This window comes from Podarcis liolepis (assembly GCF_965112155.1).
Source record: "Podarcis liolepis genome assembly, chromosome: 7".
In the NCBI taxonomy this organism is placed as follows: domain Eukaryota; kingdom Metazoa; phylum Chordata; class Lepidosauria; order Squamata; family Lacertidae; genus Podarcis; species Podarcis liolepis.
Window position 1 is genome coordinate 60,557,046 of NC_139561.1, and position 54,690 is coordinate 60,611,735.

General features: G+C 44.0%; 2 protein-coding genes across 2 annotated transcripts; both read left to right on the top strand.

Moving 5' to 3' along the window:
- Positions 1-2,402: 2,402 nt before the first annotated feature.
- Positions 2,403-24,976, top strand: LCK (LCK proto-oncogene, Src family tyrosine kinase). Its single transcript, XM_083511616.1, has 13 exons — positions 2,403-2,633; positions 9,464-9,567; positions 10,011-10,092; positions 11,006-11,096; positions 11,790-11,888; positions 12,459-12,562; positions 13,788-13,937; positions 14,541-14,693; positions 15,021-15,200; positions 17,530-17,606; positions 18,600-18,750; positions 21,644-21,775; positions 23,738-24,976. Exons 2-13 carry the CDS (start codon positions 9,469-9,471, stop codon positions 23,938-23,940), a joined length of 1,521 nt encoding a protein of 506 aa, XP_083367742.1. The 5' UTR covers positions 2,403-2,633; positions 9,464-9,468; the 3' UTR covers positions 23,941-24,976.
- Positions 24,157-50,748, top strand: HDAC1 (histone deacetylase 1). Its single transcript, XM_083511623.1, has 14 exons — positions 24,157-26,632; positions 32,328-32,440; positions 34,395-34,512; positions 36,279-36,353; positions 37,005-37,143; positions 43,552-43,693; positions 44,522-44,614; positions 45,084-45,192; positions 45,403-45,543; positions 46,092-46,200; positions 46,331-46,461; positions 46,917-47,066; positions 48,838-48,886; positions 49,335-50,748. The coding sequence occupies exons 1-14, from the start codon at positions 26,584-26,586 to the stop codon at positions 49,360-49,362; spliced, it is 1,446 nt and encodes a 481-aa protein (XP_083367749.1). The 5' UTR covers positions 24,157-26,583; the 3' UTR covers positions 49,363-50,748.
- Positions 50,749-54,690: the final 3,942 nt, after the last annotated feature.

Sequence of the window (54,690 nt, forward strand, 5' to 3'; positions counted from 1 at the left end):
TTGGTTGCCATTACTGCCTCCTGTGGGAGGGAGTTCCAGGGTTTAACGAAGCACTGCATGAAAAAGGACTTTCTTTTCCCACTGTTTCCTTGCATTTATTGATCTGCAGGTAATGCTGCGAAGAAAAGCCCTGATCTGCTCCTCCATTTCTCTGAGCCGATCTGTCACATATCACCTGCAAATCTCTTCAAATGCAAAACAGGTACTTGACATGCCTACCTGAGAGACCTGAAGGACGCTGAGCACCTGCCTCTAGGGTCCCCTGAAAGCCTTTAAAAAGACTGAGCTGCGCTTGCTGTTTTTGTTCCCTCCAACCATCGTGGATACAGACTATATCCTCATGGTCTAAAAAAAATTCTGAAATTTAGTTACTGCAGAAAAACAACACTTAAATTACAGGTCTCTAAGATACAGGAGTGGGATGCGGGTGGCGCTGTGGGTTAAACCACAGAGCCTAGGACTTGCCGATCAGAAGGCCGGCGGTTCGAATCCCCGTGACGGGGTGAGCTCCCGTTGCTTGGTCCCTGCTTCTGCCAACCTAGCAGTTTGAAAGCACGTCAAAGTGCAAGTAGATAAATAGGTACCGCTCTGGCGGGAAGGTAAACGGCGTTCCCATGCGCTGCTCTGGTTCGCCAGAAGCAGCTTAGTCATGCTGGCCACATGACCCGGAAGCTGTACTCCGGTTCCCTCGGCCAATAAAGCGAGATGAGCGCCACAACCCCAGAGTCAGCCATGACTGGACCTAATGGTCAGGGATCCCTTTACCTTTACCTTTAAGATACAGGAGGATCCCAATCATTTCTTGTCAATACAGTGGAATTTTATTTCATATAGTATATTTCTTTATTATTTCTTTTAGCTATTATTTTTTACATTTATTAGATACCTTCTCTCACTGCAGGCAACTCAAGGTGTCTTTGCAAAAACAAAAGAAAGCAACAAACAAAACAATGCAAAAAATAATAATTAAAACCGGGGCAGGAGAAAAAAACAAAAACATTAAAAACAACCCCACCCTGCTTTAAAAGGCCATAGATTGTTAATATCCAAAGACCTGATTGAAGAGGTATGTTTTTGCCTGGTGCCTGGGGAAAGCATTCCACAAATGGGGAGCCAACACAAAAAAGGCCTGTTCTCAATTTGCCATCCTATGGATCTCTCATGGAAGAGGCACACAGAGAAGGGCTTCAGATGAAGATTACAGGTTCTGTGTCGGTTCATACTGGAAGAGGCAGATTCTGAGGTATTGAGGTTTAGTTTCAGATATGCAGATAGCTAGAGAAATATGGTTGTTGTGATTTTAGATTAGCTATTAGTATATAATATGTATGCTTAGTTTTTGTATGCCCTTGCCTTTATTTGGATATATTATTGAACTTTTGCTATTGTTTACTTTTCTCTGTGGTTCCATAATAATTTGAAAACTAATTTAAAAAAAAATAAACAAAAGCTATATCTGGTTGAGGGGCCAGAATCAAAGAGGGTGGGGGAGAGCAGTCTAATTAATTAATTAATTAATTAATTAATGGCATTTATATCCTATCTTTCATCCAAAGAGCTCAAGGTGGCATACATTTCTATGCATTTAACAGTTTTTGTATACTGCTTAATAATATGCTATGAAACCCCTAAGTGGTTTACAAAGCATATAAAATATACATTAAACTCTTCAATAAAACTAAGTTTTTTAAATGTAAACAGAAGCAACTGATTTAAAAATATACATTATAAGCTAAAATTACATACTAAAACCTTTTCCTTTCTCCTTATTTTTATCAATAGAAAACCCTGTGAGGTAGGTTAGGCTGAGAGACAGTAACTGGCCCAAGGTCACTTGATTAATTCAATGGCTGAGTGGGGATTCAAACCCTGGTCTCCCAGGCCATATTTCAACTCTCCACTCCAACCACTATGCCTCACGGGCTCTGCTTGGCCTGAGGGCGTTTGTGGTTCACTGTCTCCATCCAGCTTCGTTCCAGAGGCACTGTGCATTCCCTGATTTGCCAGGTGTCAACTATGGACCCCACCAGGAACCACAGAGATGTGGTATGGGCAAGCTAAGAGAACAAAAGGACCATAATGGCATCGTGAGCTACTCACCGTGTGGCCCAAGTCTTTGTCCACTACTCCATGCTGGCCTGGAGGCCAAGACAGCTGCCACACAGAAACATGGAAGCATTCACAACATTAGCAGCTGAACTAAGCTCACAGGAGTCCCCTGGGGTAGGATAGGAGCTGACCATGTCAGATGTGCAAAGAGCTACACAATGTGGGACATGGGATCCACGTGGGGCCAGTGGCACCATCCAGCACGACAGCAGGGAGGGCTTTGAAGTTGGCAGGAAGCCTCTGGGTTTTCTTAGCAGCCTTGGAACCTTTTGTGGTCAAACAAGTGCTGAGAACAAGCTTCTAGAGCTGTCTGTGCAAAGCACTCAGAGGGCAGGAAATCAGCAGAGAAGGTGGCGAGAGAAAGAGAGAGAAGGACAGGGTATGTGTCTGAGATCTCCTGGAGCCTTTTGGCACTCTAGACACACTATGATTCACTGCCCAATGTGATGAGGAAGAAGCCATTTCCCTCCCTTTCAATTTGTGGGAACCAGAGAGAGACTAGTTTTCACCATCCCTGCTAACAGGTAAGTGACGGAGGGCAAATATTGCCAGGTGAGGCGTGGAAAAGGACCAGGTAGCCCCATATAGTTCTCAACTCTAGGCAAGAATTGTACACACAGACACAGGAATTCTCTCCCAAGGAAGACCTGCCAAGTCCATTATATTTGTTCTTTTATGTGGACATTAAAACATTTTATTTGGTTGTGGTGGGGAGGCTTCTGAGTTAAAAGCGTCATAACATTATCTCCCATTGTTTATTTCTTTAATGTAATGATTTTATTACAATTTCAGCATCTGCACTGAACTTTCTTTCTTTCTTTTGAGGCCCTGTAGGTAGAAAAGCAGACAGTGCATTTAAAATAAAAAATTGAAAAAGACGAGCTTAAAATGAGAGGCACAAACCTTTAAGCAAGCAAACACAAACCTTTTCTCCCTTTAAAAATGTAGACATCAATATACATATGTTTGTGTGTGTGATATGTTTATAGCCTTACTAAACGAATCTCAAATATCAAATAAAGCATATACTGTTTACACAGAAATGCAATGTGTGCAACGTAATTTATGTATATATCCACATAGAACACAATCAAGATACAGGACAATTAAGTGAATAAGAGAGAGAAAAAGAGATGAATGAAAACGTTTTTTAAGCTGCCTTAAGTTTCATTTTTTAAAAGATATAGTAAACAATAATAATAATAGAATTAATAGTTGAGGTGGATAAAAGTGCTTCAGTACAAATATTGCATTGTGTTAATTAATGTGCATACTATATAATAATGTCTATTGTACAGTGTGAAACAGCAGTATTTAACATTTACATAGTACTTGAACCAGCTAGAATTCTATGTGCTCTTCTCTGGGAGTAAGTCCCATTGAAATAATAGGAGCATGAAGAGATATGCATTGTAAGAGTGTTCAAAGCACCTTTAATACCCAGTCTTGTTGCAGACCTTACACTCACCCTGTAAAGTAAGCTCTGGAAAGCGCTGTTACTACGGGAGCACATGTTCCAAAAATGTTCAATCTGAATTACTCCCTGGCAAATGTGTTGCAGACTGCGACGCCCATGAATGCGTGTGTGCAGCTGAGGCAACACTGGAACTGGTAGTTCTCTTCGTCATTGGTAATCCCCATAGTTCCTGCAGTGTCCCACACCAGCTTTCAGCAATTGCATTGCTTATTTAATTTATACCCCAACTTTTCTCCAGGGAACTCAAGATGGCATACATGGTCCTCCCTCTCTCCATTTATCCTCACAGCAACCCTGTGAGGTAGGTTAGGCTGAGAAGCAGTGATGGGGCCAAAGGTCATGCCTCATGGGAGGATTTGAACCCTGATCTCTTACCTCCTTCTCCAACATTCTAACCACTATAGCACACTGGGAAAACAACAACAATAATTAATACCCTGCTACAACATACTGCATTTTTATAAAGTTTTTCTCAACCATTGCACCATTTTTAGATTTCCGCCCCCGACCTGAGTCCTTGTTTATAAGGAAAGGGGTGCCATATCCCCTAAAGACACCACAGTCTCTGCTGGCCTTCATTCCAATGAAACCAAACCCTGGATAAGTTCAGAAACCTCTGGAGTTTCTCACCACTTGGGATTTTGGGGTAGCTACATGTAGGGGCTCATTTTGCAGCTTCGTACAACACACAAGCAATATGATTTATAACATTTCAGCCTTTTCTTCCAGAATAATTATAATATTTTCCCAATAACGAATGATTATTATATTTATTCAGGGTGAATGTCACCCTCTTCCTCCCTTAAATCTTGATACATAAGGTAACGTTGTAGGGGAACTACAATGTGGCAGTTCTGTAATTTGCCCGGAGCCACAAAGACATCAACTTTAAACAATTTTTTTTTTATCTTGGGCTTTCCAATCCTTTTGATCAGATGAACTGAAATAATTAACTCTGTAAACACCCAGTGTAAAAAAACACAAAACTAGGCTATGTCTGATAGATATCTTTCTAAATCATTGGTAGTTTTAATAAATGTATTGTAATCCTGTTACTATCTTCTCCTGCAGATCAAGGATCTAATCTAATCCTTAATCAGGATCCTTAATCTAATCCTAGAGGGTCCATCTACTTGAGCATTCTTCGTTGTTATAGTATCCTGTGGCTTAAACATAAACGGAGTTGTATTTTTTACCTTCACCTTAGCTATAGTAGCAGCCGTTAAGTAATCAAACTTAGCTATAGCTATAGTAGCAGTCGTTTAGTAATCAAACAATGAACAATATTTTGACAGAAGTTACTCTGCTAAAGCCTGGATTTGCTCGCTAGTGCATAATTTTGGCAATTATTCTGTTCCATTACCAAAATCTAAAAACTGTACTGAAAAGTGAACCTTTACTTCTATCAATAATTGGCCCAATCCTTGTGAACAAACCTTGTTAGACTTCAGGGAGGAACATGCAATGATAGCCGATTTTTGTTTTGTTTTTGTACTTTCAAACCATCCCACTCCCTTAGCTGTCAACACTTGAATCATGGGTATAACCAGACTTCCTCCCACATACTTAGCAAAGAAAAAAGAAAAAGAAATTGTGCATCATATTGGAAAGATTTTCTAGTTCTGGGTTTTCATTACCTCCCACAGTTTTATACGTATTTTCTTGTATGAGGTTTAGGGAAGTTTCAAACACTAGACATTTAATTCCTCATTCACCCAGGTTTTGTGGGGCATCCACATGATATCAGCATTCAACAATTTGCCCTCTTGTGTTTTCCCTATAGTTCTTCCATCATTTCTTAAGATTGCAGAAAGTCCAAATTTGAATAGCAGCGGTTACATCATATGCAGTATAGCAGGGCCCCCACCAGAATGATTCATCTGCTGCATGTTTTTATGTTGATATTTCTTGAAGAATGTGAAATACATTTTTAAAAAATCAGGATGATCCTTAATAAATAGCTGACATCCTATAACTTCTGCACAGGCAAAGCAGGGTGAATGCTCAATAAACAGGAAATCTGAAGGTCTTCTTCTTCTTCTTCTTCTATGGCTATCATTCGTAGCCAAGTAAGATTGTCTTCCATGAACATGGTCTTAACAGTGAGTCTGTAAGTCACTGTGGAGGCCAGTTCTGGATCCACACATCCTTCCACAGTGGGGACATAGGTTTATGGGTGGAAGTTGATCATGGTGAGGGTTTGCCAAATGTGCCTTCCTCTTAGCTCGTTTCTCCTTTTCGTCCTGAATTCGAGTGTCTTCAAAGTCAATGACACCTTTGGTAAAGGCTGTTCTCCAACTGGAGCACTCACAGGCCAGTGTTTCCCAGTTGTCGGTGTTTATACTACATTTTTTTTTAGATTTGCCTTGAGAGAGTATTTAAACCTCTTTTGTTGACCACCAGTATTACACTTTCCATTTTTAACTTCGGAATAGAGTAGTTGCTTTGGAAGACAATAATCAGGCATCCACACAACATGACCAGTCCAACAAAGTTGATGTTGAAGGCCATTGCTTCAACACTGGTGATCTTTGCTTCTTCCAGTATACTGGCATTAGTTTGCCTGTCTTCCCAAGTGATGTGCAGAATTTTTCGGAGACACTGTTGATGGAATCTTTTGAGGAGTTGGAGATGGTGTTTATAAGTGGTCCGTGTTTCACAAGCATTCAGTAAGGTTGGTAGTACAATAACTTTGTAAACAAGCGTTTGGGTTTCTCTGCAAATGTCCCTGTTTTCAAACACTCTGCACTTCAATCGGGAGAAAGCTGCACTCACAGAGCTCAGGTGATGCTGGATTTTGGCATCAATGTCGGCTCTTGTGGAAAGATAACTGCCCAGGTAGGAGAAGTGATCAACAATGTCCAACATTACACCATTGAGTTGGATTTGTGGCGCTGCAGCGGTTGTTATGTGCTGTTGGTGCAGCACTTTGGTTTTTGGGATGTTATGCGGCAGGCCAAGCTTTTCGTAAGTTTCTGCAAAGATATTTAGGATGGTTTGGAGGTCATCCTCTGAGTGTGCACATTCTACGTTGTCATCAGCATACTGAAGCTCTATGAAGGAAGTTACCGTGACCTTATTCTTTGCTTTCAGTCTACTCAAATTAAAGAGCTTTCCATCTGTTCAATATATGATTTCTACTCTGATGGGGAGTTTCCCTTCAACAAAGTGTAGGATCATGGCAATGAAAATAATGAATAGAGTTGGGGCGATAACACAACCCTGTTTAACACCTGATTCCACTGTGAATGGTTCACTTTGAGAGCCATTGTTATCATGGAGGAGTTGAATGATGTTCACAAATTTATCTGGCCAGCCAGTTTTCAGAAGGACAGTCCACAGGGCATTGCAATTTACATTGTCGAAGGCCTTAGGTCAATAAATGCCATATACAGGGGTTAATTTTGTTCTCTGCATTTTTCTTGAAGCTGTCGAGCAGTGAAAATCATGTCCACTGCCCCCTAGAAGGTCTAAAACCATTTTGGGATTTTGCCTCTTAGCTCTCCCATCTTCTTTAAGGGGCCTGGTTGTGACAGGTGTGTGCTGACATATTGAACCTATTGCCACACAGGGCACCTTCACTATGACCTTTCTAGCCTGTGCCATTTTATCAAGCTGTTTATGTATTTATTTAAAATATATATTCTAATTAGTGTTAACATGCATATAGATAGATAGATAGATAGATAGATAGATAGATAGATAGATAGATATAGATATATAGATATGAAAAATTAAATTATTTGTGCAATAAGATTTAAATGAAATAATATTTATGTACTAAAGTTTAAAAATCACCATCTCCATTAATTTGCATGGGAGAAGGTAAGGCTGCATCGCCAAAATGAATAGTGAAAGGCACACAGACACTCATCCTTGGTCCTGGGTGCAGAGCAGGATGTTACCTGCTCTGCACCCAGTGTTCAGAGGTGCAGCTTTCCCCAATCCATGCCAATCATTGAAGGCAGCCATGTGGTTTTAATAGTGTTTGTTTAATTTGAGCACTATAACACCTTTGAGTGTACAGTGGTACCTCGGGTTACAGACGCTTCAGGTTACAGACGCTTCAGGTTACAGGCTCCACTAACCCAGAAATAGTACCTTGGGCTGAGAACTTTACCTCAGGATGAGAACAGAAATTGCGTGGTGGTGGTGCGGTGGCAGCGGGAGGCCCCATTAGCTAAAGTGGTACCTCAGGTTAAGAACAGTTTCAGGTTAAGAATGGACCTCCAGAACGAATTACGTTCTTAACCCGAGGTACCACTGTAATTTGTAGGAGTGTGTGATCACTATTGATATAGAACAGAACATGGAAGAGAAACCTTTGTAAACTGAGGCTCTGCGGCGGCAGATGGTTGTGGGACAAGCAGGTGTCCAGATTTTTACCTCTCTAAATATGGCAACCCTGTTGTAAATGACTCCCCCCTTTATTTCACCCTGCCTTTTATGCCTCTGTGTGTCTACTGGGTTGGGATTGGGCAGGGCAGTGGGTGGGACAGGATGGGACAGGACGACCAGGTTGAGAGCCACACGAAACTTGAAAACTATGGTAAATTAATTGCCATTCTCCCATTTTCATGCATGTTTCCCTCCACTCATGCACTGTTTGCACCAGTCAGGCATGAATCCATTGATCCAAATCTGGGGTTCCTTTTGACCCCCACCCCCCAATTATTCAGAACTGCTAGACAGTGATCAACCATAGCTGCTCTATGAAACCAAATTATGTGGATGGAATAAATTTCCAGGGGGGTTGAGGATCCATCCACATACTACATGAGGTGACTGAACATAATGAGACATGTTAAAGGTTATGTTTATGCATTTATTGATTTAAACCCACTGGGCAATCCTGCATCAAATGAAACAGCCCCATGTCTGTGTTATGGCAAAACCAACATTCATCCATGTGTCAATTCTAAGTTCGTAGAATCTCACCCAGGTGTAATATTCACATGTCTAAATGCTGTATAATGCAGACAGGGTTAGAGGTCAGCCGCTGGTTTAAAACAGAAATTGTGTCGAAGGAATCTTGGTGTTAATGTATGTCATATGCTCAAATCCACACCGTCCTAACCTTCCGGGTGTTTTTGGACTTCAACCCTACAAGATCTGGAAGGTCTCAGATTTGCTGGTTTTTGTTTATACAGTGGTACCTCAGGTTACATACGCTTCAGGTTACATACGCTTCCGGTTGCAGACTCTGCTAACCCATAAATATTATCTCGGGTTAAGAACTTTGCTTCAGGATGAGAACAAAAATCGTGCTACGGCGGCACGGTGACAACAGGAGGCCCCATTAGCTAAAGTGGTGCTTCAGGTTAAGAACAGTTTCAGGTTAAGTACGGACCTCTGGAACGAATTAAGTACTTACCACTGTATAATTAAATCATTAAATCATAGACTCATATTATGCTTTGTAATATTTTTACGTGAGCCAAATATACAGACACAACCGGGGTGCCAACTTGAATGAAATATGGGGGGGGGGGTAAACGCCGCCCTGCATAATCAATCACATTATATGGTGCACGCACACCATTTGAATGACAATGCTCATTAACTTTGGGGGCCCCCAGCCCCGTTAAATATTTTATTGGGGGGTGAAGATTCCTCAGACCCTAGGAGTTGGCTCCTATGGACACAACAGGAATAACAGGTGGTGGAATGTGGGGTGGACATGCAGTAATAGTGTTAAGGTTGTGAGGAAAGCAAACAACAACATAGGACACCCCATTCCTGTTCTAAGAAAACTCTTTCTCTCTCCCTCTCCCCACAGTGTCTCCATTTAATTCTTTTGACTTGATGACTGTTATCCTTAGCAGAACGGGGACGTGAACCTGAATTTATAGCCTGTCTCTTGTTTTCCCCATGCAGAGATTATGGGTTGCTGCTGCAGTGACTACGATGATGACTGGGATGAGAACATAGAAATTTGTGAGACATGCCATTACCCTATTGACTCTGCCACCAAGTCCCAGGTGAGAGACTTTGCAAAAGTTGCCACACGATAACTAGAATAATTGCATCACTCCTTTTCTTAAAAGCCCACACTAGCTCCTTATCAGGTTTTGCATAAACTTCAAGACCTAGCTGCTCACTCTCCCCACTCTGATAATAAGCCCAATTGCACCTTTCTACTGTTTAATCCATTTCCTGCCCCAACCTGTCCATTAAACTGCAATGCATAATTTTAGATGCTGGAATTCAAGCTGTATGTCAACCTGCCCCAGCAGCGCAACTTTTAATTCTAGCTAACTCTGCATAAAGTGTTTGCCCCACTTTGCTTCCACATTAATTTTCTCATTAATGTGACAAAGCCCAAGAAAAATAAAGGGGAAGTCATAAAACTATAGGGCTGGTGGGAAATCCGAGGATCACTGCTATGGAAGGATCCTTGATTTGAACTTTGTTTCTTCCACAGAGGCTGATTTCCAATGGCTCTGAAATGTACAATCCTCTGATATCTTGCGAAACTGTTCCTCCTCCCAGCTCACCTCTTCAAGGTTAAAATCTTGCCTTTCTTCCAACTTCTAACTATAGCACAAAGACTGTCTGGATTTATTGGGGATGCAAAAATGGTCTTGGAGTGGATTTGTCAAATAGGCAACTCAAGAGCAGAGACCAGCTAGGCCAGGGGCCATTGCCAGTGTAGTGGTAGCTAGCAGAGAGAGGCCCAGACCACTGTGCTGTCTTGAAAGACCTGCATTTTAGTGTTATATGAAACATATCAAAGGAGCCTGGGGTGAACTTCCCTGATTGCTCTACAGGCACCACTAAAAACATTCCTCCCACCCTCTACAATGGTGGATGCTTGGGTTGTTTCTGTGGTTGATCCAGTCTTTGTTTGTTTAATAAATTTCTGTTCTGGTTTTCTATGCTAGCACATTCAAAACACCTAGTGAAGAATACAAACCATTACAACAATCAAAATCATAGTTAAGCATAAAACAACTAGCAAGACTAAGGTCAGAATAAGGCAGACTAAAGACATTTTAAAAAACATCTATATACCATGGAGATGAACCTTGAGGGTCCTCCGGAAAGCAAGAAGAGAGAGGGACCCGCAGGTCTTCTTGGGAAGGGCATTGCACAGTTTTGGCGCCAACACCAAAAAGGTGTTGAGACATGAGCAGGATCACATTATGACATGATAGCCCCTGAGAAAATATTAAAGTCCTTCATGGAGTACAACCTTCTCCAGCCTAGTGCCCTCCAGATGTTTTGGGTTACAAATCCCATTAGCACAGTCAGTACATGCTGGCTGCAGCTGATGAAGGTGGTGTTCCAAAACATCTGGAGGGCACCACGTTAAGGAAGGGGGGGTAGTGGATGTTATGTGAGCTGAATTCAAAATAACATCTCTTCTAGTCCTGAAACCTGGTTTGTCTTATAGTGACATGCTGATTTTCTTTATAGATAAACTGGTGGTTGCATTATATGATTATGAGTCGCTGCATGATGGAGATCTGGTGCTCCGGAAAGGTGAACAGCTCCGGGTACTGGAAGAGTAAGTCTTCTTCCACGTTAGAGTGTTACCTTTAGGTCTGGCACACCAACAAAATAATCATCTGTCACACCCAAGCAGCAGCAGCTGCATTGTGGGTTTGCATCCCATGATACATGGCCTTCTACCATGCCATTCAGAAAAAAATGTTGACCTCTTTTGACCAAGACACTATGGTTGATACATGTCAATATGGTTGAACGCACTCATACTTAGAATGGTAGATGCCATACGTTGGACGTTCACTGAAACAGTGGGGGGAATTCCATATTTTTCGATGGTTGAAACCCTTATCATTGTGTCTGCTGGCATTTGGAGTTAAATGCTCAATAGAAGCTGAACTGAATAAAGAAATGAAAACAGATTTTTTTTCCCCTGGAAGCAAATAACATAGAAATCAGCATTAAACTTGTGGCTATATTCCACTATATATTTGGAGGTGGCTTTCATGTCTTGTGAAAGCAGAAATGTAAAGCAGAAACTAATAGCGATGGAAAGATTAGGGGAAATGGAATTAACTGCCGTGTGAATGCAGCCCATGTGTGTTTGCTGGATTAGAATCAAAGGCAAAGGAACTCATTCAAGGTGACACAAGACTATCAGGTTTTGGTCTGTTCTTTCCCTTTGCCTGATGGATGTGGGATCAAGATCAAGCAAAGGTAGGAGAATGACTGGTATTCAATTCTTCCCCTTTAGGACTGGGGAATGGTGGAAAGCGCAGTCTCTCACCACCGGGCGAGTGGGTTACATTCCAAGAAACTTTGTTGCCAGGATGAACACCCTGGAGCAAGAGCCGTGAGTAAAAACATCTCCACTTTTCTCCACATGCAATGTCCCTCCAAAAACCCAATTAAATAGAAAATAATCAATTGTATGATATTTTACAGTGCCACCCTAGGCATGGTTGTCCCAAAGAGTTTAATGGTGCTTAAGTGTGTAACCAAAAAGTGCAATCTTGGATAGACATGTCTACTCAGGACCGTTCCTCTGAAAGTAAGCTACAATCTTATACCCATTAACTTCTCTGAGTACATCTCACTGAACTCAATGGGACTCATTGCTTAGCGCGGCGCTGTTAGTTAATCTGTTTGTTAAGGAGAAGGGCATGCAGAAGGCCTCATATTCACAAATGATTGGTGTGACTATGGCCTTTGGGTTCTCAAGATAGAGTGGGTGCTGGAAGGGGTGTTATTCCTTGGAAATTTTGTTTAAACACACAGACACACACACACACACACCTGAAAAGTTGAACATTTTATTGATTAATGTTTTCTTTCGCTTTAAATTAAAATGGCTGTTGCCTACCTGAAGCATACTGAAAGGCTCAAACTCTGTAAACCTCTCTGTGCTACTTCTTTCTTGCAGCTGGTTTTTCAAAGCTCTCAGCAGGAAGGATGCAGAACGGCAGCTCCTGACCGCAGGCAACACGCACGGCGCTTTCCTCATTCGGGAGAGTGAATCCACCAAAGGTAATCAACAGCCGCCACCACCGTGCCCAAATTAGGGGGCGGTGGGGGGAAGAGGGCCCTGGGCAGGCATGTGTGTCACACCCACCCACCCACCCCACACATGTATCCACATAGGGTCATTCTCTCTCTCCAGGAATTGTAACAGAGGCTGGAGAAAGATTTAAAACATTTAAGAGTCTGTGTGCACACTTTGCATCCAGTGTGCTCCTGCTTCTGGTTTGGGAAGTGGTGTGTACACATGACTTGTAGCTACAATCCACATCTATATTGTCGTTTCTTATGAAATACAGTGGTACCTCGGGTTACAGACGCTTCAGGTTACAGACTCTGCTAACCCAGAAACAGTACCTCGGGTTAAGAACTTTGCTTCAGGATGAGAACAGAAATCATGCGGTGGCGGCAGCAGTGGGAGGCCCCATTAGCTAACGTGGTACCTCAGGTTAAGAACAGTTTCAGGTTAAGAATGGACCTCCAGAACAAATTAAGTTCTTAACCCGAGGTACCACTGTACTGTGCTTTGGCATATTTCCGCCCAAGCTAGCTTTGCTCTGAATAGAGAAAAAGAAGGTCCTAGCTGCGCTCTAAGATGGGAATGTGTACACAGCCTGAGTTGAGAGAATTTCGCTAACCTTCCTTTTGTACACACAAACACCCCTTTCATCCCGCCATTGGGTGATAGCTTACCAAGCCATGCTCAGGCTAGAGCCACTGAGATAACAGGATGCTGGCTTAGATGGGCTATTGGCCTGATCCAGCAGGCTCTTCTTTAGTTCTTAAGTTCTAAACCAGAGTGTTCAGCAGGTATTGATTCTTGCTACTTCTTGAATATTATCTCATTGGTATGGTGCCTGGCTGGAGGGTGCTGTTCCATTCTGTTGGAAGAACCAGAAGAGATTCTTAATATTTGAGGAAATTTTGGGGTTCCTGTGGAAAATAAAATATCTGAATGATTTTGCGGTGTACATAAAATATTTTTTTTAAGATCAGCATCATTTTATTGGAGTGTGGGTCCACAGAGGGGGAAAGAGGAAGGGCCAGGGGGACAAAAAGCTGAGGGGAAAATATCTGTGAAATTTTGGTGGAGGGGGAGGGAATCAGCAAGGCAAGTGCCGGTTGTTGTTTTTTTGTGGGGAGTGGGGAGGAGCCCACATGTCTCTGGGTATAAGGGGACAAAAGAAATCCAGGATCCAACCTCTTCACTCTGTTTCCTTGTGTGTCTCCTCAGGTTCCTTTTCCCTCTCCATCCGTGACTTTGACAAGAACCAGGGAGAAGTCGTGAAGCACTATAAGATCCGCAATATGGACAACGGTGGCTTCTACATCTCCCCTCGCATCACCTTTGAGAGCCTGCACCAGCTGGTGGAGCATTATATGAGTAAGGCTAGAGAGGCCACCCGACCCTGAAAGCCTCTTTCTGCCTGTCCTGGCTGCTGGGAGGAAGGACACTGCTCCTTCTCCTGGAGGGGGCTCTTGTCCATGAAAGCTGGTGCCACCAATACATCTGTTGCTCAAAGCTAGCTCTCACCCATTTGGTGCCCTGGCCTGGACTGCTCATGAAGCTTGGTGAGGCAGTCACCTTAGGTGGCAGGTTGGGGACAGCTGGGAGGGGTAGCAGATCTGGCCCCACAAGGAGCGTGACACTTGCCACCTCCTGTGCTTGTTGCCCACTGCTGCCACAGGCTATCGAGGGCGAGTCCCAATAGCTATGCTCTGCCTCTGGTCAGAGGCAGCAAATACTTCTGAATACCAGCTGCTGGAAACTGCAGGAGGGGAGAGAGCTCTTGTGCTCAAATCCTGCTTGCAGGTTTTGCACAAGCACCTGGTTGGCCACTGTGAAACCATTGGACTAGAGGGCCATTGGCCTGATCCAGCAGGCTCTTCTTGTGTTCTAATGTTCTCTAAGCCGAATGGTTAAACACATCTTCTGCTGCCCCCCCTCCTGTCCTTCAGCTTCTGTCTTTCTTTCGTTTCTTCGCAGGCAACACAGATGGGCTTTGCACCCGCCTCGGCAAGCCCTGCCAGACGCAGAAGCCACAGAAACCCTGGTGGCAGGATGAGTGGGAGGTGCCTCGGGAGAGCCTCAAGCTGGTGGAGAAACTGGGAGCCGGGCAGTTTGGAGAAGTTTGGATGGGTGAGTAGTAGGGGTGGCAGCAGGGAAAGACGGGTGGAGGCAGGGGTCATCGGCATCCTGCTTGCCCATAGATTTCAGCCAAGGAACCTCAGCTTTGATTTTGGAAAACCCAGCAAGTTTCTAGCCCTCATGGCGATAAGATTTAAAGCATGTCCAGCAACATTTCAGTGATTAAAAAACGAGGACACCCCAGTTCTTCCACCAGACATACATTGATCCCTTCACTCAGCAAGGGTGCCGTTGTGGAGGTACATGCATTGCCAGGTGCGATCCCAAATCCTGGCTCCAGTCCTCCTGAGCTGAGATCCTCACTCTATCCCTCGGCAGGTTACTATAACGGCCACACAAAAGTCGCCGTCAAGAGTCTGAAGCAAGGCAGCATGTCGCCTGAGGCCTTCCTGGCTGAAGCTAACCTGATGAAGAAACTGCGGCATCCCCGGCTGGTGAGGCTTTATGCTGTGGTGACCCAGAAGCCCATGTACATCATCACTGAGTACATGGAAAAAGGTGAGGCGCTAGACAGCATTACCTGCTCCTTCACTCTGGCATAGCTTCATTTTGAGCCAGGGGTTCTCCAGAGACTCCAGCCGTGGAAGGGCCTTTGTTGTGCATGCAGAAGGTCCCACGTTCCATCCTGAACTTCTCCTGGCAACGTTGGGAGAGAGTCCTGACAACTTGCTAGTGTCTAATGCAGCAGCAGGACAGCAGACAGGGCCTTCTCACCTGCTCAAGATGGTACCATTGACTCCCACTGCCCAGAATTTCCCAGAAATCAAATCACTAACGTGACACTCCCCCCTTCTGCAGTTTCTAAATTTGTCCAGTCCTCTTGTAAAGCTGAATTTCTGGCCCCCACTGCCTCCTGTGGGAGGGACATAGTTTAAGTATGCAGTGAGCGAAGAAGTTTTTTCTAGTCTTATAGGGCCCAACCTAAGGCCCTCCAGATGTTCTGGACTGCCTGTGTACTGATGGCGTTGCAGTCCAAAGCATCTATAGGTCTTCAGGTTGGGGAAGGTTTGTGCTTCAGGGTTCTTTTCCTGTTGGGAGAGATGACTGGAGACAGCACTCAAAGGAGAGCAGAGATACTAGCGTATTTGCACAAACGTTAAGCATGAGGGAACAGGCAAGCATCCAAACCGAAAGTGCTTATCTTTAAAGCAGTTTCTCTGAAGGCAAATAGCCAACTAAGGCTCCTTCTTCCAGGCAGCAAGAATACAGGAATGTTCCCTTGATTGTTCTCTTTAGAATGGCTCAGAATACAGCTCCAACGTATTATAAACAGCAGATATGTCACCTTAAGTGGATTCTGGCCCATTAGGCACGAGAGAACTTGAAGCTGGCAGCAAGAGGAAACACAGGGGCCTCTCCAACTTTGATAGGCAAGCAAAGCTCAAGTCTTTGTTTGGCTGACCACACGGCAACCTCACTGCTTCTTTAGTCCCTATGAGAGCCGTCTAACACAGTAGCATCTAGCCACCAAAGCTGATCGAAGATGCATCTTTTAGGCGTTTGTGCACACTGAGAAAATATCAGTTGGCCACCGCTGTCTATTAGCATGCAATCAACCTTTGCTGTCCATTAGCATGCAATCAATTGACCTTCACTGCCCATTTGTGTGCTACAGAAAGATGACCCTCAATGTATGACACCACACAACAGTACCTCTGAATGTTATAACCACTCTTTGTTCAGATTTGGGCTGTGCCTGGGATAGAATGAAAAGCAAGAAAAATATGGAAAGGGAGTAAAATTAGCCGTGGGGTTTTTTTTATCCCCTGCCCATGACAGAGGGTGCTGACTCCCATGTCCCCACTCCTCCTCCTGTTCTCCCTCTCTTGTCTCATCAGATTTGTTTTAGACACTTCCTCTGCGGTGCCCTTTGCTCTAGATTAATGGAGGTCAGAACCCCAGCTCGCTTGCTGGATTTGGCATAAGGCAGTGGAGAAAGAGAAGGAAATTAAAGGTTATTGTGCGACACAGCTACAGCTACAATGGGAGCAGCCTGCCAAGGCACAAAAATAGCCAGAGGATTTGGGAGGGGTTTCCTGCTTCTCAAAGCTTTTACCACCCATTTTGGCTCTCATATGTCCCTTCAGCAGGCTGCACCAGAGATGGTGTCTGCTTAGAGCTGACATTTATCCTTCTACTTCTCCATCCATTATCCATCATCATCTAAAATTGTCAAGCATCACCAACAAAGAGAAATAACAGAGTCTTGCAATCTAAAAAGCCATGATGACACTTTAGGGGGAAAGGGGGAGAAGAGCAAAAAGGAAAGAGAATAAATGGTGGGATGCCAAAAATGCATAGCTGTCAGCAAAGGTCAAGGGAAGGGTCTCTTTCTCCCTCCAGCTCATGCAAAGAGGCCGCCTGGCCAGCTTCTAGGAAGCTTGTGAGCCTTTTCAAGACGACCTGCCTGTTCGTTGAGCATCTATCCTGATTCATTTGCACAAACTTTGCAGGGAGGTTAGATAACACCAGTTGTTTATTGAGCGTTCATTCTGATTTGTTTGTGGGGAGGCAATTCAAAGAAATTGCTCTCACACTTGCCGGTGCATTTCCCGCTCCCCCCCCCCCAAGTCCAGGGTTCTTTGCAGGTGGGGTTCTTGTACAGCATCCACTTTAATTAGACAACCTGAATTTTCCTGTTAGCAACTGAACCCCCACCCCCCTTAGTGATGGTCTACAAGCAGCACACATTCCCTGGGGTGAACAACATATTCAAGTTCACAACCACAGCTGAGTGATAGCAGCTCAGAACTCTAAAATAGGTCAGCAGAACCGTGCAGAGATATACTTCACATATTTTAATAGGCTTTTTCCCTTCCCCATACAGGAAACTTGGTGGATTTCCTCAAAGCTGTTGAAGGCATCAAGCTGACCATTTATAAACTGCTGGATATGTCAGCACAGGTGAGGATAAGAGCGGGCAAGGAATAAAACCTGGGAGGATGGTGGAAGAGGACCAGTTGGTGGGAATATATGATATGGAGAGATGGGCTGGGTGTTTGGATTGCATTTCCTAAAAACTTAATTTCAGCACCAGAATAAATGTGATGAAGGATTTCTGCTGGGAAACAGAACCTAGAATAATGACCACATTACAAATGAAACATGGGGCGTCTAATCTTTCTATCAGATAATGGACTTAGCTTACCTAAGACATAGGTAATAAGGTTTTATTTAACTTTTGGAGTACTCAGTGCAAACTGCCATTTTTCTTGGTTCATATCTGCTGCTGAGGGGACGAGGCCCAGCACCCTCACAGAACTACAATTCCCAGAGTTCTGTGCAGGAAGTCAGAATATCCAAAGCAGTTGAAAGCCAGAGTCAGACCTGGAGCAGGATTCACCTGCTTGCTCAGCCACGAAACCCCTTGGGTGACCCTGACAGTCACTATCATTACTGCTCAACCTGTCCTACCTCACAGGATTGTTGTGAGGATAAATATTTGTATGTGCGAAAGGCTCATGTGCCAGCTTATGTTCCTTGGTGCAGAGCTAAGATATTACTGAAACAAACATTAGAAAACCAAGGACACACAGCCGGGAAGAAATTTGCCCGTGTTGAAATTCTGCCCGCTGGCAGCTGTGAAAAGCAAACAACATCTGCCAGAAGAAAAGGGGAAAGATGCATCAACGGAGTGAGTGGAAAACTGCAGGGAAAGTTGTTATTGGTTACATTCACCTGTCTGGTGCAGTGGTTAGAGTGGTGAGGCTAGACCTGAGTTCAAATCCTGCCTCAGTTCTTGGAGACTGTCAGCCATGCACTATCCTCAAATGACTATCATTCCAACCTACCTAACAGGGGAAGGAATCTTATACTGGGTTGCTGGGAGGAAGGGAGCAGTGGGATGAAATTGCAATAAAGAAATATGTAACAACCCCATCCTCTTCTCTCATAAAGATAGCGGAAGGAATGGCCTTCCTTGAAAAGAAGAATTATATCCATCGTGACCTGCGAGCTGCCAACATCTTGGTGTCAGATATGCTCTGCTGCAAGATTGCTGATTTTGGCCTGGCCCGGCTTATAGAGGATGAGTACACAGCTCAAGAGGGTGGGTCTTCTTCCTCAGCCTGGTCTTGTCAGCTTCTGCTTGCCTCTTTGTGACAGGAAAGGGTCCTTGCAGGGTCCAGCCAGCTGGTACCACCTGCAAGGTGTGAAAGGCATATGTTAGACCCCACACCAGACAAGGATGTCTGCTTGTGAATGGACTCTTATGTCCTGGCTTATTGCCTTCCCATCAGATGTCAAAGAGATAAACAACTACCTGACATTCAGCCCAGAGTGGCTGGGGAAACTCAGCAAGATGGGCGGGATATAAATAATGAATTATTATTATTATTATTATTATTATTATTATTAGTGTTAGTTATCTGCGGCCCAACACAGAGGCGGGGGTGGGGTGAGAATGTAGATTGGGATCTACTGGTAGATGACTAATGGATGATCAGCAAATAGATCTAGGGAGGTTTCCAATTCCCACTCCCCACATTAGCGACAATAAATGACTTTTCTCTTCCCTTCTACCTAAACCAGACTCCTTCCTGAAACCCTGGAGAGCAGCTGTCAGTCAGTGTAGACACTACTGAGCTAGATGAACCAATGATCTGACTCAGTTATGGCAATTTCCTATGGCAATTGGTTCCAACCCTAAGTCAAAGGTTTTTCTTTCTTTCTGGTAACATAGTTTTTTATCCTTGTCATCTTTAAACATTGAGATATATCTTTGTTTACAGTAGAGCATATCAACATGCAACAATTACATAAAAAGAAAGCAACAACAAACACTCAGATAAATGTTTCTGAATAGTTTAACAAAGTTGTATATACCAAAATTACTGCAGTTATTACAGTTACGTCATTATGTATAGTAAGCTGTATCACTTAGATTGGCGAGCATAAGTAAAAATTTTCTTGCATCAAGTGTCAATAACAATCACATCAGAATTTTACTTCTGCTGTGCCTCCCCAGTCACTATGGTTGGTGGACATTGAGGATCTAGTAAAAAACAACAGCATAGATCCTTCAAGCTTGAAGGCTGTCCACAATTGGCCTAAAATGGGGTTGCTGTGGGTGGGAGGAGGACAGTTTTGCAAAGCTTCTGGAGTGGGGAAAATTATTCCTTGCCAGAGGTGACATGAGGCTGAGTGGCCATTTTACAAGCCTGCATAATGTGGAATTACTTTATTTCACAGGTGAAAATATCCTCACATGTGCAGTTCCCTCTGTTACATGCCCACACCATCACAGGCAGTTTTTCTCTGCCAGAACTTTCTACCAACCCCGGGGCTAGTGCCTTTTATGGACTTACGGTATATGTGCGGATAGACTTGCGGAAAAGATGATGTGCTTGCATTTCATGGCACACACACCTGCATAAGTACTGGAAGCTGGATCCCTAGAATGTGGGTCATGATGCTCCTCTCCCCCCCCCCTTTGCAAAGTCTTATGGGGCTCGGTGGTTCAGCTGCTCTCCTGCCCCTTTCCCACTGCAGGTGGGTGAAGACATATAATAAACACTCGTCCCCATTCCCCATCTCACAGCTTGGCAACTGACAGCCACAGCTGCTTAGCCTAGGCCTTTGCTTCAAGCAATAACTCACCTCTTGAGGAAACCAGAGCCTGCTGGGGTGGCGGGGCTGCTTTGTGTGTGAGAGAGAGGGAAGAAGTGTGAGCAAGTGCTTTGCACACAGAGGCTGTGCTGGGGGCCCTGCGGTTTTGAGCTGAAGCAACCTGTAGCTGGAGCTCTCTGAAGAGATTTTTCACCCAGCAGTGCAGTGAGGGGAGAGCAAGTCCCCTTCTCAGATAACAAGGCCTGCTTCTTCTTCAACCTGGTTCCCTCTGTTACATGGAGAGCAGGAGGACCCAGTCTTCAGAAGGAAGCCATTTCTCCTCCTCCTCCATCTTTTTTGGGGGGGAAATCCAGTCTAGTCCTTCTCCCCTCCTCATTTCTCTTGACTACCAAGGTATAGTCAAGCTATTTTAAAAGAAATATATTACACAGTGGCTTCAGAATTGGTGTGAGAGAGAGTGTGTGCGCACGCTCACACACAAAATGTTAGGCACCAGCAAAAATGATTCTTTTCCACCCGTCCTTTGGCTTTCAGTTATATGTGGCCTCCTTCAGTTTTAGTTCTGCCTTTTTATAAATATGAATGTACTTTTAGCTTTGAATTGTTTTAGTTCCATGTTGGTTTTAATGTATGTGGGATTCTTTTTTTGTAAGTTGCTTCAAGTTATTTTTTAATAATAATATAGAACCTTTTGCCAACCTGATACTCTCTAATGTTTTGGACTACAACTCCCATCAGCCCCAGTCAGGGAAGCATTTTGGCTGGGGCAGATGGCGGTTGGAGTCCAAAACATCTGCCAGGCACCAGCTTTTTGAAGGCTGGTAGGACACTCCCTCCAGTGCCAGAGGCAGCATCCCTCTGACTGAGTACCAGTTGGTACAGATCATGGGTGAGAAGAGGGCTGCTGTCCCACTCACATCCTGCTTATGGGCTTCCCATTTGATTGGCCGCTGTGAGGACAGGATGCTGGGCAAGATGAGCCTTTGTCTGGATCCAGCAGAGCTCTTCTTATCTTCTGATGAAGGTCTAAATGAGATCCAGTTCCTGTCACCTCTCCTCCTGCTTATAGTCAGTAGGGTTTATATTTCCAGCCTAGGTTGCCTGAACAAGCAGCCAGAAATATTTACCAGTGGTACAAATGTGAATTTTGCATCTATCCCTGCAAATCTGCATTGGGAAAGGTTGTAAGGATAGGAAAAACAAGTCTTTGCTCGGGACCAGGTTGTAGGTCTGCAGGGCAGTCATTGGTGTCAGGTGGAGGTAGAGCTCCTTCTTGTGGTCAGCGCGTTAACAGCCACCAGTTACAGCACCAGGAAAAGTACCTGAATTCTGCACCAAGGATCATATAACCCTGCATTCTTTGTGTATTTCAGGAGCAAAATTTCCCATTAAGTGGACAGCCCCAGAGGCTATCAATTATGGGACATTCACCATCAAATCAGACGTTTGGTCATTCGGGATCTTGCTGACCGAGATCATCACCTATGGGCGGATTCCTTACCCAGGTCAGAATTTCTCAGCAGCAAAATGCAACCATTTCCCCTCCTGCACAAAGTACTCTGTATCCACAGGGAGAACCAGAGTCCTTTATGAAAACAAAACCACAAAACCCTTCTCCTGCCTTGCACTGTGAATTCAGAAATTCAGCCAGAAAGCCACACTAAAGTCTCCACTGGTGGAAAATCGGGAGGAGGAAAATCATTCTATACAGATAGTCTTAATAGCTGGAAATAAAATGGATAGATGATCTGCAGCACTGAAAAAAAACATTTCCACAAACTCTTACCTGTGGAAAGCAAATGTGGTGTAGTCATTTGAGAACTGGACTAGGAGCTAGGAGACCAGGGTTCAAATCCCCACTCAGCCATGGAGCCCACTGTGTGCTCTTGAGCCAGTCACTGTCTCACTGCCTTACTTACCTCACAGGGTTATTGTGAGTATGAAATGGATAGGGGTAGAAGTGTGTAATCCACCTTGAGCACTTTGGAGAAAAGATGGGGTATAAATGTAATAATGAAATAAATAAATAGAACAAGCAGAAAAATAGCATCAGCTGCTGGCTGGAACTGATGGAAGTTTTCGTCCCAAACATCTGGAGGGTACCAGGTTGAGGAAGGCTTGTACATGACTTTTGAAATCTGACCAGAAGAGCAAAGTGAGCAGATGCATTGTAGATGGCTATTAATGGCTATTAACCACAGTGGCAATGCTCTGATTCCATTGTCACCTGCTTCTGGCAGAGACGCTTTGCCCTGTTGATGACTTTATTGATGGGCCCTCAACCTGTGTTTGTTTGCTGAACAACTTGGCCATTATCAGGTAGGTAGGGCACAGAAGCTGAGCCCAGCTATTAAGAGTGTGCCTCTCCAAGCACTGATTACATTCCAACACTTACTAAATCTAGAATTTATGGGTGCCTGACACCTACAAACTCTGGCACCCAAAACTCATAACGGTATTTTAGAATACTCCTTGGATCAAACATTTTGTTCACTTAAGCTGTGTATGCACTGCGCCTTTGAAGCACATTCCCTCCCTCAAAGAATTATGGGACTGTAGTTTGTTAAGGGTGGCTGAGAACTGTGACAGGTAAACTACAGTGCCCAGAATTATTTGAGGAAAAGAATGTGCTTCAAATGTGCTTTGAAGGTACCACCTTAGTTTCTTTAATGCAAAATGAAGTGATGGGGCAGGTGCCTGCCAAGACAAAGTCTTCTTTGGGGCGACCGGAAATCTTTCCCATTGAGCATATACCAGCCTCAACCTAATGAGTTTGCTATGAGCTTTCTGAGTCACCAGGATGGTTAAAATATTGCACACAAAGCTTCTATGATTCCCTGTCCCACCTTTTCTCCCTTGATCCTTTTTTCGGGTGGTAGTGGTGGTGTTAACATCAAGTCTGAGGAACTCTGAAACTCAAAAGCCAATTTGCTGCTTTGCCGTGTTTTTTAGTTGGTCCTAATACAGGTGTGTGGGACGCGGGTGGCGCTGTGGGTTAAACCACAGAGCCTAGGACTTGCCGATCAGAAGGTCGGCGGTTCGAATCCCCACGACGGGGTGAGCTCCTGTTGCTCGCTCCCTGCTCCTGCCAACCTAGCAGTTCGAAAGCACGTCAAAGTGCAAGTAGATAAATAGGTACCACTCCAGCGGGAAGGTAAACGGTGTTTCCGTGCACTGATCTGGTTTGCCAGAAGCGGCTTAGTCATGCTGGCCACATGACCTGGAAGCTGTACTCCGGCTCCCTCGGCTAATAAAGCGAGATGAGCGCCGCAACCCCAGAGTCGGCCACGACTGGACCTAATGGTCAGGGGTCCCTTTACCTTTAATACAGGTGTGGGGGATCTTGCTTCTTGGACTCCAGAATTGGCCTGGATGTCCTTGGGACTACCCTGTCTCCTAGTCTACCCATATATGCTACGATCTTTCCCAGGCTCCTTCTAACATAACACTTTGCGTTGTGGCTGTAGGGATGAGCAACCCAGAGGTCATACAGAATTTGGAGCGAGGCTACCGGATGCCAGCACCTGAAAACTGTCCGGAAGAGCTGTACAAACTGATGCTTCAGTGCTGGAAGGAGAACCCTGAGCAGCGGCCCACATTTGAGTTCCTGAAAGGTGTCCTGGAAGACTTTTTCACTGCCACTGAAGGACAATATGAGCAGCAGGTGTGACAATGGACCTCAGAGCATCCCGAATAATACAATGCAAAATCTCCCTTCATGTTGCTCCCCTCCTCCCCCACCGAGACATTTTGTAGCAAGATGCACCTTGAAGACTTGGAGGAACCTGATGTATCCCAGACTTCAGATGAAATTACACCCTTTGAGTGAGACTTAGATGTCTTTCCTCATAATCCCTGTGGAGGAGAGATGAGGGTGGGGTGGGGCTGCAGCTATTACAGGGAAACAGTTATTGCTTATATTATTTCAGATTTTCAAGGACAGGATGGGGGGAACCTTCTAGGCTAATCCATGAAGAGCTGACTTTAAAAAGCCCTTGCATTCACTCTTTTAATAAATGCTGAAAAACAACAACAACAACAACAACAAAACAGAGTTCAGTCCTGCATGGAAAAAAATAAGTTGTGATTCAATAATCCTAGATGCTGTGATTTATTACGATATACAGTGGTACCTTGGGTTAAGTACTTAATTTGTTCTGGAAGTCCGTTCTTAACCTGAAACTGTTCTTAACCTGAAGCACCACTTTAGCTAATGGGGCCTCCCACTGCTGCCGCTCCGCCGGAGCACGATTCTGTTCTCATCCTGAAGCAAAGTTCTTAACCCGAGGTACTATTTCTGGGTTAGTGGAGTCTGTAACCTGAAGCGTATGTAACCTGAAGTGTATGTAACCCGAGGTACCACTGTATTCTCCAGGGCAAAGACCTCAACGTTTTTAATTTTGTATTTGTTTTGCTTATGTTATTCTGCAAAGTGCCACACATAATGATGGTGCTGTATAATTAATTAGCAAACAAAGTAAAAAAAAATACAGATAATTGCGAAGGCATGCTGTCCATGCTCAGAGGCACTTGCTTCTCTGTGACTGCCATGCAGCATATTCCAGAACTGAGCACTGGCTATGATAACATGATCTGGGATTGATCCTGGGTGAGCTTAGTTCAGTCTAAGGACTCTTGCTCTGGAATGAATACATAGCAAAGATGCTCTGTTAACTGTGCAAATAAACAGCAGATTTTATTCTGAATTTTTGGCTCTTGCAGAAAACAAAAATGGTAAAGTGCTCTCTCTGTGTGTGTGTTTAGATTTGTGCTGAACTCAATTAAAGACTTGTGCAGCGCTGGGTACTGTGGTTGTCAGCCAAACCCACTCACCCTGCTCCCTTGGTTATGTGTGCAGTGCATTGACCCATGATTTGCAGGGGAGGGCAAGATTTGGAGGTCCTCATTCAGGGCAGGTGAAGCAGAGAAGGGGAAACAGGTTGGCTGAGCTGGAAAAGGAGGAGATGAGGAAAATAGAACCTTGGAGATGGGAGAGTGGGAATTTGGGGCTTTGGTGGAGAGGGAAGGAAAGTGCTCTAGGTATGCTGTTTTCTCTTCCTTTGGGCTCTTCTAGACTGTTGCTATTTTTAGCTGAAATTCGATCACATACCTGCAAATTGAGGTTGTGCAATTCAAGTTGATTAGCGATCCCGCACAACAAACCTGATCCCCCAACCTGGACTTTTTTGCAATAGGAAAAATGATGGGGGGAAATGCACTGGAAAGTGTTAAACAGCCATTTGCTTGGTGCATCATTCTATAACCTCCCTGCAAACAAATCTGAATGAATGCTCAGTCCTTGTCTAACCTCTATGCAAAGTTAGTGCAAAAGAATCGGGAGGAATGTGAAATAAACAGGTCATCAGAAAGCAGCCTTTATGTGCTAAACATGCTAAGGCACAGGATCATATAATTGTAGTGCTGGAAGGGACACCAAGTCCAACCTCCTGCAATGTGAATAGCATCCTGAAATGTCATGGATCCTCCATTTTGCTTTAAGATGAACACAATGCTATATTAATTTTAAAAAATATGACACAAATATTTTCTTTGTAAAATATAACTTTTGAAAATTATATTGACTGATTGCTTTTAGAGATTTATATCCCAAGGTATATTTACAAATACACCTCTAAGCCATCTACAGTTAAAATCTATATACTCTAAATAAAAGGCCTGAGATACTAAATGTAAATTTACGGGCCTGATATATTACAAATGTTAAACTTCCAGACCTAAGCTATCTAGCAGCTCAGGTTTAGCAATCTGTCTCTTAATAAACTTTGAAGAGGGGCGGCGGGGGCATGAAACTCCGGAGTTGCACAGTGGAAGTTTGACAGGGGGGAATCTGCGCACCATTACAGGTATCACGGTGGGGGAAGCATGAGTAGCTTCCCCCGCTATGATAATGGCACACTCCAGCTTGAAATTTCACATTCTTTGTTGGGTGAGGAGGTGGGCATCTCCATTTCTTCGGCGCGGGGGGATGGAAGAGAGCGACTCACAACCACCCCCTATCTTATGTGGAAATGGTATAATCCCGTCATACGTACACCCCTTTACTTTTCCTCTTGTGGCGAAATGGTACAGTCCAAGCAACTCCTCGCCGCTCGATCTAACCTGTTCGCTCGAAACGCCCCGCCTCATCAGACTTCTCATTGGTCGCAGGTCGAACATCTCCACTTGCAATAGGCTGTGGAGATTGGAAGGGGCGGGGATGGTGCCCCCTCCCGCCGCCGCCCTCCCCCAGGCGGGCTCGGTTGCGTGGCGGGACTCGGGTCCGAGCTGAGGAGGCGACGGGAGGCGGCGGAAAATGGCGCTGACTCAGGGGACCAAGCGGAAAGTCTGCTACTACTACGACGGTGGGTCGGGGGGTTCTGGATTCGCGGACGGGCCGACGAAGGAGCCTCTGGACTGGGGAGGGGGCAGCGGAGGAGGAAGGCTGGCGGTGGGGTGGGGGAGGGGCTGGCTGCTTGCAGAGGGGGCTGCTCGCTATGGGGCGCGGAGGGGGCAAGTTATAGGGGGGCAGGGAGGAAAGCAGGGGCGGTGCAGCCTCCTGGTTTTTTGGGAGGAGGAAGGGAGGGGATGAAGGCGAGATGGGAGTTGATGGGGGGCAGCGATGAAAGGAGCTAGCGAGGAGGGGAAACTTGAGTGAGGGTCTTGTAACCTGGGGGTGGGGGCGAGGGTCTTGGGAAGCGGGGACGGAGGGAGCCACAAGGGGGAACAGTTATGTATTTCATCCCTGCTTTTGCTCCAAAGGAGCTCCAGGCGGTGTTAACGCTCTCCTTACTGTCACAACAACCCTGCGAGGTAGGTTAGGCCGAGAATAAGGATTGACTTGGCCCAAGGTCACCCACTGGGACTCGTGCCTGGCTCTCCCCAGTCCTAGGCCAGGCCAGCTGCACCGCACCAAGAATGAGGGGGTGATGGTGGCAGCAGCTCTGGAGAAGGGGAAGGAGGGCGCCAGTGCAGACCTCTAGAGGGAAGTGGACTCTTTAGGGGCATCAAATAGCTCGCAGCGTTTGCAGAGCAGGCGTCCGAATCACTTTTTGTTCACTCCTTGTGATTTTGGGCATCCTTTACACAGTAGGCTGGCATTGTCGGTCCCCTGGTCTTGCAGAAGGTGGGGCTGGAGGGGGCGAGATTGGGGGTGCCTTCCCTGAGGCCCAACTAGTGAGTTTGTGAGAAAGGCACTTGGGCTCCCCGACTTCTGCTCTAACCGACCCCAGCGCTGAGGAAGACTCTTGGGGGGCAAGAGCAGGGAAATGTGAGTCTTGCTCAAGGAAGTTGGGTGCACAGGTTGTGGGTGGAGTGAGGAGGAAGGAATAGTGAACAAGGTTTTTGGGAAGAGAGGAAGGGAAAGTGGGTGTTGTGGGGGCAGAGAGGATGGCTCAGGAAGAAGGAACAGTGGTGATGTCTTTGGGTACGGGTGAAGATGGGGTGGGCGAAGATTTAGGGAGCTGCAGGGAGGGCTCCAGGGAGAGAGGACTGTGGAGATGGCTTATGGAAGGGCAGTGTGCAGTGTTAGAAACTGAGATATGAAAGCTAGGAGCTAAATGGCACCCTAAACCTAGGTTATGGACACAACAACGGAATGTCTAGGCGCCTTTTTACAACAAAAATAACAAAGCTGAAAATGAATAAACTGCAGCTAAAATAATTATGTTCATTTTTCACGTGGTCTAATTATTCCCCTGCCCACCCCCCTAATATTCTTAAGAGGGTCTCTTCTCCAGTCTTCAGAGAGTAGCTGGAAGTGGGGAGGCAGAAAAAGGTCCTTCTTTCCTTCCACTCTGCAGTTTTAATCTGAAATCTTAGGCGCAGTACTGTACCCAGAGCTCAGAAACTGCTCACGCTAATGAAATTCCCAGTTGCAAAATTCACCTAGAACAATGGGAGTTTTGAACACTGGCAGTGGGCTAATAGCAGGGAAGTCAGTCAAATAGGAAAACTGGGTGGTGGGAAACAGGGAAAACTTGAGCTAGGTAGGACAGACTTGCAAATAAGCCCAGTAGAATTATTGGTTTTCAGACATTTCCTTTAGCTTACATTCCCACACATATCTCCTTTAACTAAAAGGGGCAAAAAAAGTATCATTTTCAAGTTTGCCAAAGGTTTCCTGTCCTTTGGAGGTGGTTTCACTACTGGATATTAAGTTGCTGTCTAAAAGCTTGTGTTCAGTGAGATTGGTGAAAAATTAAGAGGGGAGAATTAAGAGCTTTGCAGAGGGGGTTTTGAGGTGGGATTGGGGGAAATGAGAATTGTAGTGTTGAGGTTGGTGCTTTTGGCAGGCAAGAAATGGACAGTTGGTATGGTCTGAGTTGTGGAAGAGGGGTAATTTTCAAAGCGCATTGGAAGAGGAACTGGTGACATATCAGGGTTGAGAGAAGTAGAAATCATACTGTTGATTGGGGAGGAAGCTCCTATGGAATGGACCTAGAACTGGTTACCCACTCACCACTTTTAAAAGCTCCTTCCAAACTTCAAGGCTGTTTCTCTCCCAGGGGACATTCAGGCCTTTGATTTCCTCCCCAAAGTCAGCAGCACATTATCTTGGATTTGTTGGTAGTGGTAAGAGTGCATTGTATCCTTATAGGATGTGGTGTTGTGTGTGAGTCCCACCAGGGTGCTTTCCCAGGTGCTGGGGTATTTGCCATCACACTCTGGCCAAACCCTACCCAGAGCAGTTTCCCTTCTACCTCCTTCTCTTGGCAGTGTTTCAGTAGGAGATCCTCCTCTTGCTTGTTCTTTTCTAGGCTTCTCTGTTTGCCACAGGCTTGGCTGTATCCACAATGGTTTGCAGCCTCTGAAGAACTCCTGTGTCCTGGTTTTTACACCAGTTTTAAGCACTTCATCTCTTTATGAAAACTGAGTTGAAGCTATTTCCTCACTTAGGACAGGGCAGATCTGGATCACTTGTTACTCCCAACAGTATTTTTGACTCTTGGGGAAGATGGTTCCTGGGTGTGTGGGAAGAACCCTTCTTTGTGCAACAGTTTTGTTTTCTGGAAGTACATTGGCAAATAAAAAATGTGACTTATATTTGCATTTCCTTAAACACGTACATATGCACTTTTTGGAACCCTATTTTTTGGAAAAGAAACTGGCTTAGATAATGCAGGCTTAAAATCTGTTTTCTTTGACAAAAAATGAAATGAATGCTCACGTACAGCAGCCTTCCCCCAACCTGGTGCCTGCCAGATGTGTTGGACAACAGCTTGCATCAAGTCCAAAATATCTGGAGGGGACTATGTTGAGTACCCCGATCTAGAGTTTTGCATCCCATTTTCAGGGCTGGCCAGCCACATCATGTCTCTTGAACATTCCCACGCATAGCCTAAGGGTAATGGCCTTCCCCAGTTGTTTAGTTCCAGTCTCTTGTAATCAGAGGCATGCTGCCTCCAAATGTGATGGTTAATCATAGAATTTGACGGGACCTTGAGGATCATCTAGTCCAACCCCCTGCAATGCAGGACTATGCAGCTGTCCCAAACAGGGATTGAACCTGCAACCTTGGCATTGTCATCACCGTGCTCTAACCAACTGAATAGTCATTGGTCAACCATGAATTTGCCTTATGGCTTTAAATATATATTTAACAGCACGTTTCTATGCACTGTTTACTCACTTCTTTTTAAAAAAGACTCTTTTGTGTTCAAAGGAGACTTTTCTTAAGTATGTGTCATAGCATTAAAGCCATCACATATTATGGCAGTGAGTTCTGTAAGTTAACTGTGTATTGTGGGAAGGAACGCATTTCTTTGTCTACTCCAACTTGCTCCCCATGTCCAGCATATTATGTATGAAGCAGGGCCTTCTCCTGCACATTTGCCCCAAATTTGTTTTAGCTTCCCCACTTTTCAGAGTTGAGACTGGTGGGGGTTTGGAGCAGAGCCTTCTTGGTTGCTGCACTCCATCTGGAACACCTGGCCTAAAGAAGCCCACCTTACAATATTGTTACATTCTTTCTATTCTTTCCTTGTGGTTGATAAGCTGGTTCTATGTTTTGGATAGTTTTTGGTTTGTTTTTGGTTTGTTATGTTATACAAAACTTTGTATATGTTTTGATTTTGGTGCCATATTTAGCCAATGCAAACTCCCCTTCTCCAGTAATTAGGAACATAAAGATCTCAATCTTGATGTATGTAGATGATTTAGTGCTGCTTCTCTCTTTCCTGACTGGGCCTCATATCTATACATTACTCTAACGCAAAGTTTGTGATTTGTGGCCGAAACAATCCGAGGTATAGATGGTGTTGGATCAGCAGGTTATAGAACAAACTTACTCATTTAGATACTTGGGCGTACTTTTTTATCAAACCCTCTCTTGGAATTATCATATGGAAGCAGTGGAAGTCAAAGCACAGAAAACCATGGGAGCATTGGTGTTCTGTTACAATAAGGGAGGGCAACTGATTTAACCTGCCCTAAATATATTTGGTAATAAAGTGCTTACTCAAATGCTGTATGGCGCTGAAACCTGGAACTCTGATTTGAACTCCGTTTTTTTCTGAAACTCGTATCTTGGCTCCCAAACACCTTGGGAATCGAATGTTCCGGTTCCCGAACGATTGAAAACCGGAAGTGAGTGTTCCAGTTTTCAAACTTTTTTTGGAAGCCAAACATCCGGCGTGGCTTCCGCTATTGTTTCCAGTGCACCTGTGCAGTTGGGAACCAATCAGAAGCCGTACCTTGGTTTCCAAACTTTTCGGAAGTTGAACAGACTTCTGGAATGGATTCTGTTTGACTTCCAAGGCTGTACTCCCTTCCATCAGGAATATCAGCAGCTCTTCTTCATACAGAATCCTGGTGGCCAAGAATTAAGGCAAGGGTGAGCAAGAGTGAACTGTTCTCTCTCTCTCTCTCTCTCTCTCTCTCTCTCTCTCTCTCTCTGTGTGTGTGTGTGTGTGTGCATGCGCACACGCGCACACACACACTATGCCTATTGAGTGTTTTCCTGCTTGGTGCTATATGGAATTGAGTGATAACCAGTTCTGGAAAACAACTTGTCTAGATGTTTTAGACTACAGTAGTACCTTGGTCTAAGAACAGCCCTGTTTACGAACTATCCGGTTTACAAACTCCGCAAAACCAGAAGTAGTGTCCTGGTTTGCGAACCGTACCTTGGTCTAAGAACGGAATCCGAACAGTGGAAGGGCACCAGCGGTGGGAGGCCTCATTAGGGAAAGCGTGCCTCAGTTTAAGAACAGTTTTGGTTTAAGAACGGACTTCCGGAATGGATTAAGTTAGTAAACTAAGGTGCCAGTGTATGTTTATTTTCCACAACTGAGCTCTGCTTTGACCTTGAATAGGTATCAACTAAGGGATTGGCTCTTCTGTATAGAATCTAGAAGGGACCTGCAACTAACCAGAAATGCAAAATTTTCCCTTGGTATCCGCTCTTGAGAACAGACCATTTTAGAGCTAGTTATTTGACCAAACTCTCACCAGTGTCCTTAAGAAATGCCTTTATTGAGCTGCATTTCCACGATTCCCACTGCAGTCTTGGATGCCTGCTATGACAAGGTCCCATATGCAGACAAACTTTGTATTTGTGGTCAATCTCTGGTAGAAGACATCACTCATCATGGTTTGTGCTGCAGGAAGCTTTGGCACACCTGCAGTCAATGTGTTTGCCACATAAAGTGTGAGGCCACTCTAAATTTTGAGCAGCAAGAGGCCTCTGGATGTGTACGTGCACACACATGTGTCCTGGCTATCAGAGTTTCTTTTCTCTGCACAATTCCCCTTTCTGGACACATCTTAAGCCCTGCCCCATCTTTATTCCCAGCTGCAGCAAACTCAAACAGCATTTTTGAATCAGGCCATTGCTCCATATAGTGTGCTTTTGTCTGCTGACTTAAACCATGAAGAAGGGTGTATTTCTCAGCTTTACTGCTTGAGACCTTATTAATTGGATATGCTGGGGATTTAACTTTGGACCATCTGTATGCAAAGTATTTGTTCTCTGCTATGATGCTCACATTCATTCCTTGTTAACATTCCTAAAGTTGTTTATACATTATAATGTGTATTTCTTTTCTTCTTGTGTCTCAGGTGACATTGGAAACTATTACTATGGTCAAGGCCACCCTATGAAGCCCCACAGAATCAGGATGACTCACAATCTCCTTCTGAACTATGGCCTCTACAGAAAAATGGAAATCTATGTAAGTTTCTAACTACTTGTTTAAAAATCCACAATTTGGGGACCAAGATGCAGGCCTCATTCCTGCATCATGCTAAGCCAAGCCATCGTTTAGTGTGAACATGTGAGCATGCAGGCTCCAGGAGAGGAAATCATGGTCACCTTGCTCCTCTCCCCCATTTTTCTGCTGCTGCGCTGTGCTAAGGCTTGGCTTGGTTTAGCATGTAATTCAGACCCAGACTTGTAGTTTAGCTCTCTCCAGACTAACCACGAACTATGACAAAGGTTTATCTGGGAGAGCTATACCACAAACCCCAGATTCAGATAGCACGCCAAGCTATGGGTTAGCACAGTGCAGCAGCAGAACATGTGTAGAAAAGCAAAGCAATCCTGATCTCTGCTCTAGGAGCCCACATTCTTGCATATTTGTATTAAGCCATGGTTTGGCTTAGTGTAATGTGCAAACCAGGCCATGATAAGAAGGTGTCACAGACAAGAAACATTCTTAATACATCAGAACAAAAAACTATCAGCTACCCTTATTAAAGGACTAGGGGAAACAGAATAATCCACTTATTCACTAAACTCCCCCAAGTTATCACAAGCAAATCAAACTTCTCAAATAATAATGTGTGTTGGGAGGTGGACAACCAATGACCCGATGCTGCAGTGTGATTGGCCTGGTGGAATGTAAACTTGGTTGGGCTGGAAGTGGTTTGGGACCTGCATCAATGGAGTTCTAGCAGTCTGATGCGACCTCTTAACTCACAAAAACAGGAATGGGAGGAAACTGATGAGAAACCAGACAGCAATAGGGTTAGAAGAAAAAAGCTGGAACAGCTGATGGGAAGCTGGGAATAGCATGTAAGACTCCCTTGCCATAGCAGGATTGGCTGCTGGCACTCCTACAGAAAAAGACAATTGGGCCCCACCCACTAGGCATGCCCAGTCAGGACTTTTATCCAGAGGCAGGCACAGTGAGATGAAGGGAGTACATTCTGGCCTAAGATGAGGCCAGAATTCTCTCTCTGAATTCTGAAGGCACTCTGGCATACTTTTTGGCTTTCCATTAAAGTAGTCTTGCAGGCAAGACCAAAAAGTTTATTAGCCAACTGCTTTTATTCTCTCTCCTGCTAATGAATATCAGTAAGCGATTTGAGGCAAAATACAGATGCAACCATTCTTAATCTCACATATTGTACAGAAATTGATACCCGTTTTCCACAAGGCTGTTAGAGATTCCATTCCACCTTTTGGTTCAGACATGGAACTGTTACATGTCACATGTCTGTTTACATTCCAACACAGTTTGCTGGTGTAAGCGGAACTTCCACTGTATTGCTTTTGCTTTTGGCTCTATCTCTGAGAAGACGACAAGAAGAGATGACATGTTTCTTTGTCCTGATTTATGTTTAATAAACCTGTAGTCATAGTATGTATCCACTGCTTCAAGCCTCTTCTGTTTGTGCAGTTTGCTCTGCTAAGTGTGCCCATGTCAGCAGACCTGGGTCACTAATATATGTCGGAACCAGAGGTCAAGGGATCTTCGCAGTGTGACGTCTGGAAGGAGACGATCCAGCTGGGGGCTAGCCAGCTGGCTGTTCAACCCCTGGATGCTGACAAAGGCAATCCTAACTCACGTGGCTGTTTACAGACCTGCCTTAAAAAATATACCATCAATTTGAACAACACACCGATGCTTAAGCTTATCAACGGCAGACATACAGGTCTGATTGTACCTGGATTTGTGAGCCCTCTGCTCTTTAGGTTTTCATACACAGTCCTTTCCATCAGTTCCTTCATTCTACATTGTATGGTAGAAGTAGAAACGAGACCCTCCCATTGGGTTCTCACCTTTCCTGTACTGCTCAGACTCTTGAACAGAAATGCTGCTGGAAAGCATTATTGGTAGAGTCTGAACTGTGTTAACATTTTGTTGCATTATTTAGGTGTTTCTTTTAACTGTGTCATTACAGCGACCCTATAAAGCTAGCGCTGAAGAAATGACCAAATACCACAGCGATGACTACATCAAATTTCTGCGGTCGATTCGTCCAGACAACATGTCTGAGTACAGCAAGCAAATGCAGCGATGTATGTTCTGAGTGTGATTATTTTATCTTTGCTGGTAGTTGGAGCTGAAAGGGAACTTTCTCCACACAGTAATCTTGTTTTTGAAAATATAAAAAGTATGGGTATAGATAAGATATGAGCAGCAGAGTTTGGTACCTGCTGTAGTAAAATCACTTTGCATTGTCATCAGCTTGTACTAAGCTTCCAGAAACCACTAGGGATAACACTGGCTTACCCTAGTAGGACAGTAGCTGCATTCATACAAAACAGTATAAACCATGACTTGTCATTAGGAAAATAAGTACATCAAGCCTTGGGCTTGCATACTCCCTCCTCCTCTTTGCCCCCTTTATTTGTCCTCAACGTGAAGTTCAGGCTTTTAATATCTACCACCTCTGCACAAAGGGACGCGGGTGGCGCTGTGGGTTAAACCACAGAGCCTAGGGCTTGCCGATCAGAAGGTCGGTGGTTCGAATCCCCGCAATGGGATGAGCTCCTGTTGCTCGGTCCCTGCTCCTGCCAACCTAGCAGTTCGAAAGCACGTCAAGGCAGGAAGGTAAACGGCGTTTCCGTGCGCTGCTCTGGTTTGCCAGAAGTGGCTTGGTCATGCTGGCCACATGACCCGGAAGCTGTACGCCGCCTCCCTTGGTCAATAAAGCAAGATGAGCGCTGCAACCCCAGAGTCGGTCACAACTGGACCTAGTGGTCAGGGGTCCCTTTACCTTTACCTTTACCTTACCTCTGCACAAAGGGGTGGAGATGTAGGAGACTCAACGGAGAGCCTTCATTTGGTCTGCCATCTTGATTCAACATGGTGTCTGCCTTCCAAAAACCACTTCCTCCACCTCAGGAACCCTCATGCTTTGTTTGGCAACAGTATCTCAAGAGGCATCTAGATGGGTGCAGGTTGGAAGTGCTCTGCCAATTTCGGCAAAGTCCTGCAAATCAGGTGGCAGTATCTTCAGAGGTGTCCAAATTGGAGTAGTTTACTAACATGAGTTTGACCAAATTGGGGGAGGCAGCGAAAGACAGGAGTGTCTTGTGTGCTCTGGTCCATGGGGTCATGAAGAGTCGGACACAACTAAATGACTAAACAACAACAACAAAGACCTGTCACACCAAAAATTGGACAAAGTCACATCAAAGTGAAGCTTTAGTTCACCATCTTGTTTCAGAATGGCATCCAGTGTCCAAACATTAACAAAGACTGGCTCCACCACCTCATAAATCCTCATGCCAAGCTTGGCAACAAAATCTTGAGAGGAAGCCAAACCTATAGAGAGCAGATGGACAAACAGATAATCCACTTTCCAAAGTACCGGTGTATATATAGTAGATTTAAGCTCCCTCTTTCAGTTCCATGTGACTCCAGCAGGTGGCGAGTTACTCTAGCGTTGATTCCCACCCTTCTGGAATGTGTTTGTGTTCTGTGCCAAGGGACAGCTTTTACAAATACAAGCTCTTGTCTTGAGTAGCCAACAGGTTGATATACCTTCTCCGCAAGCACCCCATTTCAGTGCATCTGCTCTCGTAGTTGTGCTACATGTTGGATTAACATGGGCAGGTTTGAAGGGGAAATATTGTCCACCCAGTTTACAGTTTTGTGACTTTCTGCCAGGTGACTTTTCTTGCCTCTCCTCTTCACCCACTCTTCAGATAGGTTAAAGTACTGTTGTTGTCTTAGGGAGAAGTTGTTTCAGAGTTCTGATAGCTCTTTCTCCAGTCTGTTAAGGCCCTTAAGTTAAATCTTGTCTCCTCAGTGTTTTCTCTTTCTTTCTTTATTCAAGTCAATGTTGGAGAAGACTGTCCTGTGTTTGATGGCTTGTTTGAATTTTGTCAGCTTTCAACAGGAGGGTCAGTTGGTAAGTAACAGCTATTTTTTTTTAATAAAGGATGAATAAAATGTAGATTGAAGTGTGAAAAATATATCTCTAACAAGGTCTTAAATGTTGCTTAATTAAAGGGGCAACCCTGTGCATGTTTACTTGGAAGTTAGACTGTATTTGGTGGGGCTTATTCCTAAATGAGTGAAAATAGAATTGCAGTCTGTTCTTACGTCTTGTTCCTGTTCTCCTTACGCCTGACACTTTGGAAAAATTGGGATTCGAAAACAATGGAACTTGCACTCCACAACCTGAGTTCTGATAATTTTGTTGGCAAGTGTGTTTACTATTAGTTTTATTTAGTAATCATCCTATAACTTGGTTTTCCAGGTGATGCAGTTAATTTAAGTTTTGAAAAGAAAGCCACATGGAATACCACAATAGAATCAATACATACATATATAAGCAGCATGGAGACTAAATCTCTTTGTGCAGCTCTTTTCAATCGGGGGCACCACCCCTGAGGTTGCCATCTCCCTTGAAGATAGAGGGGAAACCTGGCAAAGGATTGTTTATAAGCAATTCTGCATTCAGTTGTAGAGTTTGAGTGTCCTCTGCAAAGTTTTAGGGTTCCTGCTGTACGATTCTTTGCTATCTGGTTGTGTCATTGGTTTGAAATTCTCTCTACAGCCAGTGCAGTGAAGCTGAACAAGCAGCAGACAGACATTGCTGTGAACTGGGCAGGAGGCTTGCATCACGCCAAGAAGTCTGAAGCCTCAGGCTTCTGTTATGTCAATGACATCGTTCTGGCCATCTTGGAGTTGCTAAAGTACGTACAACAATTTACCCCTGAAGCTCTCAGAAACAATAGTCTCAGATCTTGCAGAGATGATAACAGCTCCTCCCCTATAAGTAGCCCCCCTCTGCGTTTTACTACTGATTTTTATATGATTATATTATAATACCTCTCTGAATTTGTCATTCTGAAATGAAAATATCTTCTTGGACTGTACTGCTTCAAACTGCAAGTGGAGGATTGCTTGATTAATCCAATTCAAAAATAGTTTAACACAAGGAAAGTTAGCTAGATATTGGGTGAAAACCTCCAGTTTAGCCTTATTTCCAGCATACTGGTTTTATATGCACAGGGATATCTTTTTCCAGAGGGAAATGTTCAGCTGCTTGAGTTCTTGTCCCTGAGGTGGCCCAGGTAGTACAGACAGTGAGTATTTTGCACAGGGGTTATTTTCCAGACCCCCGTGCATGTCAGCAGAACCCACGTAAGCCCGCCCCACCCCTTTTGTGACATTTTTGGGTCACTTCTGGGTTTGGCAAAATGCGCACACGCGCAATCACACACATATCAAACACGCCTAAAATGTTCGCTGCCTCTAGTCCATTGACGCTCCTCAGTCTTCCATTTTCATGACTGTCCATTGTGCAATCAACTGTATAACCGATACAGCAGTTTTTAACTCTTTTCTCCTAGTCTGTATTTCTTGTGAGCAAAGTCAGGGCAAAGAACTTCATATGTACACTTATGGGGTCTGACCTGTAATCAGGAAAGATAGTTGGAGATTGTGTCAAAGAAAGCTCAATTAAACTGTTTTGACAAGGAGATTCAAAGCAGGCAAAAGAAAATTGCTTCTTCACCCAAGACATAACAATTGTAAGGAATTTGTTGCCACAATTTATGGTGGTAGCCCCTAACCCAGATGGCTTCTAAAGGAGATTCGAGTGACAAATTCATGCAGGATAAATTTGTCAGCAGCCACTAGTGTTGATAGCTGTATGGCACCTTTCAATTCAGATGCAGCATGCTAATACAGGGGTTGGCAAGGTTTTTTTTTTTTTTTTTTTCAGGTAAATGTTTATTGATTTTCCAGAAATAGAAACAAAAGAAAAAAAAGAAAGAAATAAAGAATACAGAATAGAATTTCAAAACAAAAATTAAAAAATGTTAACACAGAATAGATATTCCATATATACAATAAAGTTTTTACATCTATCAAACTAACATAGTCATCTCTTTGTGGACTTCCTTCAACCCGCCCGTAAATCTTCCACAATAAAAATCAAAAGTACACATTTCCTATTATGTGTTGTCATTGGCTACTCTTTTACCTCTATTTTCCTTAGACAATACCTCTTTCTCCTTTACAGTGCTTCTCTAAATCCCCTTAACGTTATTTGCCCTTGACTAAGGTGTTCCAGATAGTCTACATATTTCCCCCAGTCCTTAACGAACTTTTGTCTCTTAGGTGTCTAATCTTTCCCGTTAACCTGTCCAAGTCTGAGTAATCTAGTAGCTTCAATCTCCACTCCTCTATTGTTGGCATTTCCTTTTTTTTCCACCTTTGAGCAAGAACTATCCTTGCGGCTGCTGTTGCGTAGTACATAAATTTATGGTCTTTCTTTTTAATTTCATTCCCTAATATTCCTAACAGAAAAATTTCGGATTTTTTAGTGAATGTATACTTCAAAATCTTTTTTAATTCAGTATAAACTTCTTCCCAGAATTCTCTCACTCTCCTGCACTCCCACCACATGTGGTAGAAGGCACCCTCCTTCTCTTCGCACTTCCAACATTTATTGTCTACTTTGTACATTTTTGACAATTTCGCAGGTGTTATATACCATCTATGGAACATCTTCATGACGTTCTCCTTCACAGTTATACACGCCGTAAAATTCAGACCCTCCTTCCATAAATTCTCCCAATCTTCGAATTGTATCGCATGTCCCACATCATTAGCCCATCGAATCATTACTGTCTTTACCTCTTCATCTGCCAAATTCCAATCCAACAACATTTTATACATTCTAGATATTATTTTCTCCTCGCCATTTATAATTTCCCTCTGGAATTTTGATTCTTTATCTGCATATCCTCTATCTTTGGCCTCTTTTCTAAACATTTCGCTGACTTGGCGATGGTGCAACCAGTCATACACATATCCCTTAATCTGTTCGTAGGGCTTTAATTTCCATTTCCCATTCTCTTTCATTAGCAGTTGCTCATATGTTGCCCAGTCCCCACTCATGTTGATTTTCTTGAGGCTCATCAATTCGAGGGGTGAAAGCCAGTGTGGGATCTTAGGTTCCAATATGTTCTTATACTTCTCCCATATTTCAATAAGTGGGCCTCTGAAAATATGATCTTCAAACCCCTTATGTATTTTCTTCTTGCCACACCACAAGTAGGCATGCCAACCGAACCTGTTATTAAAGCCTTCTAGATCAAGTAACTCCTTATTCTTTAACTTAACCCAGTCTTTTATCCAACAGAGGCATACTGCCTCATAGTATAATCCCAGGTCCGGTAAGGCAAAGCCACCCCTTTCTTTCTTATCTGTTAACAGTTTGTATTTTATACGGGGTTTTTTACCCTGCCAAATAAATCTTGATAATACTCTCTGCCATTCTTTAAACACTCTACTCCCCTTAATTATGGGAATGCTCTGAAATAGAAATAGTACCCTCGGTAATACGTTCATCTTGATAGTATTGATCCTTCCCCAGAAGGACAATTTCAGTCTTCCCCATATTTCCAAATCTTTTTTTATTTCTCTCCATACCGGCTCATAATTGTTTTTATACAGATCTATATTTTTTGGCGTGAGCCAAATCCCCAGATATTTTATTTTCTTAACCACCTGTATCTGTGACTGTTCTTGGATTATTTCTATTGCTCTTTGATCTATATTCTTAGTCATCATCTTTGTTTTCCTTTTATTTAATTTAAAACCTGCTATTTCTCCAAATTGATCTATTTCCTTTAGAATTTCCTCTATTGTAATTATTGGGTCTTCCGTCATTATGACAAGATCATCCGCGAATGCTTTGGTCTTATAGGCGTGTTGTCCGATTGTCACTCCTTTAATTTTCTCATTCTGTCTAATTGAATTTAGAAGAACTTCCAATACCGTTATGAACAGCAACGGGGAGAGTGGACATCCCTGTCTTGTGCCCTTCTGTATCTTTATTTCCTCTGTTACAATATTATTTATAATCAGTTTAGCCCTTTGCTCTCTGTATATTGCGTTCACCCCATTATAGAAGTTCCTACCTACTTCCAGGTGTTCTAAGTTCTTCATCATAAAGTCCCATGCCACATTATCAAACGCTTTTTCGGCGTCTACAAACATCATTATCGCCTGTTTGTCAATTCTCACCGATAGGAATTCAAGCATATTAATTATGTTTCTTATGTTGTCCCTCATATTCCTGCCTGGGAGAAACCCGGCCTGGTCCTTATGGATAATTTTCACCAATATAAGCTTCAGTCTTTTCGCTAGAATACCTGCGAATATTTTATAATCGGTATTCAGCAACGAAATTGGTCTATAATTTTTAACCTGGGTTGGGTCCGCATCTTGTTTCGGAATGAGGGTGATAAACGCCTCCTTCCAGGTCTCCGGGATTTCTCCTTTTCTTAAAACATTATTCATAATCTCCTTCAAAGGATTCAGAAGCACTGATTTCATCTCTTTATAGTAACTTGCTGTGAATCCGTCAGGTCCCGGAGCCTTCCCTCTTTTTAAATCTTTAATTGCCTCCTCTATCTCTTCTATTTCTATTGGCTTGTTTAAACGTTGCTTTTCGTCGGTTGGGATTTTCTGCACCATTTTCTCTTTCAAAAATCTTTCTATCTTCCTTGAGTTGTTTCTGTCTGTCTTTTTATAAAGGCTTCTATAATAGTTTAGAAACTCTTTCCTAATTCCTTTTGGGTCAGTAACCTCTTCTCCCTCTACTACAATTCTGTTTATTGTACTTTGTTCTTTTCTCTTCTTAATTTGCCACGCCAACCACTTTCCAGATTTGTTTGAAAATTCAAAACTCTTTTGTCTTAACTTTTTGATGTTCCACTCTATCTCTCTGTTTAGTATCGCTGCAAATTGGGCTTGGAGAATTTTTATATTTTCTTTTATTTTCTGAGAGTTGGGTTTCCTAATTAATTTTTGTTCACTGTCCATAATCTGCCTTAAAATTTCCTCTTTTCCTTTCTCTCTGTTCCTATTTTTAATCGCATTCTGTTGGATAAAATATCCTCTTATCACAGCCTTGCTAGCATCCCAGACTGTATTAATATTTGTACCTTTGTCTCGATTATCCATAAAGTATTCTGTTAACTTTTTATGTGCATTATCTACAATTCTTTGATCATTGAAAAGATAATCTTTTAACCTCCATCTAAAAGTTCTTCTATCATAACTCTCCAATTCCCATTCTATCGGACTGTGGTCAGAGATCACTCTCGGTTTTATATCGATTTTTTTTACCCTGGGACATAGTTCATTTGATATCCAAACCTGATCAATCCGTGACATCGAATTGTGTGGCTCGGAGTGGAATGTATATTGCTTATCCAATGGGTGCCTGAGACGCCAAATATCCATCAGATTACAGTTTTTAACCATTGAGAAGAATGATTTTGGCAGCTTCCCTTCTTTACTTACTCCTTCCCTCAATCTATCCATTTCTACGGAGATTACACCATTCATATCTCCCATAAGAATAATTCTCTGATCCATATATTCTGTAATTTTCATTTCGAGGTGTTTATAAAATTCAGTCTTATTATTATTTGGTGCGTAAATCCCAATCACAATTAAACTCTCTCCTTGCCAATTGATCCGAACAGCAACCATCCTCCCCTCCTCATCTCTAAATATTTGTTTGGCTTCGATCTTATTTTTAATATACAACACCACCCCTCTTTTCTTTTCTTTATCGGAAGACTCAAACTCTTTTCCCAGTCTTTTGTTAATTAGCAATTTTTTATGCTTATTAGCCACATGCGTCTCTTGGAGGCAGATGATGTCCAGATTTTTCTTTTTCAAAAATTGTTCGATTTTGTTCCTCTTTTTTTTATCATTTATTCCGTTAACATTCCAGCTCAAAAATTTTAACCCCATGTTGCCTGACATTCACTAAACTTTTCTCTTTTTCCTTTCTTTCCCCTCCTTCCTCCCTCTCTCCTTCCTTTATTGGTTTTCTGTGTTTTCTTCCTCCCCTTCCTCCTCCTCCTCCTCCTCTGATCCGCTACCGTTCGTTTCTTGTTCGTCCTCTGTCCTCTTATTTCTGGGTGATCCTTCCTCTACTTCTCTTGCTCCACCCTCCTCCGTTCTTAATTCCTTATACTTCCTCAGGAATTTCCCGGTCTCTTCTGAGTTCAATAATCTATGTCTTTTCCCTTTATATTCAAATGATATTCCCTCAGGAAACTCCCATCTGAATTCAATTCTATTCCTTTTCAAGGTCTGTGCTAGTGGCTTATAAAAGTCTCTTCGTTTGAGTAGTCTAATTGGGACATCTTTGAAAATAATTATATAATTTCCCCCTATATTTAGTCTTTTTTCTCTGTTCTTTTGCAACACCTTATTTCGAAATTCTTTATCTCTAAATGTTATCAGACAGTCACCCGTAAATTTTTTGGGTTTTGATGTTTTAACACGCATTCTAAATGCGTTGTATACGTTTCCAGTCATTTCTTCTACTGTCACATCCATCCAAACTGCCAGTTCTCTTATCAATATTTCTTTTATATTCTCACCTTGTATCTCCGGGATGGCTCTCAGCCTAAGATTCGCCTCTCTCTGTCGGAGTTCATTCATCGCAATAACATCTTTTATCTCCTCTTGTGCAAGGTTTACCGGCCATGGGCCAGATCACTCCCGTGGAGATCATCGTGGGCTGGGCTGGTGCAGCGTGATGCCTGAAATCGTGTCTGTGCATGTCCGCAGCACCGGAAATCGCTTCTGCGCATGCCCAGACGCTGAAAAGCGCACCTGCACAGAAGCGATTTTCGGTGTCTGGACATGCGCAGACACGATTTCCAGTGCCGCTCAGCGAGTCACCATGCTGGTTTAGCGCAGCGCGCGGGGGACTTGCCGAGCGGGCGGCTCGTGGGCTGGAAAACAGTCTTCGTGGGCCGCATCAGGCCCATGGGCCACACGTTGCCGACCCCTGCGCTAATACCTTACATCCTACAACAAGTAAAGAAACTGATACGGGGGTATCAGGCTAGTGAGATGATTTCTAAACAGTGCTCCAAGGAACCTTGGGGGCTCTTGGAATTTTATTGAGGGTTCCTTTATGGGAAGTTGGGTCCCTGCAGACAGGTTTCTGTGGCTAACCAACAGCTTTATGCTCCGTTTCCCTTCTTCCCTGTCATGGGCAGGTAAGTGGTTTTGGGCCTTGTAATGCCAGTCTGACAGCCCCTTTGCAATCCCAGGTACCACCAGAGAGTGTTATATGTCGACATAGACATTCACCATGGCGACGGTGTGGAGGAGGCCTTCTACACTACAGACCGTGTCATGACTGCATCTTTCCATAAGTATGGTGAATACTTCCCAGGAACAGGGGACCTGCGGGTGAGAACGGAGGCTGCAGCAGCACCTCCCTTGGAAGGCTGGCTGAAACAGCAAGGTTCCCCTGTGACACCTCCCAGGCCCTTTGATGAAGAGAGCAGCTTTGTTCATGAGCTTCTCCCATTCTAAAGCTAATGCATAATGCTCACCAGGCACTCACTGCATTAGTTGCCTCCCCTTGAAAATATCTACAAGCAGGGGGCTGTATTTTTCATGCTATTGTGATTGCAGCAAGAAAGCTGGCCACAGAATCCAGAGGATTGCCCCTCTCTCCCACCCCGCCCAATCTCTAAAATCGTGTTTTTAGCCCTTTAGATGTGAGAGAAGCTTTTTTTTTTACCAGTACTCCTGGTAAAATCTCAGCCTGGAAGGAGTGTGGTCAATATCATGTGATCAAGTGGTGGGACTTTGCTCTTCTGTAGGTCCTTTCCCCTCATCTGAAGCCTGCAGACATAGAACAGATTACCACAAACTAATCTAGCTTGCATATTTGTTAAATCTGCGTATTTTAATCAGGTAAAAGAGTGGGGTTCCACTAACCTCTCCCCAGCTCCGTTTTTTTGAATACTGATACAAAATATACCTAGCCTTGCCTTTTCTAAATTGCTGTGTTCAGATTTGTTGCAGAGAGGCAGGTCTGAATGAGATGTTGGCAGTTTGTGGACAAGGTCTTCTCAGTTGCCCTCTTAAATTTGGAAAAGCAGGACATGCTAGCCCCTGGGTGGCCTATGTAAATTGAGGAGAGCAGTACTGTGAGGGCAGTGAGACCTCCAAAGGCCGAGAGACCCAGCCCAGGTTATTTCACAGTGTCTCGTTCCCTTCACCCTCTAGGACATTGGTGCAGGCAAAGGAAAATATTACGCAGTCAACTACCCCCTCCGGGATGGGATAGATGATGAGTCCTATGAAGCCATCTTTAAGCCGGTAAGTTTCCCTTTCTGGAATGTTCCTTGTGGTGGGATATTCTTCCTTAGTGTTCCACATTTCTGCTCACCAAGGCAAGGGTGATGTCTCCAAATCTGCTCTTCTAGCTTAGAAATGAGGTGGGTGGGATCCTTCTTCCATTGTGCTGAGCTCCAGAGGGGCACTAGAGAGAATGGCTGTGGTTTGGAGCTAATGGGGGGTGGGGGCAGTAGATTAATTCCTGACTTCTTGCAGGAACGCATCACAAAAAATAAGGAATTAGGACTGTAATCTTCTGCACACATACATACTTGGATACTTGGAATAAGCCCACTTGAATGCAGTGGGACTGACTTCCTAGTAAACATACGAGTTTGCACTGAATGGGGGAGGGGGGGTTCTGATAATCAAAATGTGTGTGAATTTATGTGCTTGCTGGAGGTCCATCCTGCTCAGGTATGCATCTAGACTCTCTCTCTTCTTTGACCAGGTGATGTCCAAAGTGATGGAGACATTCCAGCCTAGTGCTGTTGCATTGCAGTGTGGCTCAGATTCCTTATCAGGAGACAGGCTGGGTTGCTTTAATCTGACCATTAAAGGTAAGCAGGCTTATTCAGGACCTGCCTTGCTCTCCAAGGTAGCACCATGTGATCTAAAGAGGTCCTATTGAGGAGATATGTTTTAAAAGTGGCTTATTGGGTTGTTTCTTCTATTGGGCACACGTAGTTGGACAGTTCATTATTGTGCAGAAGCTCTCCACCCCTCTCTCAGCAACCCAACACCCTTCTTCCCTTCTCTGCTTCTCTCAGGTCATGCCAAGTGTGTGGAATTCATCAAGAGCTTTAACTTGCCCATGCTGATGCTCGGAGGGGGCGGCTACACCATCCGCAACGTGGCCAGGTGCTGGACCTATGAGACTGCTGTGGCTTTGAATACAGATATTCCAAATGGTAAAGTCACCTGCCGTTTGATTTCTAGAATACCTTTAAAAGATTCTTGTGATGTCGAGCTCTCTGGAAATGGACTTTGAGGGGAGCCAGGCCTGCATGCAGCCTAGTTAGACAATGAGGAGTTGGGCTTTACATGGGATTTATAGCAACGAAACTGGCAATCTTTCTTAGGGCTAGAAGAAGGTCTCCAGTGGTTCATATTAATCTGAGAACCTCAGAGTCCCAGAGAATTTCAAGCAGTGTAATGTGATAGGAATTTTGCATTGCAGCTGTGTGCATTTGGGGTAGGACACACACCACCCCTCCAAACAAGCCATATCTGCATCCTAAACAAATTATGCAGATTAAATGTTTTTGCATGCATTTTCTTTCACTGCTAAAATGGAGGCAGCATCATGGAAATGTGAAGAGTCTTCCTTGACAGAAGCATTTTCTGCCCCCTTCTTCATTTGCACCTGCCTTTTCTTACAGCCAGTATTTGAATTGCCTCGATACTGGAGACCCAGTAACATTCTGTTTGCTTTTTTTAAAAAAAAAACTTTCTGCAGAGCTTCCATACAACGATTATTTTGAATATTTTGGGCCGGACTTCAAGCTCCACATCAGCCCTTCCAACATGACCAACCAAAACACCAATGAATATCTGGAGAAGATTAAGTAAGTTTGTCTTGCTTGTCTCACGAGTGAGGCTAGTCACTTCTACGCTCTCTCTCTCTGTCTATGTGTGTTTCTTCTTGTCCCTTTCTGATGGCTCTCTGGTGGGCCCTTTGTGATTGCTTGGCCACAGGCAACGTCTCTTTGAGAACTTGCGAATGCTTCCCCATGCTCCTGGAGTCCAGATGCAGCCGATCCCGGAGGATGCCGTCCCAGAGGACAGTGGAGATGAAGATGAAGAGGATCCTGACAAGCGGATTTCCAGTGAGTTCTTTGGGGCTGTGGAGATTGATTGGTGCACACTTTGGGTAGTTAGAGCAGGGGAAATGTGCAACCTTTAGCAGGATAACAGTAGAGGAACCAGTCCCTTTTCTGGTCAGTGGGGACTGCCCTCCCTTAGATATGCAGCCCCAGCCAAGGAGCAACTGCCACCTCTGGCTCTTTGTAGGACCCATAATGTGGCTTAGGATTGTCTTTCCCCTCTGTGTTTCATTATTACAATTTGTAATCTCAGAGCCAGGATTGGCTGATCTGGAAAGAGTGGTGGTCCACCAAATATCCAATTATATTGTGTGCTTCGAACAGTGGAACTTCGCTTTTGTCTCTGTATGTGTGTGCACTTTCCATCTATAGTTTTTCAGTTACTCCTGAAGGCTCCCCTGCCTGAAACCAAAAGCCTGGTGCCGCTGATACAGCCTTTTCTTTTCTCCCCCCTCCAGTCCGCTCATCAGACAAGAGAATAGCTTGTGATGAGGAATTCTCTGACTCTGAAGACGAAGGGGAAGGTGGGCGCAAAAACGTCGCCAATTTCAAGAAGGCCAAACGGGCAAAAACGGAAGAAGAGGAGAAGGAGGAGGAGAAGAAAGGAGGTGGGGAAAGCCGCAGCTTAACAGCTACTGACTGACATTTTTACTGTTTTTCAGGGTTCAGTCCCCTAGGTAGTTCTTCTGCTGAAACCACGGGATATGCTTTTGAAAAATAATTATAGTTGGTTCTTATATGTGGCAGTCTAACGTCCAAGCAGCTGCTCAAGTCCGCACCTGTTTTGCTCAGTAATGTTGCAGCACCAGGTACCCCCAGACCACCTGTTGAGTACCTATAAGTAGTGTAAAGTGCTTCTGAGCATGTGCAGAGTGTGTTTCTCTTGCCTCTTGAGTAGCTGCAGACCAGCCTGTCTTGCATTTTAAGAGATTCTATGCGCGGTCTTGTCTGGCTTTAGAAAGGAACCACTGTAGGCAGCAAATGGTGGTATGGATGTGACCCTCTTTTTCTGAGCAGCACCCTGTTCTTCAGTACCCCAGTCTTTGGGGAGGGGCGCTCCCAGCATTCCCAAGTGGAATGCCTATCTTTCTTTTGCATTGCTTTCTTTTGGTGGCAGCAAGAGGACTGCATTTGACAGCGTAGCTGGCTGCAGATTTCCTAAGTAACCATCTGCCTGCAGGAGCATATCTGCTGCAGGGAAACAGCAAGCTTAATGGTGGCTGCTTTGTAATTTGAGAGTTTTACCCCTGTCATGTTGGAGAAGTGACAATTCCCAACTTTAGAAACAAAACAATACATTATTGGAGTCACTAGAACTTTGAAAATCTGTATGTGACCCTCTGGAGGATTAATTAATTAATTTCTACTCCATCTTCAGATTCCTGTGGTGTAATATGTATATATAAAATCCAAATGTTACATTGTTTAAGCCTTGGGGAAAGAGGAATGTTTTTGTCTGCTTCCCAAAAGCCAAGAGGAGAGGGGGCTTCCTTGGGCGCAGGGAGTTGCAGATAATGAAGAAGAGGTGACCACAAAAAAAGCCAGCTTCTCATGGCCAGTGCCTGAACTTCAGGAGCCCAAGACCAGGCATAGGCAAACTCGGCCTTCCAGATGTTTTGAGACTACAATTCCCATCATCCCTGACCACTGGTCCTGTTAGCTAGGGGTGATGGGAGTTGTAGTCCCAAAACATCTGGAGGGCCGAGTTTGCCTATGCCTGCCAAGACACTCCGAGCAGAGCCCCAGCCAAAGACCTACAGCATCCATAAGGGAGAAGCCATGTCCAATGGGTAGGGTATGGGGGCAAGTTAGAAATTGTAAGATTAGGCAGCTTAATTTACTTTAGGTAATTTGCACAATTTGCTCTGATTTTTACCACCACATCCCACTCCCAGTGTTACGAAATGTTCAATCACCTTTCTGACTTGTGAGATTTCAGCAGGCCTTGTGCACACACTTCCAAGCATATGTCCACAGGCCTTGAAACTTGTTCCTGCTGCTGTTATTAATTATACAAAAGCTGAGTTTGCAAAAAGCTGAATTACCTTTCTTGTGGAAACTGGCCTATTTTTAACAGATTGATAGTGCTGTGTTTTTGCTTCTTTTGCATTGTGTTTTTATGTTGTGTAAACTGTCTTGGGTGGGCTCTGCCCCAAATGTTGAGCCCTCTCAAATGAATCATTTTATAAATAACAATATTAATAAATGTAGAGCTCTTGGGGAGGTTAGAAGGAGGATGGGCATAGTGAGAGGCAACAGGGCATACATTTCAGAGAGAAAACTAATACAAGAATATTAGGGCAGGCTAAAGGCCGGAGTTTGTGTCCAAGAATCATTTCTGCACCTATTTATATAACTGCATGCCATGATCTCTTACAGAAGTGAAAGAGGAAGAGAAGGCAAAAGAGGACACGACAGAGCCCAAAGGGTGAGACCCCGTTCCCCTCGTTTGAATGGTGTTGTTGCTTGTTATGTTTGGAAAGTGAAGCTCTTTTGGTTCAACTCTTGAGCCTCCAAGTGCACATAAATCTTCATAACCAGGTACCTTGCTGTTTAAGCGAACCATCTAGCTGTGTGCATGAGCAGCTCCTTGCCTCATGGCAAAGCCATGCACACATAGAGCATCTCATAGAGGCAGCCCTACCATGAAATAAGGTGAGGCTGTCTCTTCAGGCGGTAGATTTTGGAACCTTTTTAAGAGCGGCACAGGAGGAGATGGATGGGCCATTGAAAGGAAAGAGGACCAGTGTAAGAGCATAGGAGCTAAAACTTTTGAGGATGGTGTGAGAGTTCAGGTTTGTTAGGTTTCTCAGTTTAACATTTGTAACCTTTGGTACCTGTTAACACACTGCTTCTTCCTTGCCTTTATCCCACAGCATAAAGGAAGAGACAAAATCGACCTAAGAAGCTGGCAGACGGGTAACCCCTCAGTCCCCTGGTTCCCTGGATTGGCCTCTCGGGTACCTTCCCATTCCACAAGATTTGTATTTTATATAAGTTTCTGTAGATATTTCTATATAAATATTTTGGGGACTTGAGACCCAGGTGGATTTCCTTACTGCGATTCCCTGGGGGTGAGGAATCTGCTTGGTACACAGTCCTGCTCGGCCTCAGGGGTACAGCTTGAGTGGAACCCTTATTCTTGCGTTCCTGCTGCCGCCTCGTTGGGGACGTGTGTGTGTTTGTTTTTTCATTTTTCAAAAAACTTTAAAGTCTCCCTTTCTCCTGCACCTTCTCTTCTTTTGAAACTATGGTCTCCCCTTGGAGAAACATATGCTCTGGGGCTTTGGGTTTTTGTCTTTTGTTGTTTTCCTTGAATAGTTTTTTGAGGTATGGATACAGCCATAAAACTTTGGGAGGCTTTTTTGGGGGGGTGGGGTGGCGGGGGGTGGGGATTGAAGCTTCAACTTTCAAGCAGCACCCATGAAAGAATCGACTCCGTTCTGGGTAACCACAAATTGATGCTGCTCCTCAGCATCCCAGAGGCGCAAGTTAATGAGTGGAGGGGTAGTTGCAGTCAGCACCTCCAAGGAACAGGGAGTCCTCTAGGGCATGGCGGAAGTGTCAGTGGAAGTGCTTATTAATGTGAAGTCTCCTCATGCTGTGGAGAGGAATATGCATTTTCTCCACAGAGGACAGTGCAGGAGTGAAGGTTCCTCTGTTCTGCATCAAACGCTCCTCACTGTGAACTTAGCACACATGGTGCTCACTTGTCTAATCCTCTTTTGTCCTGTCATGGCCTGACCCTCAGAATCTGTTCCAAAACCTATAGCTGGCATGTGCAGAAACTAGCCAGTGATTCATAAGGGCATCTTTTTTTAAAAGGCCTCTTAAATATCACCATATTCTAGGAGAAAAGTTCTAGGGGTGGTTTTGGTTACACACGCCAGCCAAGTGCAAGCGGTGGAGGTGGAATTTTTCAGTGGGTTGTGGGATTGGATTGGAAGGGGGCGCATCCTTCCAAAGAGCGCCACCGTAAGGGGTCAATCTCAACGATGCTGCTAATTTAGCCATGTCACTCTTGGGGCAGAGGGTGGGGTGGGTTGGGGGGCAGGGAGAGAAAGGTTTTTATTTTTTTAAGCCTCTGGTTTAGCTGTTTTTTAGTCTCTGGGATGCAAGATCCATGCAGCTCTTCGATACTCGTATTGGTGAAATGAAAGATCATTGTATTTGTCTTTTGGGGGCAGGGCAGGGAAGATATATATATTGTGGTTTTTTTTTAAAAAAGAACTTTTTATTTTCATTTTTTTGAAGAAAAAGCTTTGTAATAAAATTGGTCTGTTTCTCGGTTTTGGGTAGTGAATTATTTTCTGTGTATAGATGGAAAGAAACCAGTAGAGGCTTTCCTGCCACCTCATGATCTCAACAAAGCAGGGAGCAAGAAAACCTGGCCCTGTTGGCTACTATTGTGCCTTCTGCCAGCTTCAGCTGGTACATCCTTCCTGGTTATCTATGCCTTGGCAATGTCCATTTTCAGCTAATCAACTGTTACATTTGAGTGGTTTTGAAGGCTTCATGAAGTTGTTAGTACAGCCTCCAGGTTTTAGGCTATTAACCAGGCATTGCCAAGGTCAGCATATTTCACCAGGATTTATGAAGAGCTTTAAAGTGCCAGTTGTAGTGGTTTCTTTCTGGGAACAACTCAAGGTGGTGTTTTAACCAGTTTAGGATTCTGGAGAATCTCAAGGATGGTCTGTTCCTATATGAATCTGCCTATATAAGGCGATCTGCTAAAATCAGTACAGATCCAAGACAGTTTAGTGTTAGGGCTAACACTTTTAAAAGTCCAGCTGTGCCATCTATTATTCCTTGCTTCAACTTGCTGAATGGAGGCCCAGCCATGACTGAATCTCTTCTGTCTGCCCCCTAGGCAGGCCATGGAAGAAAATATTTTGTCTGGAAAGCCTTCCTGCCTCCATTTGCCAAATACCAATGTTGTTGAGCACCAGTTTAAAAACTTTTGGAGCATCTTTTCCCTTTAGCTGCTTATGTGTGTATTTATGACTATATATGATGTGAGCTGCTGTAGATGCCTGGTGAATTAGAATAAGGCGATGTGACATTTCAAGCAGGTGGTCTTTATTTTAGAAAAGTCCCCCATGGTATTCTTGCAAAGAAGCTGATAAAATGTGGGCTGGACAAGGTAACTGTTAGGAGGGTTTGTAGCTGGACCAAACCGTAAGTGCTCACAAATGGTTCCTCCTCTTCCTGGAAGAAAGTGACAAGTGAGATGGTACAGAGTTCTGTCCTGGGCCTGTTGTCTTTATAAACAACTTAAAATAAATTGAGGGGATGCTCATCAAATTTGCCGATGACACCAAACTGCGAGGGATAGCTAGTGCCGCAGAAAATAATCTGAATACAAGATGACCTTAACAGATTGGGGAACTGGGCCCAAACAAAATGAATTTCAATACGGACAAATTTAAGGCTCTATACTTAGGTACTACTGGCAAGCCAGGTGTCCCCTGTGAAAAGGATCTATGGGTGAGTGGACCACAAACTTAACATGAATCAACAGTGTGATGCAGCAGCAAAAGAGAGAATGTTATTCTAGGCTGCATCAACAGAAGTATAGTGTCCAGATCAAAGCAAGTATTTATTTGATTTATTGAGCTTATAATATTAAATTGCAAGTAGTAATCCCGTTCTATTCAGCCTTGATCATACCACACCTGGAGCCCTGTGTCCAGTTTTGGGTGCCACAGTTTTAAGGATATTGACAAGCTGGGCTGTGTGCAGAGGGCAACCAAGACCATAAAGGGTCTGGAAACCAAGCCGCATGAGGAACGGTTGAGGGAGCTGGGTATGTTTAGCCTGGAAAAAGAGAAGACTGAGAGTGATATGATAGCCATCTTCAAGAATCTAGAGTTGTCACATGGAGGATGGAGCAAGCTTGTTTTCTCCTGCTCTGGACGCTAAATCAACCAAATCAATGGATTCAAGTTCCAACTAAACATCAGGAAGAACTTTGTGACAATAAGAGCTGTTCAACAGTGCAAGATGTTGGTGGTGCTAGGTAGGTAACTGAAGGCCGTTAACATAATTAGCAGCTGAATCCCTTTTCAAAAGTAAACAGCAGGCATATGGACCTGCACAGCCTACCCACTCTCACCTTTTTCCAGGGGGAAAAGAACACCCATTCACACAAATAAGTTTCTCTCCTGCCCAACCCAATGAAAATAGAAGTATGGAAGCCCCAGTCTGAACCAGGACCAGCAGGGCAGAGGGTTTAAAAGGCTAGTCTCCAACCTACCCATACAGCCACACCATACCCTTCAAGTTTCTTTATATAAAGTGTCATTTCTGCAGTTGTAAAATTTACGGGTTTACTTGGGCCATGTTTCTACAAACCTCACATCTTTACCTAAAAACATGCAAACTAGGATCGGCCCAGAAGTCCCCTGGGCATCCACATGACTCTAGGAATGGAAGAAAAGTAGAAGTGACCATTCCACTGTTTGGCCCGGCTGCTGGTATATGAAGGTAGACTCCCTCTGAACACAGATGCTCTAGGAGGTAGCATGGCTAGCAACTCTTCCTTGGCCTGTTCCAGACGCTTTGCTTTTTTCAAATGTTTTGTAGTAGCCATCACCCGCATTGTGTGTGCAGTATGCACTCTAGAAGTGAATAGTTCATTGTAATTACAGCCTTCATCAAAGTGCCTGCTTTACTTGCCCTGGTCTGCAGGTTGGCCACACACTTCCTGTGCACTTTAAAAGCAGCAATCTGTTCCACGAGACAAAAGGGATGTTTTTCTGTATTCCTGCTAAACAGCTACAGACACCTGCACAAAAGTCATCTTCTAGATGTCCACCTGCCATGAATGCTGCCATTTCGGACAAGGTAAGAGGTGAAGAACTCCACGGGCTGTTTATAAATAGACAAGCACTTTCCCAGAATATACTACAGTGGTACTTTGGGTTACAGACGCTTCAGGTTACAGACTCCGCTAACACAGAAATAGTACCTCGGGCTAAGAACTGCTTCAGGATGAGAACAGAAATCGTGCTCCGCCGGCACAGCAGCAGGGGAGGCCCCATTAGCTAAAGTGGTGCTTCAGGTTAATAACAGTTTCAGGTTAAGAACGGACCTCCAGAATGAATTAAGTTCTTAACCAGAGGTACATATGTATATGTAACCAGAGGTACACTGTATATATTAAAAAATTGGGGTTAATTATAGAATTGGAAGTGACCATGAGGGTTATCTAGTCCAACTCCTTGCAATACAGGAAACCGCATTTCCATGAGCTCTGGTTTCCATCAGTGTTCCATTGCACCAGAAGCAGTTTAGCCATGTTGGCCACATGACCCAGAAAGCTGTCTGTGGACCAACACCGGCTCCCTCAGCCTGAAGTGAGATGAGCACCGCACCCCATTAGTAACTGGTCTTAACTGTCCAGGGGTCCTTTGCCTTACCTTAATACAGGAATCTCTTTGCCCAGCATGCGGCTTGAACCCATGTCCCTGAGATAAGAGTCTGTGTTGAGCTATGGTGGGTTGCACTGTTGGTATTCTCCCTTTCCAATATATGAGCAAACAAGATAATTCTCAGCCCTGCAAGTTATTGGATGATCCTGGGACTCTCTATTACTTTAGCTTATGTACTTTGCAGGTTGCAAAGGTTATGTAGAAATTTGAGGGGATGGGCATTGGGGAAGAGAAGAACTTGAATTGCTACATTGGATTACTAGAGGAACACACCAGTTAAACACCTCTAAGTACACTTTTGTGGCATTCTTGCATATGCAACAAGGCCACAAAACTAAAAAAAAAAAATGAAGCAAATTAGAAGGGGGAAACAGCTGCATGAATAAGCCTCTCTCTCAAAGGGATATTAGAATTGGCAGTGTCCTCCGTTTACTGTATTTGACACACACCCTGTTTTTTTTATTTGAACAGGTTGGTTTTAGATCTCATTTCAAAACAAGCTGTTCCAAAAAATTGTTACATACTGCCCAGAAAGCAGGAATACAGTATACATAGCGCCATAGCAAATCTGAAAAATATTAACAGCTGCAGTGGTTAATGAAATACACACAGCTATTGTGCTGTGAAGCTTGTTTCTCTGGTCTATTGCAACCCATTGTTAGGTAGTTTTTGTCACACCAAACAGCTATACAGTTAAGTACCCATCCAGTTTGCCGCCTTCACCTTAAGACACTTGCTCTCCATCATACAGCAAAGGCAGCTGAAGCATTACAATGGCCGTTAAGAGACATCTCTGCCT

Coding starts and splice junctions, on each gene's coding strand:
- LCK (XM_083511616.1), top strand. CDS start 9,469: ATGGGTTGCTGCTGCAGTGACTACGATGATGACTGGGATGAGAACATA. Junction 11,889..12,458: donor AACACCCTGGAGCAAGAGCC/GTGAGTAAAAAC, acceptor TCTTTCTTGCAG/CTGGTTTTTCAAAGCTCTCA. Junction 18,751..21,643: donor TGAGTACACAGCTCAAGAGG/GTGGGTCTTCTT, acceptor TGTGTATTTCAG/GAGCAAAATTTCCCATTAAG.
- HDAC1 (XM_083511623.1), top strand. CDS start 26,584: ATGGCGCTGACTCAGGGGACCAAGCGGAAAGTCTGCTACTACTACGAC. Junction 36,354..37,004: donor TTCAACAGGAGGGTCAGTTG/GTAAGTAACAGC, acceptor TTCTCTCTACAG/CCAGTGCAGTGAAGCTGAAC. Junction 37,144..43,551: donor GCCATCTTGGAGTTGCTAAA/GTACGTACAACA, acceptor TTGCAATCCCAG/GTACCACCAGAGAGTGTTAT.